Source organism: Aythya marila (genome assembly GCF_965140915.1).
Source record: "Aythya marila genome assembly, chromosome: 1".
NCBI classification, from domain to species: Eukaryota; Metazoa; Chordata; class Aves; order Anseriformes; family Anatidae; genus Aythya; species Aythya marila.
Window position 1 is genome coordinate 79,233,395 of NC_139042.1, and position 60,948 is coordinate 79,294,342.

The 60,948-nt window shown below is 41.2% G+C and overlaps 3 protein-coding genes across 3 annotated transcripts; all 3 read right to left on the reverse strand.

The window, feature by feature from the left end:
* Positions 1-394: 394 nt before the first annotated feature.
* On the reverse strand, positions 395-18,534 carry ASB9 (ankyrin repeat and SOCS box containing 9). The gene is made up of 8 exons (XM_082756560.1): positions 18,092-18,534; positions 10,035-10,114; positions 9,097-9,204; positions 7,610-7,760; positions 6,914-7,048; positions 5,380-5,571; positions 2,973-3,137; positions 395-1,876 (listed from the first exon to the last, which is right to left on the reverse strand). The coding sequence occupies exons 1-7, from the start codon at positions 18,183-18,185 to the stop codon at positions 3,013-3,015; spliced, it is 885 nt and encodes a 294-aa protein (XP_082612686.1). The 5' UTR covers positions 18,186-18,534; the 3' UTR covers positions 395-1,876; positions 2,973-3,012.
* A 15,745-nt stretch (positions 18,535-34,279) lies between these two features.
* On the reverse strand, positions 34,280-46,642 carry ASB11 (ankyrin repeat and SOCS box containing 11). The gene is made up of 7 exons (XM_082778403.1): positions 46,431-46,642; positions 43,124-43,203; positions 39,706-39,813; positions 37,107-37,257; positions 36,747-36,881; positions 35,602-35,793; positions 34,280-34,565 (listed from the first exon to the last, which is right to left on the reverse strand). Exons 1-7 carry the CDS (start codon positions 46,606-46,608, stop codon positions 34,441-34,443), a joined length of 969 nt encoding a protein of 322 aa, XP_082634529.1. The 5' UTR covers positions 46,609-46,642; the 3' UTR covers positions 34,280-34,440.
* Positions 46,643-49,921: 3,279 nt separating this feature from the next.
* Positions 49,922-59,436, reverse strand: PIGA (phosphatidylinositol glycan anchor biosynthesis class A). The gene is made up of 5 exons (XM_082753516.1): positions 58,697-59,436; positions 57,981-58,113; positions 56,700-56,832; positions 54,951-55,157; positions 49,922-53,308 (listed from the first exon to the last, which is right to left on the reverse strand). Exons 1-5 carry the CDS (start codon positions 59,397-59,399, stop codon positions 53,045-53,047), a joined length of 1,440 nt encoding a protein of 479 aa, XP_082609642.1. The 5' UTR covers positions 59,400-59,436; the 3' UTR covers positions 49,922-53,044.
* Positions 59,437-60,948: the final 1,512 nt, after the last annotated feature.

Consider the following 60,948-nt stretch of genomic DNA (forward strand, 5'->3'; position numbering starts at 1 on the left):
ATTCAACTTGGTGTCCTCCTGGGTCTTTTTCTGCAGAGCTGCTTTCAGGCTGGGTGCCCACCAGCATGCACTGGTGGTTGGGGTTGTTCCTCAGCAGGTGCAGGACTTTGCACTTCTTGTTGCTGAACTGCATGAGATTTTTTTCAGCCCACTTCTCCAGTCTGTCAGGGTCCTCCTGGATTGCTGCACAGCCCTCTGCTGTATCAGACACTCCCCCAAGATTCATGTCATCTGCTCATTTACTAAATTACCAAATATTGCACAAAATCAGTGCTATCATTAAAAAGAAAAAAAAAAAAAAAAAAGGAAAAAAAAAAAAAAGAAGAAGAAAAGGGAAACAGATTATAAACCATTTATTTTTGAGCTAATATCCTATACAATTGTGCATTGGTAGCCAGTACACTGCCAGCAAAATAACAGCAAAGAATCTGATAAAATATATTCATAACAATCTTTCAAATCCTGCAATTACATTTGGTTTCAAATACAGAAAAAAGTCTAAATCTCACCTATATTTAGCTTATTTCATTTGCATCTTCTACAACTTTTGCAGTTTATAAATGGACACGTGTTGATGCATAAAGATATACTTTACCAGTGTTGATCACAATTTTTATTAAAATAAATAAGCAAATATATTGAGATGATACAAATGAAGCATAGAGAATTCATCCTAATTTTACATGATCTGAGGGATTCAAGTAAGCAGAGTCAAGGCATGAAATTTCCAAATGAAAAGCAATCTAGAAAGAATGCTCTTACCACATCCTCTGAACAATATTCTCCTTGTATTACTCTGGTAAACCCATTGAGTGATGCTACAAAATAAGATGCTTAAAGGTAAATAATGAAAATAGCAGGTAAAAAAAAAAAAAAAGAAAATTTTCATCTAAAATAAAATAAGCTGGATTTTCAACTTTCAGATGTGTCACCAAAACAGGAATTCTTCACACTTAACTTTCATCTTAAAAAGTTAAGCATGATTCAGCTTATGCAAGATAGTGATTTTAAAAGGATCTACCTATACAAGACACCTTTCAACCACCATATGAAGACAAATGTCTATTTTTTCCCCTCAGCAGGAAAGAAAGAGTATAGGTGGCCATCTTAAACCAGACAGCAATTTTTTATATGGCTCAGATGACATGTGATGAATTGGGTCAGATCACTGAAGATGTCTAGATGTCCATATCCCATAAAAAGGAATTCTAATGACCTGACTGTACTTCTGATTTTGTCCCATTAGGGTACAATTTAGTGTCCCATAAACCAAAGGAACTGCTCCTGTTGTGTTTGGTCAGCACAACAATTAAACTCTTATACTGGACACCTGCAGCCAGTAGTTGTGTTCTCCAGCTGCATATCTGAACTGTTCTATACATCAAATACAAGTACCCAGGTGTAGCCTTTGGTCACTCCTCTTGTACTTCTCATAAGCAAAAGGAAGGCTGGCTCTGCAATCACACACACACCAGCAAACACCAGAACTGTGTGCATATTTGAAGACCGCTGCTCTCTCCACTAACACGAGATGAGGACCATCTGTATCTCATTGCTGATGTTGATGACTTCACCACAGTTTTTGCACACCAAGCTCATTCTTGCAGGAGTCTTCATAGCTAAGTGAAGAAGAAAAGGATCTCCAAAATCACCCAAGTGCTTGGCCTGCCCCTCTGGCACACAAGCAATGTGGCACTAACCCTGCAGGTGCACAGTGGTCCAGATATGGAGGTAAGATGAGGTTGATGGTGTAAGAACTAGACCTTCGTCATCCTCAGTCTCATATCTGTTGGGTAGCCAGTATTCCCAGGGGAGCATCCAGGAGAGCACAGAGTGATTGTAACTGCACTTTGGTTTGTGGCAGCAGGACAGCTTCCTGGGAGGAAAAGAAAAACAGCCACTATTGAAATTTAGCTGGAGGAAATATTCATTTTTATGACCTCAGTGGAATAAGAACTGCATACATAATGTGCATTTGAGAGTCTTATACACTGCACCTGCAGATCAGCAATGGAGAGAGGGGCAGAAATTATCTATTGTACGTTTAATTTGAGATGGACTGTAATTTCACTATTTATATTGTTAATTTTATAACCACCCATTAGAGGTCCCGTTATTATTACTCCCATTCAAAATGCTATGAATGAGGTAGAAACTTTTCAAGAAAACAAATTATCTTATTCTCAAGATGTTCTTTTTTCTTGGGAGGGAAGGGAGATAGAAGCTCTTGTTTTTCAGATGCATGCTGAGGAATACTTAGGAAATGTCACTGAATACTCAGGGCAGAAAGGAGGAGTGCTTAATGCCTGCAAGTGATAGCCTGTTAGCCCGTGTCCTTGAAAAATAATATGCTACAAGGAAAATATGTGTAATATTGAGGTGGGGCTCCCTTATGTCTCAGAGCAACAGGAATAAGTGATATAAATGGGTGATTAAAAACATTTCCTCCGTTATTACCGCACTGTGGGGAGCTGCCAGCAGCAATGACTTACTTGCTGTCATGGCAGAAATGCATGTTTCAGATCCTGGCCTAAATGCAGATGATTGGTGGTTGGTGCTCATCTATCTGCAGTGTGATATACATAGTAAATAAATAACACCTGCCAGGGGACCTTGCTTGCTTTGAAAGTAGGTTCAGCTGGGTTCCCTTTTCTTACCCTTACAGTGGTGTGGATGCAGCCCTCACATCCATAAGCCTTGCTTACAAAAGAAGTGCAGATATCCTTAGAGTTTAATGCACACAAAATGCTGTTCCTGCTGGGCTGGGATATGAATTTTCTTTGTAAGGTGTTGTTAGCCATAAGCTCCTTTTCAAGTTACTGGTTTGCTGGGGGTGGTGGCAGGGAGGACTCAGCAAGTTGGTTGTTCCCATCCTTCCTGGACTGAGGGCTCTACTAGAGACCAACAACTATCGTAAATTATCACTGCAGGTATTGGCAACACTACTGATGGGAAATCTTTCCTCAACAAACCTTGCTGTGTTATTAAGGCACCATGTTGAACTTGAAAGGCTTAAACATGGAGAAGAAAACGTTTCAGCTCATCTGGGAGGAGAAGATCAGTTATTTTCTGGTGCTGCTTGTGTCCAAAGCACCTCCTGATGGACAGGCGGCACAAATGCATCAAGGACAGTGGCCCTGGAGAGAGAGCCAGGAGAGAGGTTACACACGTGGCTTAATCACACCAAGATCCTCCATCGATGCTCAGCCCCCCCAACACACTTGGCAGTGAAAGCCAGACTGATGTCTACCAAAGAACATCAGCCTGCCTGTGAGTCAGTTCAAGCCTCATCACTCTCTGTCATTATGCAGACATAATTAGTATCAACAGCATCATTCCCTTCTAAATTGCAGAAGTGTGAAGCAGCTTGTGCCACGAAGAGATGATTGATGCTTCCTTCCAAGTCCTTCCACCCATACCCTCACTGAGATCCAAGTCTGCAGTCCACTGCTTTCTTGAGACTTATTTCATAACAGTGGCAAACACATAGCAAACAAAAAATTATACAATCCTTAATTTAAACCTTCCAATTAACCAGTCCCATGATGATAAATACAATACCTGCTGAAGAATCTGTGGTGCCTTTTTTTTTTTTTTTTTAATGCATATATAATGTAATTAAAGGCTTGTTTGGGAGGTGTATCCTTTCTATGAAAGGTAGATCCTGTGCAGTGCTTTTAACTGCAGCTCCTGCTATCATCCAGCCCCCCAGCCTGTCATTTGCACGGCCATATGGCACACACAGGGTGACCAGCACCAAGGGCAGTGAGGGAACGTTCAGGGGGCAGATAAGAAGGGGAGATACAGGCAGGCGGTGAGCACAGACAAGGGAGTCTCAGACAGGAGTGGGAAGGAGATAAGTGGAGATGGTGCAGAAAACAAGAGGGAGCTGGGAGAGAACAGTGTAGGTGCTATCAGCCATGCCCACCTGCATGGTGGACAAGGTGGTAGTGAGCAGAGGAGCTGAAGTGTCAGCACTGGTGGAGGAGTGAAGTGTGGTACAGAGGGAACGGGTATGGCAACAGAAATAGCAAGTACAAGTGAACTCTTCAAAACTACGGTGCATATTTGTGTTGTTAGCTTTGCATGTAAGACCCTTGCTGCGATGCCAGCAGGTTATGTGGTGGTGTGCATGTGGAGGACGTGCACAAGCTGTGTATGCCAGTGCTATGGGGCTGTGAGCCTCGCTTGCAGGGTGACTCTGAACCCACAGCACATTTGCAAACCTCCACATGAGACCAGAGGGTGCAACATGTGCAGCCCTCTCACGTGTCACAGCCATTCATCCAACCAAAGGAATCAGACATCAGCTGCTGATCGGGCATGACCCTACTCAGGAAAAGGAATGTTGGAGAACAGCAGAAAACACCAGTCAGCTGCAAAATGCCCTTCAGGCATTCATCGCTTCTAATTTCAGTTACTGACTTACACTTAGAAAAGATCCTTACTGCCCAAGCTGCCAGCTCAGCTGCATAAGAGTTTCTCATGCCAGCTCCACAGGGTGTGCCTGAAATATTTTATTTTTTTTTTTTTTATCTCAAATAAACAGGACGCATGTGGTACCATGGGAGTCATGAGTCTAATGCAGCAGGGACTTGAGCTTGAAAAGATCACAACTCTGTGCATCATAGATTAGGCTGAGAAACCAAATATCTGCTGCACATAACATAATATGCACAGCCCCGTTGCTTTCACGCTTTTATTTTCATATTACTGTTCCATGCAGGGCCTGATTCATCGCTTTATTGCCAGTTTTACCTTGGTGTAAATCTGTTTATGATAACAATCACATAAATACTAACTGGCATAATAGAATTGTGGAGCAATGTGTAACTTGTTTAAAACAATGAAAATCTAGACTATTTAGCAATGTGTATAGCTTACTAACTGAATGAGAACAGCTAAAGTAGAACATAAGCAGATACTAGAGAATTTATTCTAGTTTTCCTCAAGAATAGTTAAGTAAAATTTCTCTCCATAATTCATTGAAGTATTCATAACCAATAAAATAAAAGGGTCTGGAAACTATTTCATTTACAGCTGCAAAATAATCACTTCCTAAGGGTCAAGCCTACGGCTTGATACTACTGGATTATTCAGCATATCGTTTTGGCCTTTAAAAGCAGAGAAACAAAATAAACAAAACCTAATATATATATGTATGTATATATATATGTATATATTCATTATATCAATCTTGTGTAGTTTTCCTTAATCCCCATAAAACAACAGCTAACACATATTTTTGCATCCACACAAGGTTTTGGCCCAAAAATGTAAGTAAAGACCAATAAACCAGAAGGTCGGTGTTGCAATATAATTTCCCCCACCCCCATCACATGCAATGAACAAAGCAAGCATTAAAGCACTAAAGGGCACCTTCTTTCTGCAGGAACAGTCGACCCAAGGGGCTTCCAGGTGGAACCAACTCCATCGGCCTCTTGCTTTTGGCATTCTTTGCCCAAATGTCTGCTCCAAAGTCAATCAGCAGCGTCACCAACTCTGCACTGCAACTCCTGGCGGCCGCATGCAGTGGGGACTCGAGGCCCTTGCCACTGTTCACATTTGCTCCTGAATATGAAGAGACAACAAGGAATGACTATAGCACAGTCTCTTTCCATTTCCTGCACTAACTGCTGTTTCTCTGAATAATCTGTAAAGACTGGAGTGTCCACCTAGAGGTGGACTTCTGTGCTTTAGGGCTTGGTCCCACAATTTGCACATACACAACTTGTGCTGTGTGGGAAGCAGTCGGGTGTTACCAAGAAAATTATCCCAGAAAAACAGGGCATGAGGAAGTCTTTCATCCACAGCCCAGCCCACAGACCCTCTTGAAACAGGACAAAGATGTAGGTCCACCTATGGCCCACCTTGCTCCCCACCTGAGCAATCCATTTGCTTAAAATACATGCAGTGTTTCTATTTGCTCTATACCAGAGGCTTAAACTGATGGGATTTCCAAGTTCTGAGTTACCCAATGTGCTGGAGGAAAAAACATGAGGATGGAAAATTCTAGAGGCCCTAGATAGAGGAGGGTGTAAGTACGCTGTGATTTCAAAGTGCTTCCAATCTGTTATCCTGGGCTAATGGTTCATAAAACTCAAGGGTGAGCTGCAGAACTAATTCAAAACTATTTATAACATTTTTAAAGTACACATACCTGTACATAGAAGACAGAAAAGGAAAAAAAAAAAAAAAAAAAGAAAACAATAAACAAAATTATATTTATATTGTGTTTGATTTCTTAAAACAAAAATCAACATGATATATAAAACATAAGGTCATTTAAGTGTGGGTTTTTTTGTTTGTTTTTCAAAGGGGCTTTGTTGTTCCTTCTTTTTTGTATGAGCTGTGTGGTTATATGTCTCCTTTGGTTAGGAGAGATTAATTACCGGAGATAACAAAAAATGGCCTTGAACCTAAGAGCTTGGATTTGCAGCTGGGTTTGTTTTAGGCAAAGAATACAATACTGAATGCTTTTGCTCTGTGTTGGAAATGTTGCAAACTTTTTATGAACTTAGTGAGAATTAAAGTGTTTGCAAAAATGGTATGTAAAAGTCACTGAATCATATGTTTTGGATAAAGAGAAAGGAACAAAAAAGGAAGTTTCTTCCTACCCTCTTCAAATACTACAGCAGCACATACACAGACATCAGGAAAGATGTTGTCCTAGGCACCACTGGCAGTGTGAAATCCAAGATCACCCATCATTTTGCTGGGAGCTGTAAACCTCAGTTCCTGTATCATGAATGCCCTGTCTTACACTGCTGCCCTGTTTAACCAGGGCTGCCACTGAGAGCAAAACATCTCCAGATCCAAGAGCAGGTGCTCATCTAACTCTTTGATGCAAAGAGAATCCAATGATGGATGCTATAGGAAAGGAAAGAACACCGTCCTTTATTTTCCCTTTTACCTGACTCAAGCAGCTTCCTGGCACAGTCGACTTGCTGGTTCTCACAAGCTACATAAAGTGGAGTACCCAGATGCTTGATGTTATGATCTATGTTCACCCCATGGCATGCGAGGATCTCGACACATTGCACATGACCTTAAAAGGGATAAAGGCAGAGTCAACTCACAGCGATCAGCAGTTTTGCAGCAGTCCAAATTCTCTGTTGCAGCAGTGTAATTTGGCAAAGATTCACCCTTTTGTCAAGAGGTGATAGCGTAATACTTTCATCCACTCCCCTAATCCAGTGTTTTTAACCATGAAACAAGAACTGCAAATCCACAGTTAGAAAACAGGCTAAAGCCCCCACATTTTATCTGACTAATTTCAGATATCTACTGAAGATGAGATGAATCATGTCGTATTTCTCTCCACTGCTCTTGAAGATGGCCAGACGACTCTCACAGATGTCTACATCTAAAACAGCTGATTTGGGCAATGCATCCCCTGCCAGGTGTCACCACATGAACTCAGAGGCCCCAAGAGCTGGGCTGAGCAGCTCTTGATAAGCACCACGACTGGGAGGAACTGTACCATGACGAGAGCAAGTAGGGAGGAATAACTCATGGCCTAAATCACAAAAAGAATCTTCTTTATCTCTTTTCCACTTCAGCTAGCTGCTAGCAACACATAAAGCAGCGCTGGCACCCATGGAGTTACCTCTCTTAGTGGCTTCATGTATGGGGGATGCTAAGTCACAGGGCGGGTGCAGGCTGGCTCCGTGTTGCAGCAGTAAATTCAAGCAAGCCACACTGCCACTGACACAGGCACTGAACAAAGGAGTGTGCCAGTCAACAGTCACTCCATTCACCTGGGGAAAGAAAAGACAAAACAAGGCACATGTAAGCTTTTTGTTTGTTTCATAATAGATGAGATTTGGCCTCAACAGAAAACAGGGTTTTCAATAACTTTTATTTCATTCTTTGTAAAAACTGCCTACTGCTCCTGAGGATTAAAACTTTGTATTTAAAAGAACATTAAACAAATCTGCAAAAATCTTGCTCCCAAGTGTGCTACAAGATCTCTTGGGAGTTATTGAGACATGCATGCTCATTTCTCAGTTACCTCAGCTGAAAAGCACTTGCCTATTGCCCTGTCCTAAACCATCCATTTTCAGCTGAAAGTGTGCAGCCCTTTTTTAATTTATTTATTTTTTTTTAACTGAAAGGTAATATATGTACGAGTTAAATTTTCTTATTCACTATAAATTTCAATATTAGCTTGAAAAGTAGAGGCCATGAGACACACTCATTTCTCACATTACTTTGCATATTATCTCCATTTTCCTCACATCATATCTATATATTTTTATATAAAGATCATTTGATCTTTACAGTCTTACATCTCTACCTAATACTCTGCATATTGACACCAATGGGATTACTGTATGCAGAATACAGAACATGCACTTAATTTTTACAAGATTATAAGCCATTTGCAAGAGGAACTTCCCACTTATTCTTTCAGTAAATGATGAAAACATTGTACCTTGATCTAAAGAATAAAAATAGTTACTTCTTATAGCTGCACTTTTTGGATTTCTTTGTTAAGAATTACATTTTATAACATGGGTACTTTAGGATGAAGTACAGAATGTAAGTAGTGATACTGTACATCTTCTAGAAAGGGGTGGAAAGAGGGTCAAAATGATCAGAGGGCTGGAGCACCCTCTCCAGTGAAGAAAGACTGAGAAGGTTGGGGTTGTTAAGCCTAGGAAAAAGCAAGCTCCAGGGATATGTCGTTGCGGCCTTTCAATACTTGGAAGGGGCTTATAAGAAAGATGGAGAGAGACTGTTTACCACAGCCTGTAGTGATAGGACAAGGGGTAGTCATTTTAAAATAAAACAGGAGAGATTTAGATTAGATATTAGGAAGAAATTATTTATTATGAGGGTGGTGAGGCTTCACAGGTTGCCCAGAGAAGTTGTGGATGCCCCATCCCTGGAGGTGTTCAAGGCCAGGCTGGATGGGGCTTTGGGCAACGGTCTGGTGGGAGGTGTCCCTGCCTGTGTTAGGGGGGTTGGAACTAGATGGTCTTTAAGGCCCCTTCCAACCCAAACCATTCTGTAATCCTACAATCTGGTATTAATTTGTCATTATAAAACATACAGACTCTGGAGACAGAGACCTGCCCATGATGTACTTACCTTAGCACCGTGTTTTAATAGGACACTGGCACAAGCAGCATGACCACCTAGGCAGGCTTCATGGAGAGGAGACACCTGGTCTGTTGTAACAAGATTAACATCACTCCCCTGAAGAAATAATAAAAAATATCATTACAAACAACTGCAAAACAAACAAAAAACACCAACAAGAGCAAAAACAAAAAAACACCACCCTTTCATAATGATCCTGAAGTCTTTATTTAATCACAGCTTCCTCAACAGCCTGCAGTTGCTCATCTCATCTGACGGGGTAAGCAAGGAAAGAGTCTGTGATGCTCCAGCTGGAATAGGTACAGTCAGAGCATACTGAAGGTTATGCCTTCCACCTACTGATAATCAATACAGAAAGCTGCAGCCAGGGGACTGTCTGATGGAACAATACAGATATCCTTACAGCAGAAACCATTGGCTTGATTCTAACACTGGATCTTTTCTTTCTAGCAGCCTTGGTACTCCAGAAGTTTAAGCTGGAAGAGTATCCAGTAACTCTCCACAGGCTAAATCCAAGAGTTTTGAGGGAATTGAGCAGTGAGGTTCAGAAATCTTTTCTCCCCAGCTGTGGCCTTTTGCAGGGGGGACAGGGGCCCCCTATACCCTCAGGCACTTTGGATGGCATCAGAAACAGAATCTTTCTACAAGTCTTTGGCTCAGTGCACAGAGTTTGTGAAAAGCAAGGAACCATTTGTAATAATAATAAATAATAATAATAATAATAATAAATAATAATAATAATAATAATAATAATAATAATAATAATAATAATAATAATAATAATAATAATAATGCATTACAGGCAGACCTCACTACATTCTGGTCAAAGCAATTTTCTCACCCTGGATGTTTCACAGTGAAACTCAAACTGCATTCAGCAAACATACAAACCCATCAGAGATCACATCAACCTGGCAGAGGGATACCTGGCTGATGAGTTTCTTTAGAGTAAGCAGGCGCCCATGGATAGAGGCATCATGTAAAGGAGACCAGTCTGAAACAAAGTCTGTATAAAGAGAAAGACAGGAAAAAGGTTAACAGCTCCACAGACTGTTCCTTTTGTGTACTTTACTTCAACTGCATGACCCCAGTAAACCTCTCTTCTTCTAATTTATTACTTGAACTGCTAAGCTTTTCTTGGAGCAGCCACAGGGAGGGAGTGAAAAAACAGGATGGGTTTGCTCTGGGTGTGTTTTTAATTCATCCCATGTTAGTGCTGAGCAGCTGTGTTCCCATCCAGAGGATAAGAGAGTGATTTACAGAACACCACCTTGTTCTGACTGAGCTTTTGCTTAGCTTTGAATGATTTCCAGTGACTTTGTTTTCACAAGTTCATTACATTTTACCAATTAGCTCTAAAGGAGTATGTTTTGAAAAGGGTACAGCTGCTCAGTCATTCACCCCTGGTCAGAGATGGGCTAGAGTCAATAATAGGTAACTAGAGAAGGTACCAAAGTACAAGGAGATAAGTTGTGTTACCTGTTGATTTTGTGTCTGTTTTGTGTCTGCTGTTAGCCTGTGCAGTGGTGCATTTTAAGTAATAGCTGTACTCTGCATCGTAGAAACCATAAAAAGGCAGGTATGGAGGGAAGCTCAAAGTAAGGGTCTGTCTTAGCTTTTAGTTTTAACATTTAGTGGAGGAAGGAAAGCGCACAGGATTAACCAACGCAAACTTGGTGGAAAACATCATATCTCCAGAAGGTTGTTTATTTTTTTTTTTTTAATTTTAATTTTAATTTTAGTTTTATTTATTTTATTTTTATTTTAAGAAAGAGATAGATTTTCATCTTACAAACATGTGGAGAGAGTAATTTTCTGCTTTACCTCCCTGGTGCAAGACAAAAGAGCAAAAGCATGTGGGCTTGCAAGGGGACCTGCTCACAGATGCTGAAGGAAATGAGACTCCTCCAATGTGTGGAAACCCCAGGGAGGGAGCACATGCTGAGACACAAGTAGCTCCCAGGACATTGCAGGGGATGGAACAGGATGCCTGCTGCATGGCACTAAGGATACAATCCCAGGCCACGAAGGGAGAAATTTTACCCACAGGGGTCATAAAGAAACTCTACTACTATGATAAACACATTGATATTTAAAGTGCCTGTATAAAGCAAATAGATTTGTATTTGTTCTTGTTAGGTCTTCTGTAAAAGATTGACTTAAGGTCACTTTGTTGGGTGACTTAAGAGGCACAAAAGGTCAGCATCAGAAACAGAGTTTTAACTCCTGTTTCCAAGTAATTTGATATTTAGAAACTGATGTTTAGAAAAATACCACATGCCAAAAATAAGTATTGCAAATGAGTCAACATAGTTCTAGTTGGATGAGGGAGGTGTAGGAGGAAACCCATATGGTTAAATTTGGTATCAAACCTGTCAAGTCACGTAGAGTATTTTTTAGAAAGATTTATTGTCCAGGCAAAAATATTATTTGATGATTTTTACAAAATATACCTTCCTTTCCTCAGTTACCCAGTGTAAAGGTCTGAGGAAATACTGCTAATGACTTTACACTTCATTTCTCTGGTTGCTGTATCTGTTGTTTATTTCAATACAGTGAAACAAACTAGTTTAGTACTGAGGATTACTCAAATATTAACAGAGAGGCTCTTTAGTATTACATATTCATGGCTGACAGCCAGCTGATATGGCTATATATATATATATATATATATATATATATATATTATTAGTGTGGCCCTGAGCATATGTATATATATGCTCAGGGCCACACTAATCCCTCTGGGAGAGATTTACTTCCTTCAGTATTCATTGCCTCAAAACTCAGTATCTGTTCTATGTTAATGGCCCAGGTACCCCTGAGAAGGAAGAAAAGCATTTCCAGATGGTATTTCATCCATTTTCTTTTACTAACACGTTTTGCTGCTCTCTGGTGATGTCTCTCTCTCCTTCCACTAACTACAGAGAGAATCCCAGTGACCGTCTTAGGCAAGTTGCTGAGGTTTTCAGGGACTAGACCTCTGTGAATTATTACGTGAGTGGAATAGTCTTAACAGTGAAAGGTCTGCTTTCAACTACAAACCCAATAAAATACTGTAATTTCTTAAATAACTTTCACAGATTAGTTGATGATGTCAGTGCTTATGCAAGGTCTGTATATCCTGCTTTGTCTCAGGTATAAGCACATGGGGGAGCTCTGAATCCCTCACAGCTGATGTCCTGCCCTTTCTGGCTATGCCACAGTGTGCCAGGATGGGGTAAACCATCACCTACTCTGTTGGGCTATTGCTGTCTCACCTCCCAGAGTGCTCAATAAGGGACAACAGATTTAAACAAGATAAGATGTAGCATAACAAGAATTGTATTGTCTTTGGGTTTGAAATATTCTGCACTAAATAAATTGTGACTGAAGATGTTTGTATCTGAAATGTGCTGTCTCTACTACACACGGAAGACCTTCACCTACATAGCTATGTTAGGCAGGAGTGTGACCTTCTGCTTTATAATGACTACAGAAAGGCCTGCTATAGATTTAGGTATTATTGCAAAAATCCTTTATACCTGTAGAGCATATTTTCCTAGAGTTATTCATATAAGCAAAAGTTTATTCCTACTTCTGCAGCACACCATTTTTAAGCCACTAGATGCTCATATTAATGTTTATCTGAATAGCACAGTTTTGCAAATATATGGATATTGCATTTGACTGTCTACGAATTATGGCTCATTGATGGATTAAACATGGTAAATTTTAGTCTTTCCATTCTTGGGCACCCAAAACCTGTGGCTCACTTTAAGAAGCAACAATTCAAACATTCAAAATAATTCAAATAACAATTCAAACTGGCAGCAGTCACACATACATGACTGAGACAGAAGCCAACTGGCCCTTGTGACAGTTCTTAAATGAATGAAAAAAAATCTAGAGGGGCCGTCAAGGCTTAATCTTCTCTTAAGATAACCCTTCTCTAACAGTGCTCTAGCACACTCCTGGCTTATAGAACAATCTCAGTGACATCCTGGAAATAACTTCGGGACAGGTATGAAGCCCAGAGGTGGACGAGTTGTGAGCAAGTTTAAAAAAAAAAAAAAAAAAAAAAAGGCCTTTAGGAAAATAGGTCTCTTCAAGGATGGTCAGGCAAACAGGCAAACAGTTGATTAAGGATTTTCACCATTTCTCCTTATTCCCTTGTCTCTAGTTATGATTGCCACATAGTTAAGAGAAGGTAAAGGGGGAGGGGTTGGGGGTTGTACAAAATAGTAGGTAATTCATTGTTTTATGCTAGATTTACATTTAAATTGTCAGAGATAACACTCGGTGCTCCTTGGGGTCAGAAAAGAGATTTATCTTGTGTCTACTGGAGACTGACCACAACTGGAGACTGGACACAGACCTAGCAGAAGGATCTCCTATTACTCTGACATACTCTGTCAGTATGTTCTGCTCATGGGTGCAGTTAAAATCTATAAGCTTTGAAATCAGGAGATGCTCGGAAAGAAGGCTGGGAGGGACCATCAGCTCTGCAGCTGTGCTTCTTCCAAGCCTGGGGCACAGTCTCCTTCCTGTGCTCACCATGGTGGTCTTTTTTAAAAAAATCCTATTTTGACTCTTTGTCCTGCTCTTGACATGTAATTATTACAGCTGTGGGGTTTGGGTCTTTACCTACAAATCATAAGTTTGTTGCCACAGAACAGGGAAAGTGTTTGGTGACATACTGACCATGCCTACAGACTAGGTGTTTGGTGGACACTGAAAATCACTATCTATTCCATGACTGAGAGATACTGTCAGAGATTGTGTGGATTTTATAGTGCTAGATAAAGAGCTTCAAGTTTTTTTGTAGATTAGTCCAGCCAACTCCAAAACAATACTCAGACACAGATCAAGGAAGAACTTTGTATCAGAGAAGGCACTTGTAGAAAAAGCTGCACCAGTTTTGGCTCTTCACTCTACACAAGCCTTCCTCAGCAGGACTATCCCAACAGGCTTTGTATATGCAAGCATCCTTCCTGCCATGCTCAAAGTCATGCAACACATTGCCTCAGCTTCATGTTATGAAAACAACATTCTGTTGGTCTGCAACATGACCCTGATATTTTATCAAAGACTTTGAACTGGGAAAATATACAAAAAATGATATGAATGTCTCAGAAAAATCAGAGTCCAGCAGTGTGGATTTAGCCAGTCTTCTCTTGAGGGGACAAGACTTAAGCAAGTGAAAATATTCACTTAAGCCTTAAGCAAGTGAAAATATTCACAGGCAAGTCAGCCTGAACCATTTGGTCTCAAAGACAGAAATGGCCCCAGTCTCTTTTATTTAGCAGCATAGAAACAGATAACTAGACTCCATAAATCAAGAGGTCTTTTCAAGCTTTATATTCCTATCACTGTGAGAGTTGAAAGGAAAAAAAAAAAAAAGGAAACTGAGAAACAATCCAGAATTCATGGGCACAGATTCAGCAACTCAGTTGTGACCCATATTGTGAGGATCCTCAATATTAGAAAGCCAAAGGAAGAGATGTTACCCCAATACAGCTTTACAAGTGGTACTGGGAGCATGAAATGAACAGAGGAATGAACTCTGGAAGTCTGGGTACTGTATGTTAATTAGCTTTCAAAGAGAATTATATTCTTTGTCAATGGCATCATTTGAGAGCTTTCTGCCTCTTTCTACATCTCATGGGCTGTGTTCCACAATAACCATGTGTTTGCAGTAAGTTTACAAACATTTTTTGGCTTTAACAAATGGACAGCTATTTCCAGAAGCTATGGTTCTGTTCTCATAAGGATATGTCATCTCCTAAGGGCAGCCAAACCATGGTACAACTATTAAAGCACAGTATTATTAATTGACTAAAATAGCTTTTCTTTGAAAGTGGTGAGTATCAGATGATACTTGTTAAATTACATTCAACTGTGTAAAGTTAAATATTTATTTTTCCAGTGTGCAAAGCTGTGAAGCATCTCTGTTTTCATTGTCCACCCTAGGAATGACAGTCACATTGTCAGTGCATTGTGGTGCACTGAGATTACTGTTCTACATTTCCCTGTGCTTTGTCAACAACCCTCACCATGTTGTTTTAAGCAGTCCTGTGAGAAGACCCAAATCAGTATTGATAAGAGCAAGTGAAAACCAACTCCCAGAAACATCACTAAGTAAAGACCCTTGATTTTGTCAATCTCTTTGAAATGAGGGCAGCTGTACACCTTCAAACCTTCATCTCACTCCCAGTATGTTGAACCAAGCTCAGTTCTAACAGGCATCCACTCCGGTGGTATTGCCTGTGTCATGCTGTTTTTCTTATTGATCCTGCCACCGTTACCACTGGATGTGTAGCCAGTGCCATTGTGTAACCAACACCATTGCCAGATCTTCATGAGTTGCAAGGGAACCGTGTTTACAAGTTATGATAAAATCTAGATTGAAGAACAAGTTTTCTGAGCTGTGCTTGATCACTTTTTGACCAAAAAAGATACAGGCAGAATTTTGTATGAACTACCAAGATGATATATCAACGTGTCAGTATTTTGGTAACAATAAAGGAGGTGTATGGTCATGTCACCATATCCAGATGCAGCCTTTATCCATTCAGTGCTTTCTTGAGAAAAGGCAGGTTTCCACTGAGACTCTAAACCAGGGCTTGACCAGACCATAGTCATCCATAAACTGGCCATTACCTTGTAATTTTGTAAACTCTTAACATCAGATTAGAAGAGTGACTAGAAGAATGTCAAAGACAAGCATCAGTGGACAATAAAAAGAGGTATGTGCAAAGATGATATCCTAAACCACTGAGAGGGGCTGAGGCCTTTATCCTAAATGGAAGTGGAGGCCTAAGGTAGCTCTAAGCTAGTCTTGGATACACTGGGCAGCAGGAGTCTAAGGGCCTGTAGGATGCCTGGCGTAGTAAGTACAGCATCAGTAATATAAATGATCACTATTTTCACTACATAGGCATCTGATTAAAGCCTTAGGAAGTGCCAATGTGAACTTCTTATATCCTCAAATAACATTGTTTAGGAAAGTACTCAAAATATTTTGCCCACCAAGCTGTCCATGGAGGAAGAAGACTGTTGTACACAGGTGGTGAAGTTGTGTTTGCTGCACGTACTACCACAGCAAAGTGGATTTCTGATTGCCAAAAATGCATACAGCTGCTCTCTTATGGAGGAATGAGCCTGTTTATCCAAACTTGAAATGTACCCACACCTTAATCCACAGGCAAGCTGAGTCAGGCCTCAAGGCTTTCAGCCTCTAGACATCCAATACCCACTGGTTTTCCTTGGCATTGGGCCATCCAGTTACCCTTTCACCACTGAAAACCCCAGGCAACCCAGAGGTTACATGACACCTCTGGTCCTCCACCTGGGCCTCTGAGCTGGCAGAGCGTGTACGGAGGGAGCCTTAAACCCGTAAGCACATGAACATCCAAGCCCTGACTGCAGCCTGGGGACAACAGAGCCTTCACAACACCCTTCTAGGAGAGCATTCAGTTCTGACGGTGGCTGAATGTATCTTTCTACAGCCTCTGATCGTGAGGAGGGTGTCATGCACTCAGTGCACATCCCAAGGCCGGTTCCCTTTCATGGTGCTCTCACACAGTGCAGCTCACAAGGGGCTTTGAAATCCTTTCAGCTGAACTATGCTCTTGCATACACATTTACATACACATAGGCTTATGGCATGTATAACAGTACCACAAATGGTATTTTTCATATTTAAAAGCTTTCGCTTAATGTTTGTAATATATGTCACCAAATAAAATCCTGCTGTAAGTCACCAGCAGACCTTACTGATGCTGCTAAGGACCAAGCAAGCACAGGAGGAACACACCAAGCTCCAGCATCTAGGGGACTGAGCCACCCATGTGCAGCAGTGCTGCCTGTGGGCTCCCCTCCTCCCAGCCTCCATTTTGGCAGAGCTCACCTCTAGTGAGGACAGGGTTTGGTTCACACTGTTAACAACATTGTCATCCCTTCCCTCCCACCCAGCCTCACTGTGTACACACACAAACACGAGGAGCATCAGACAACACAGCCAACATACTGATCGTTTTTGTATCATAACTTGCCTCCGTATATTTTTGTGTCCTGTTTTTCTATTTGGTTAGAATGAAAGTGTCCTGAATAGCCCAGGAAAAGAGGATGGATGGTTTGAAGTTGTGTTGTATTAATTTATCTCCCTATTCCTTCTTCATTGCCCATGAACTGAAGGAGAAGTGTCTCAGAAAACAGGGCTAGAGGGAACACATCCAGCTAAACTGTTATGTGAGGTTAAATTACTTGTCTTTTGTCACTACGTCATATTTTCAATGGCCCTGGGCCAGACAACAGAGCAATGATCAGAGTGAGGCCATTTGATAATAAATAACTGACTAACTGCTCACCAGTGACCACAACAACATTGGTCACAACTGACCACAACACCCTGGCAGTAGGGGAAAAACCCACTAGGGCTGGTGGCTGGGCCTGTGCAAGAGCACTCGGGTCTGCTCATTGGAAAGAATAAAGGGGGAAGGCGTGAAGAGGGGGATGAAGAAAGAAAAAAAGAAGGAAGAAGAAAGAAGAAAGTAAAAGAAAAATAAAGAAAAATGAAAAGAGGCAGAAGTAGAGGAGGGAAGGTAGAACAAAGCGAAGAAAAAAAATGAAAGGAAAGAAAAATAAAAGAGGAACTGAGCCAAAGCTGAGCTCCCAGCCAGCAGCAATCTAAGTTCAACATGCCACATTGCAACCTCTTTTTTAGTTTGCTATAGTTCAAGTACTACATTTGTTTCCGCTTGCACAAACTGCACTACAGAATCAGACACTTTTACGTGATGCACAGGGGGGAAAACAAAAATCAGTGCCAAATAAAAAGAGCTTATTAAAATCCCTTCTGAAGTACAAGGACACTATGTGGGAGAGGTTGTGGACCTGCACTGGAAGCGAGACATCAGGAGGAGCACACAGCCACAGCCTGACCCTGTCCTCTCCGTCTGCTGGCAGAGGCGAGGGCAAGTGGCAAGGCAGGAGCGTTACTTACCCCTCATCAGCAGCAATGATGGAGACGTTGCAGACGCCTGGCCCCCAGTTCCTTGTGATTTACTGGTGTTTTGACTTGTTCCCTCATAATCCATCTCAGCCTTGTCTGCCCGGTTTCTGTTTTCTCACTTCAGGGTTGCTCTTGAGGGTTCAAATTCCATCGTCCTCGGTGAGCCCCTGCACTCGTGAGTGATCTGTTGAGCAGACTGCCTGTGCACCACTCCAACAAACCTCGCAGCGGGCTGGGACTAGGTGCAGCACCACTTGGTGCAGAAACTCGAGTACCTGGGATGGGGTTTAGGGAAACATCTCCCCGACTCCACTGGTAGGCAGCCAGCAATCGGACAGACCACACCGCACGAAGTGAGAGATGTGCCTGATGTCATATCCTCCGCAACCCTGCACCCAATCGGGGCGCCGGCCGGCTGTTTTTATCAGGAAGGAAATCCTTGGTTTGCCAAAAAAACAAGAGAGAAAGAGCCAGTTCAACTAGTTGAGCAAACTCTGCCTGCGGGGGATTTGCAAAGAAAACCCAGAGAGGCACTGGCAAGATCCGCACCACTCCCAAGCGAGCGGCTTGCAGGCGGCCGAGCCTCGCTCCTCTCTGCAGGCTGCCCTGTGCTGTGTGAGCCCACCCTCCTGTCCGAGCAGCCCACTGCCCTGCTTGTGCAAGGAGCGAGGCACTGAATTCCTTCCACGCGGTGGTGGTCGCCACATGCTGTACGGATATTGAAACCACATGTTCGTGGGGCTCTGCTTTCCACTGGAAGCCCTTTATTGTCTCCATGGCACGGAGAGTGCAGCGCCGAGTGGGCTGATTTCCTTCCCCCTGTTTCAATCTGGTTACAGTCACACCAGGAGTTTCATATCCAAGCACTTTCCTTTTATTTTTTAAGCAATTTCTCAATCTAAAACCAAAATTGCAAACCTAGTCATGAACAAATAGCAGCAGATTTTCCAGAGCACCTCTGCCTCGTTTCTCTAGGTCTGTCTGCAAAAATCCTGACCTCACACATTATCTCTGTGTACTTTTTTCTTTCCCAGTGAGTATAAGTTACAAGTGCAAAGTCTTTTTACTGTCCCTGAATATCTGTTCATGCATAAAAGCAAGCAGGCAGAATTTCCACATAAAAATCTCACCCGTGTAAATAAAATTTGTCCACTAGAGCAGATTTGGCATGTGTGTATTTGGAGATACAGAGCTGCTAATCCAAATCCTAACTAGACTGGTCCCAAACAGCAGGGTTTCACTTTTAACCCATGCAGTAGATTTAGATTCTTTTTTTTTTTTTTTTTTTTTCCCATATCCTCCCTGCCAGCAGGGAGGCTGTGAAGGCAACCTGGGCACATGCTGATGCAGAACTGCTGATGAAACATGGATAGGGGAAAGGTTTAAAGGTTTGCCCCTTCCAGGGCTGTCCCTGCCAGATGCCCTCCTGGCATCTGAGTTTGTAAACACATTCTGGATGCAAGTTTACACCTTGGGCTGACTGGAAATTAAATTTGTGTCAGCCATTTAATTTACAGCATTAAAATGTTGTTGGAAAAAAATGCATATATCTATGTGGAAAAATGTACATATATATAGGGTTTGATGATTAATATGCTAAACGAGGAAAGGAAAAACAATTTTTCTCTTTAGTACTGCTTAAGTGTAGTGGCTAGATTGCTATATCTTATGTATAATCATATATTTAGCAGTATTAGCAAACATGTCAGCAATGCTACTGCTAAAATGGACCAGCATTTGTGTCCAAATATGCAGTGATATGGCTTGTAAGTGAAGAAGCATTATCAAAGATCTTTAAATTCCACACTAGTAAGAAGGGGCCTACAAGACAGAAATGTCTTAGTCCCTAGTCGTCCATGGATGTGGAGACTTTGGCCATTTGATCCTTTGATCAAGAGACCTGCTGACTGTTAGGGTAATCATTTGAATCATATGGTATTCATTGCACATATTTTGGTCATGTTTTGTTATATAAGTCTCGACAGAAGAGCTGAAGACTGCTCTTCCTTGAAGCTGATAAGGTTGCTGAGAACATCTAACACTTCACAACTCTCCTCATGGTGGTGGGTAGCCTCTAACTACTATTCCTGCCTCCATCACCCTCTCTGAAAGGGAGGCCTCTGAGATCCCCACAACAGGCTGGTAGCCCACAGGCATACTTTATCCTAGTGTGTTGGTATCCTGTTCCATATGTATTTGTATCTCATGGAGTAGAAAGTCACAGGTGTCACAAAAGGAGTTCCTAGTTTCATCACACTTGTCTTCTGACAGCACCAAAGAGGCAGAGACCTGGGAAAAACCACAACGTGAGCAAGATTCAGGTAGTGGATCTTAGTGGAGTTAGGGCAATTCAAGAGTAGCCCAGCATAGATGCATAAATACTTTTCTGTCTGTGAAAATGCAAATTCCTGACTCTCCACACCCTGTCCTGTGTGGTGTCTCACCACAGTCTCTCTTCAGCACATGCACACATTTTCCCCAAATAATTAGTTTCTGTTTGGCCAGATTTCAGCTTGCAGAGATTTTCTGTGTCACATACATTAAGAAAGCTGGTACTTTTTACAGTTGTGAGGAGTCTAGTTTTGAATTCTGCCAAACGAGTTTGTAGTAGAGGCACAATGAATTAGCAACACAGAGAACAGAGTGAAAAACAAAGAAACGCTGTTTTTCTTCTCAATTGCAAAACTGCATTCCTTTCCCTTTGCTATGGTGTTCCCCACCATTGTATGAGCAAGCAGGAAATCAGCATGTGAGGTTCATAAAAAGACACTTACAAGACATACCATTATCTCCCAACATTGAGGCCATATTGATTATGCTTATGTTGGCAACCAAGCATGGGTCACTGGAGCTCTAGAGAGCTTCAGAGGGAAGGTTCAAGCCCTGAAATTCTGCTGTGTTGGGAGCTCAAGCTCTCCTTCATTACATTTGGACATGTGAAGTATGCTCAGAGTGTAGCCACCTTTTCTGCTGACCAAGAATTGTGCTCCTCCAGATTATACTGCAGATGCCTTTATGCCGATGTGCAGCCAGATTACAGAAAAAAATACCTAGAAAATACATAAATCAAGAATTGAATAGATGTTAATTGTCTCTTGGGCTTTTGTTTCAGCTAATAGCTCAGATTTGCATACAGAGGTGGTATGTTACCTTTGGCCTGGTAAATCAAATAAAAATATTTTACCATCTAGGGCCACTCATTTTCCATTATCACTTTGGTCTAAATGGCATCATCAAGGTAAATTTATAAATTAGCTAAAATATCCCAAAGTCAGGGGATTTCTATAGGGCCTATACAAACTTGCTGGGCACCAAGAATATGAAAGTTTTGACTCAATTAGTTACCTCAGCTGCAAATCTTTTTGGATGCAAATGGAAAATTGTCCAACAACAAAGGAGCATGTTTTAACATCAGTCTGGATTTCGAGATAAACATAACACAACTTCAAATACAGACCTGAAACAGCTTACACAACACAGAGCTTTTAGTCATTACAATACTATTTTCCATTTAAATAGCACCTAAAACTCTAAGTTCTACATAAACAAAGCTAGCTACAGAAATCACTTCATCATTATTCAAATGCAACCATCCTGCGTGGATAAAAGTGCACTGTAAAGCTGAGACTATGACATTCAATATTACTTTTTCTGTTTACAGAATGTCTCATAAACTGAATCACTTTTGTTTTTTTCTCTTGCAAAGATGTAAATTGTTGTTAGCAGTTCAGTGAAATATTCTTCTATCTTGATCTTTTGTCCTACTTGATAATCAGTTTTTAAACTGTGCATATTAATTATTCATTGAAAAAAAGACTAATTATTTACTATTCTGGGCAAGTATAATGCTTTTTTTTTTCTTTTTCTTTTTTTCTTTTTTGTATTGTTAGAGAAAATATTTGCTGCAACAGTGAAATAGACTGCTGCTAAATCTGTATTGGTATACAAATTCAGTTTTGGTTTCTAAGGATACAAACCACAGAATTACAGAAAATATTTGGAAAATTAGACACAAAACATGAGATTTTTTTCAATTTAACTTCAGAATCCAAGCCAGACATCACTAGGTTTACTTTAGAGCTAATGAAGAGAAATATGCATTTTGAGATCGTGATTCATCTGGCATAGGTTAGATCTCTCCTTTGAGAGGGCATGGACTGAGCCCAGAAAGCCTGCCTTCACTGAGTCTAAACAACAAGCTGAGGTGTAGATGTGTGCACGGAATCAGCTGAAATCCATTTTATAAGCATCACTAAATTCACAGCCAAATGACCCAACTCTGACTGCACATCAGCACTGCTGTGCCCTTTGTACCATACAACCTCTGCTGCAACAGCTCAGCAGAGCTGTCCCATGCCTGAGTCCCCAGACCTTGACTTTGGGATATCTGCACCTCAGGGAGGAGGATTTTGACAAACAGGTCTGGCAGATTTAGCTGCAGTGGCCTAATCTGTTTCTGCCTGCCCTGTTGCCCATTTTCAGCAGGGGTTTTCCATGACCTTTTCCATTCCTTCCAGATGGAATCACTGTCTACAAATTGAGACCTCAGCTGCCTGTATATAGTCCATTATGGTAGCTCAACACCCAATTAAAACAGTTTTCTATTCCAGCATTTAAACTTGAGCCCAGAGACACCAATATATATCATATTCTGCTGCCTCTCCTCCAAGGCAATAATTTCCAGCTGATGAGCAAGGCAAACATTTGGGACAGTCCTTTTTTAAACCACAGCAGTTAAATCTGCCAGAGCTTCTTCTCAAGAGTACTAAATCGCCAGTGCCATCTTCAGCATTACCTGCGTGTTCTCTGCAAAGCTGCTGTGCAATCTCTGAGTGGACACAGAGTGAAGAGATCCATCCTTGAAGAAATTCATAATATTCTCCGGTTCTTGTAACCCTACTTTCCTTTCCTCAAATGGAGTCCAGAGGCTTTCCTTCTCTTACTGTTGTTCTGAGTATGCAAAATTTCCATGTTCCCTTCCTCTCACTATCACAGAAATTTGCCATCAGATTGATTGCAGACCAAGTAGACTTCTGCAAGGAATGTTTGCTTCTTTTATGTAGGTTGGCAGTTTTACTTAACAAGAGTCTCACAAATCACCATCTAAATGAAAGCCAACAAACTCTGAGAAAAATAGTAAACATGTCTTAGTGTCAATAGCACCTTTTGTGTGTTAACACATTGCAGATGCACAGAAGTACCACAATTTCCTAGGGAGCAGGACAAACTTAGCATGAGTTTGCACACGAGTTTCTTGTATTTTCTTTGTGGCAAAGAGGGAATTAGAGCATCTTCCCAATGGAGAGGTGAGCAGTAACACTCCATTTTTCATCTTCTTGTGCCAAACATCTCTCAGTGAACACCTGCATAATTTATTTTTATTTATTTATTTATTTTTATGCTGTGAAATAAATCTTGGCACTGTTTTCTGAACTGGCTTTAAAACTTCTGCACTACAGACCACGCAAAAAGAATTCAAACCCTGAAACTTTTTTCTTTTCAAATCACCATGATTCCAAGCATTTTTTTTTTGGCTTGTCTTGTGGGTTATAATCACAGTTTATCAACACCACCATGTTTCTAATATGATGAAATGATATCACGTAACAAGTACACACCAGTAAGCAGATGGTAGGTGCAATTAAAGCAAAAACCTCAACCTAGTACTTAAGAGCTATGGTGGTGGTGGTTTTTTTATTATTTGTTTGTTTGTTTGTTTTTACCACAGTCTCCTAGAATTTGATAAACTGTAACGTGGTTTTATGCAATACCAAATTTAAGTGAGGTCCAAATCCAGGTATTGAGTGTATTTCATTTTCTCTCTCTTCTTTTCTAAACTCTCTTTATTAATTTTGAAAAAAAAAAAAAAAAAAAAACAACTGTGGGATTTGGTGGTGGTGGTGGTAAATCTTTTGGGTTCCCAAACTTTCCAGTGACACATAACCATTCCTGAAGAAAGTAAAATCATTCCCAAAGAGACATTAGTTTTGTCCCAACAATTGTTGAACAATTTCCATTAAAAAAAAAAAAAGAGTTTTCTACCACTCCTGCTGATTAAACTAGCAGATGACTATACTGGAGAAAACCCAGAAGAGTTACAAGCAAGCTCACTGCCACAGGAGCCAGCTAAGGTGGTCTTGTACAGCAGTGCTTGATGCCAGGCCCCATTCAGACCTGCCTAGGCATATTCCCCAGTTCACTACCACCCAACATCTTGTCTTTCCAGGCCCAAAGGCCCATGGTTAGTCTTACCAAACCAAGTGACTTTCTATATCTCCACCCAGTTGCTCTCTCTTCCCACTATTTATGCCGTACCAGGATGTAATAGCAGTAAAAGCTGAGGACTAACAAAAAGGCCAATGAGAAAGTGACAGGAGCTTATGGGTTGGAGGTATCTGATTCAGGGCACTCAGATTCTAACTGAGAGCACCTCTGCTCTAGTGCTTCTCTTCCCCAGCCTCACTGGGGTTAAATGTTCACTGCCCATATTGCACATTACATGGCAATAAGCTCTTCCACCCACAGTCACAGGTGGCTTTACGGACCTTGTTAGAGGTTACCTCTAGAAATTTCCCTTAAGTGACATATGTCCCCACGCTTCTGCCCATGGTGGAAAAAGCCAGCATGCCCCAAATGTTCTCACATACACGACCTCTCAGGACTTCTCCATGGCATCCCGAAGTGACCAACATCTTATCACTACTGAAAAACACAATTCATGAACTTGCACGCAAAAATAAATAAATAAATAAATAAATAAATAAATAAATAAATAAATAAAAAATCCTGTGATACTTTAATGCATGTCCTGAACTCGGACGTCTGTTGGCCTCCAAAAAAGGCCTGCAGAGAGCTATGCTGCCAGCTTAACTGCTTGGAAAATGACAGCACAGGAGAAAAATGTCCGTGGACATTTTATGTGGTTCTGTTCCCTTTAGCATCTCACTCATGTAGCAGGTGCTGTCATTTTCTTTTGGCAAAAGTTACTAGAAAATTACTAAGGTGTGTGAAATGATTAAACTCTCCCAAACACCACACTTGTCTCCCTGCACCTCTCCTGGAAGACAGCATGTGGTGCTGTGGAAAAGGAGGGTTTGTGGAATAGCCTAAGTCAAACCCTTGGGATCTGAACTGTTCCCATCATTGTCTTCAGTCAGAAGAAATTCACATGCCTTGGCACTGACAGGTTAGCTGATTAGATTAGCAGCTATCCATATTCTCTGCCTTGAAAGATACAAATGCAAACCTGGGACTGTAATAAGCACAACAGTAGTGTGCTTTGGTAGATGTTTCCTTTGCTGTACCCAAACACAGCTTCACTTTTGTTTTCCATGAGGCTGCAAATCCTCTGACAGATAGTGAGTGCAGATTCACAAAGCTGATACTGTAGAAATAAGAGTATTCCTTCCTAAAGGACTATGATCTGAGTACAGTGATGAGTGTGCAGGCATTTCCTAGTTACTGCCCATCCAGCTTGGCCACTTACCTGAACGTCTGATACTGTGACAGAATGGAAATTACCTCTGGAAACTGACATACTGGTTGCAAGGCTTAGCCCAAATAGAAGCATAAAGACCAGAAATTGTCCCCTGTGTCCATGAGCAGGGATGACAGAACCTCCCCAGGACCCTGCCAGCCCTTTGGCTGGTGGCAGGACAGAAAAAGTACGCACCAGATCTCATCCTGGTGACAAGACATGATGCAGGGGGGTGGCAGAGGCCAGACCCATCTGCAGACCTTCTGCATTCCCTCAGGCCACTTACCTGTGACAGATCTCCATGCACTCAGCATCTTCAGAGCAGACCTGGAGGTTTTCAGCTGCAGAGCACAAAAGAGTTGTCCGGATCATTCTCCGTTTTGAAAAGGTGGGCATGTTAGGGCATGTTACACCCAAATTTTGTTTTCTCTTCCTCTCTCCTTGTAACAGCACTGGGGCAGACATCATAAGATCTAGAGTACCTCTTCACTCCTCACCTTGCAGTTTCTCCTGATAACAAAGTTTGCTAGAGCTAATGTGACTTCATGGTCAGTAGCAAAAATATATTTGTTCCCAAGCTGCTGCAAGCAAGAAAAGCCTAGGTATTTCTCATCCATGTAAAATGGCTGAGTAGTAGACAGGGAAAAATTCTGCACAAAACAAGTCATTTCAGCACAAATGCTTTAATAAATGTCAGACAAACTGGGGTCCCCGTGGACACCACGCAGAGCAGCTGTGGTGCCAAGCCTGCCACCATGTTGGGTGGTAGGACACAGTTTCAGGGGCAGAACTGGAAAACATGAATTTCTAGGGAAAAAAAAAAAAAAGAAAAATAAAGAAAATAAATAGAAATAAAAAACACCACTAGGCTCAGAGTGGAATTTCTTGTCCTATCTAAGCCAACAGCCCATGGGAAGCTGCTTTTGGAAACAAGCTGGCATTACTAGTTGATGTTATTTCAGTGGAAACTTTTCACTGAAACTTTGGCATACCCTGACCCCAAAATATGTTTCTCGGTAACTGTAGTTATTCAGGACCGCATGTCACATATATATGCCTTGCTGTATATCTGTAGTGACACTGAAAGCACAAACAGCAAATCTAAATTATCCTACTCGTTAATTAGGAGCCAGCTTGGATATTTGGGGTTGATTGGACTTTGACAAGTGCTCAGTGATGGAAGGCATGAAGCTCCTGGGACAAAGTCAAAGTGTCTTTACACACACCTCAGGCTACAGGCAGCAGGAGCTAACCTTTTGAAACAGTTAAAAGCAAGCATCTCCCTGCAAGATAATGAGATACAAACAGTAAGCAAAGAATGTGCCTCTGGGCAGTGTCCTTAAAGTATTTCAGCTTACATTATGGTGGAGACAGCATGAACAGGGAACAGTAGCAGCTCTATTTACACAGTTTGAAGATGATCTTTAAACAACAGCAATTCCCAACAGTCCACGTGGGCATATGAATTTAAACATATTTTGGAACAGCTGTACCATGATTTAATATTTGAAAATGCTGTAAAATGCTGAACTTTTTAGTTGTTTCCTGTTCCATGCCCACATCATGTGCCCTGTCCTCAGACAGTGTAACCCTGCTACTAATATTCTTCATCTAGTACTTTGCTCCCAGTTGGCATAAATAGTCATTATTTTTTTGATTAATTCCTTAAATATGAAGAAGTATGTTGCATTTCCACTGTTGAAAACCCTGCTATGAAGAGCTAATGCCATCATGGACATTGCTACAGCTTTCTTCAAGTAAATTGGGCCACTGTCACCACCTATACCCATTTGTTCCTTGGGACAAGATACTTAATCAGCATCTGGTGCAAGAAAAATGCAACAAATGACAATGTTTAGCATACTAGCTGTAAACTAACTTCCTCTGGGACTTAGTAAGTTCATACATTACCGCTTTCCAAATACAAAGCAAAATGCATATTCCTCACCATCCTAGGGGGAAAAAAAAAAAAAAAAAAGAAAAAAAAAAAGTGGGATTAATGCCTGTGAAGTTGGTGGAGCATGACACAGGCATCACAAAATGAGTAAGTCATAAGGCCTGGTGAGCCTTTAATTCTTCTCTTACTAGGGGAAAACAAACAAACAAACATTTTACTCACAAAGACTCCTAGACCATAAAACAAATGTTAGAACAAGTTTTCTCTGGAAATCTCTAAATCTCCCTTCCTTCCCATCCTGTCTAATTTCTATGTTGTTACAGCACATTAAACTTTATAACCAGCAGCTAGACCTGGCAGAAAAATGAACCACCCACTACAAAAAATGTACTGCCAGCAAGTCCCAGGTAACATATGTCTGAATAAAGTCAGGATGCAGCAAAATTCACCCACCAAATGCCCCAAAACAACACTCGGTATGACAGTTTTTGTCATTACTCACCTAATGTGTCCTCTTCTTTTCTAAAGGTTTGGGTTATCAGAATGTGAAACATGAACTCATCTGGCTTTGTCCATGCAGCACCTCCAGCACTGCCTTATACAACTGTGCCAGCAGCTCCAGCTCTGGGCAAGAGTAAACGCATGTGAACGAGGAGGCAGCCTCCCATTCTCATCCTCCCCTGGCCCGGGGTGGCAGCAGCAGTAGCACAGCTCCCTGGGAGGCAGGGAAGCTTGCTGTGCCTACAGGTTTTGTAAAGCGCACTGTAGCCCAGAGCATGGTCTGGGTTATTGCAATTACTGGGTGAGGTTCTGCAGCTTACATTGCAGAGGAGTTCAGATGACATAGGCATGGCCTCCAGGCCTGAAAAGGCAATACAGGGTGGAATACTTCTTCTCTGTCTGTGTCTTCAGATATTTTCCGCTGAATCCCTACATCTGGGAGAAAAGATGAAACTAGAGAGCCCTGTACATTAGTCCACTAGAGTATTTCAGGAAAACGTGTTTAAATGCTGTTTATACCCTCTCTTGCCCTCAAAGACTGGCTTGGGAGACTCATTTTTCCCCTATTCCAAGTCGGCATAGAGTCTGTTACATCTTACAGCTAAAAACATTCAATCCAGGAGCTGAATTTGATGATCCTTGTGGGTCCCTTCCAACTTGGGATATTCCATGTTTTTATACCTTATTTATTTATTTATTTATTTATTTATTTATTTATTAACATAGCTTGAACTTAATTATATTTCTCAGACCTCAGTTTTGTGTTTGAATGAGAGCCAGGTATGCGTTTGTGATTCTGGAAACCTATATTTGCAGAAGGTAATGTCACCAACTAGGAGTGTAATGACAAAAATTGTTACATTGACTATGTGCTGAGTTTTGACATTTACAATGCAATAGTTTTGCTCAAATTGCCATGATAGAAAGTTCTGTACACTTAAGTCTAATCAACTGAAAAATAAGAAGAAAAAGGAATCTCCCACACTTGGTAAATATATGCATACATATATATATTAGTTGCAATGGCTTGCTGTCTAATGTGTTGATTTGACTGACTTGTTAAACAAAATGTTAGAATAATACATTCTTCCAATGCATCTCTCCCACCTTCCAGATGATATTCTCAGCCAAATATGTAAATTATGTTTTCTTCCACAATTCCTGATACCTTTTATTGAACAGTTTTCAATTCCAAAATGGGTGTAGTTTTCCCTTTGTTTGCAATGCATATCAGTAGTTTCTGCAAATGGTATGAATTTCAAGGATAAAGAGATTTTCAAGAAACAGATTAGACAGAAAGTCTGTTTGGAATACTCTGTATTTGACATTAACATAGTATACATCTCTTGCAGAAAATTAAAAAAAAAAAAATCACAATGAGGAGCAATTGGCTTGTGCAAAAAAAAAAGTTAATTTCCAGAAAAAAATATACAAAGGCATCATAAACTGTCAGTACACAAATCTTTCAGCAAAGAGTCAGTGAATGTGTTTCATTTTCATTCATATCAGGCCAAATATCCAGCCTTGCCCTAATGCCCTGCTGGGACACACCACCAATGTTTTTCACCCAGTGAGGACTGGAGGGTTGTTAAGTGCCAACAGCAGAGTTGTGCTGGAAGAGACAGGTGAGATTTGGGATGGGAATGTGCTGGACAGCCTTCACAAGGATTTGGACATGGTTGGCACAACATTAATGTCTCGCATCAGCATCAAACAGAAGACTACATACCATGAGGTGGATGTTGACCAGGCTGCAGTTCCCTGGTGAAAGGCAAGGCTGGAAGGAGATGAGCCCCTGGTACCGCCATCTAAAGGGGCACAAGCACTTCCCATCACAAGAGGAGGGAAGGACAGACAACCTCTGAGTCTTGCATGTGTTCAGGCAGGTGGGGTGTCTGCACCTCAAGGCGTATGTGGGGAGTTTCAGCTCCTATGGGGTGGCCAACAATTGCAGCAGCTTAACATTTTCCTCCCTTTTTAATTTCACTTTGAGAGTGGGAGATTTGGTTGGACAGACAGAAAATCAGAGACTGGCACAACTGTTATGGAGAGTTGAGACTCAGAGAAGACTTTCTGGAAGCTGCTTGAACACCAGGTTTGGTCAGAAGACCAGGATATGTATCTTTTATGGACCAAATTATAATGTAATATTTATTTTCCTGCCAACCATGATAAACAATGTTTATTAAACCCTTTCAGAATGTGTTTGTCTATTTACTTTCACTGCCATATGTCCCTTAGGAGGTGGCTCATTAGCCAGATGCTTGCAGATGAAACTCTGGAAAAAAGTGCTCTCAATCTACAAGACAACCTGGAACCAGGTCTTGGGCCAAGGTGCTGAGATATCAACAAGGTGGGGAACAAGAAGAGCATCCCCACAATCACCTTTACAAGCCAGTGCAAACTGCAAACATCCGTAGATTGTCTGCTGCTGTGACCAGACATGGTGAAAAACAGTTATGTGCAGCCAGCAAGCAAGCAAATAGTGGTGCCATGCCAGGAGTTAGTCCAGACAACACCCAGCATGGCAAAATGATGTGCTCCAGCTCTGCTTAAAGAGGGTGGCCTGTGCAGTCATGTTCCCACAGGGACATGACAGCTGAAGAGCAATGTGCCACGGGTGTGATGTCTCTCCAAACACCAGTGCCATCTCCAGAGCAAGGGAGGGCTGAGATGTGCAGGGCTGGAGTGGGGAACCCAAAGACAGCAGCTTGGTGAGTGGGAGAAATAACACATCTGACAAAGAGACAGGTTGACCCTCACTAAAATGTCTGCTGTTGAAGAGGCGTGTTGCTCAAGGAAGAAATTAAAAAATGTTTTCTTACAGGCAGAGGAGAAAGACATGAATCCAGGAGGAAGCTGATGAGGAAAGATATGCTTATGAACAAGAGCTTGGTAGTATGTGAAAAAATACAGTGAGTGTCCAGACTGTAAAGATATTTGGAGTCACGGAGATGCATCTTTTTCTAGAAAGAACATAGATATGAAGGCTTATTTTAGAGCCTTCAGGGCTGATACAAAGCCCAGTTAACTCTGTTTTGCTTTGGATCACCACCAATGACAGGCATACTAAGTAATGAGTGACAGCTTGAAGCCACCATCTGATCAGTTTGAGAGGTACACGTCATCAGCATTTCTGAGTCCATACTTGCTCACTCATAATGTATGGATAATAAAACTGAAAAGTGGTCCAACAGACTGAGAAAAACAAAAGGAAATTCTTGGGGTTAATACTGCTCATGAGTAGCTCATGAGTAACCTTTTCAAGACATTTCTGCAAAATACACTCGGGAATAAGGACTTCATGGCTGCTGAGCATTCATACCCCAAGCTCATGCTGCAAAGCTGCAAGTCAGAGTCCGGACATAGAATGACCAAATGCTTGTGGTTTGCAAAAAACTATTTTCCTCTAGCCAAGATATTATGTAATAATTCCTGTTGAGATATGCTTCACTGAAGCAGATAGTACTGGCAGTCATTGGGGGTAAAATCATATGCATGTGGCATAGCAATGGACATTGCAACACAGAAAAAATGTCTACATTCCCAGGAAAGACGTATTTCTCCCAAATAACTGGTTTCTGTCAATGATCATAGAGTGGCATGGAAGATGTCACCCATTTTAAACAAAAGAGACCTTGTGAGGGTAGTCAGCCATCTTCTGCCGAGGAGAGAGAAGCTGTATCTACACCTGACAGATGTTTTCCCAACTCATTTGGAAAAATCACCAACAAGGTTCAGTAATCTTCTAGTAAATTAAACCAGTGTTTCCCTATCCTCACATGAGATGGCGTATTTGGAAAAAAACAAAAACAAAAACAAAACAAACAAACAAACAAACAAACAAAACCTCCAACTGCTTCCATGGTAATATTTATGTGCATTGCTACAACACAAAGTATAGCCAATGAAAATTAAATGTGTAGTTTTAGTCTGAACCACACTTGTGATAAGAACAAGAAAGTCTAGGTAAAGTTTCCAATGAAATTGCTTAACATCAAGACTTCTAAACTTCTCTCCTGATTTATTAAAGTTCTGTTCCCCCGGAATATCTGATATATGGAATTTCAGGAAGAATGATGTCTCTGGAAGGATGCAAAGGTGAGGTGATTTTTTGATGGAAAGCTAATATCAGCAATAAAATAGGGCAGCTTCTGCTACTTCATAACATAAACCTCTCCGAGAGGCTGAATGGGCTTTGCGTTTCCTTAATGAAGATACATTTTTTCAATTTAAAATCCTATGCAAGTGAAATACTGTTTTCATTGATGATCGCAGTAGGAAATCAATTCGGTATTACACATTCTGAAATAGATCCCATAAATTGTCTTCGCTCCTTGATTGCAATACAAGCCTGACAACCCACACAGCTGAGGCTCTGTCTCTCTATTTGGATAGCAGATGGTATTCTGACTGCCACCTTATAAACAGAGTAGGTGAGCTGGCAGTAAAGATAAGACAGAGAGAGATTTGCTGACATTAAATTAATATAGACATTTCTTTCTTGATAGCATTTGATTTTCAGAGGCTCTTGAGAATTTAGAGTTCAAATCTCTGAAATTCATGATATGCTGTACTACACAAGGTCATTCATGTCACAGAAGACTTTATGGGCAATAGTTCTTGCTGTCAGATAGCATTCAATACGTGCAAACACAGGCTACTTCACAGGCTGAAGACTACATTCATTTTCAGTTATAACACTGCAGGTATAGTCTCATGAACTGCTGGGAGCACAATTTGTCTTATTTGTGCTGAATGATTCGTGAGAAAGTACAGGAAAGGTTAGTCCTCTGTCTCAAGAGGGAAACTGTCATGGTGAAATTACGGGATAAGCACCGGACCAGGGGCTGATGCTGCTGGAGCTGGGACAGCAGCTCAGCGCCTGCTGGAAACCAGTCCCCTACACCATCTCCTGCAGACTCGTTTCCCCTGACTTCATGTACAGGCAGTGAAAACTGGTACTAGCATGCATAGCTCATAATAAAACCGCCACATCTCATAGCCTGAAAAATTATGGACCTCTTGGCTCAACACATAGCTGAGCTATGCGTAGGCAGATTCTCCTTTAACCTTTATGTCCTATTTTGTTAAAGCTGGTGAAACACCATTGCGCATTTCATTTCACCAAAACTCAGGTGTGCTGAAACATTTCTGCCCTCAGAACAACCTCCACAGGAAAGATAAACCTTTACAGAACCCCTCAGGCATTGCACCAGTCGCTGGATCCCAAGTATCTCACCTCAAAGTCTGCAGTTTCAGCTCTGCTGTGTCCAAGCTACAAACCCTGACAATATTTAAACACAGTGGTCAGAACTGCTGTTTAAAATACCCTTTTCCCAGTGATGTGATGAAAGACTCCAGAGTAAGTAATGAGGGAGCAGACGAGTTTGCCAACTTCTTCTCCTGGTGGACAATAACAAACAAGGAGAACATTTGAGTGATGAACAGCCATCCTTAGGGACCCTGCTTCTCTATTGTTCTGCAGTCTGAGGACTTATCTCGAGAAATGTCAGAACATTCAAAGCCAAAAAGGAGAGAAGCAAATCATTCCTTTGGTTTTCTTTAAACTTTGCAAAGGACAGGCATCGAAAGCTGGCCTACTGTGCCTATGAAACCACCTGCAGTTCTGCCTTCATTCTAAGCTAAGAAAAAATATTTGTATAACTAACAGAGACTGATCTCAGGTAAGATAGCTTAGAATAATTTTTTTTAGAAGAGACAAAGGTTTTTTTCAGACTTACAAATAGTTTTGTGGGTTTACTCCAAGCCCCTGCACATGACTTGGTAATGTCACTCTCACCTTGAAGGAAAAGATGTGTGAGCACTGAGGACAGCTGGGCCCAGGGTGATGGGACATGCGGCAGCTGGACAGATGGAGCCTGCTGGAAGTCACTACAACTCCACTAGGACACAGGAAAGAGGTGACAGAAAGCAAAGTCAGAGAGGACAAAAGATGCCAAGTATATAAATACATTTGACATTAAGTGCTGAAGGTTTTCATTCCCACTCTAGTGGAAGAATAACAGCCACTATTTTGATTTTGACGGTGAGATTGGAGGAAAAAGAGGATGAAGCTGCATAGATATTACAGGAAAAACAAACAAACATACAAAAAAAAAAAAAAACATAATAATTAGATAACACTAAATGCAGGGGAAATCTCTGCATATGTCTGTGGCTGGGTGGATGTCTGCATGTACATTTAGAAACACATGTCAAGCGAGCTGTTCACATATTATTTCTCAAACTGCCATAAGTGCATTTGTTAATAAACTGTGGGGGAACTAAAAACACTAAAAGGTGTTTTCCATTGACTTCAATTTACACATTCAGCAGCAGTGTTTGGTACCCAGAGTAGACAGTAAATGATGTCTTTGATTTTTTTTTTTCCTTTGATATAATATTTTGGAGTAAACAACCATTTGTTCCTCTTTCTTTTCCAGTGTAAATATAGTCACAAACTTATCGGTATAGAAGAAAGTTCTCAAGTGGCTCAGGCAGGTGCAGCTTAGGGACTGCATATAAGCACGACCGACCCAGATGTTTTCTGATACACAACCGGCACAGCTGGGCCAAGCTGGCAGGACCTGGAAAAATATAATAAAATAAAAGCAAGAACAAGCTCCCCTGCCCCCAGTATAAGTCAAAAGGCAACAAAGAGCAGCAAGATTTGAAAATTAGATCAAGCACTACACAACAACTTGTTGATGTTAAAGAGATCTACACACATTATTGACTTATTTTGTCTAAACTGCTTCAGCAACTTTAAACCTATGAACACGAAGAACCTTTTTCTGTGTGCATAGCTAGTTTTTTTTCTGGACCTTTTCTTGAGCTAATACTGAAAATGCCATATAGGTGTCTGCATTGTGTCTGTGTCTAGCTGTGTCTGGGAAGGCAGAGCCTGGGGAACACAGGCCAACTAAGAGGGCATGAGCAAGCTTGGAAAAATGAAGGTTATGGAGGGGAATTAATCCAGCATGTCCATGTCCTGGGAATATTACTATTGGATGCACCAAGTTTTGGCTATATGCGGCACAGGTGAAAATGGCACAAGAGGAGCTAGATTCATTTTTGCTCAGAAGTTGCTTTCAGTAGACTGGGAAGATAAATAGAAATATTGTAGAGAGTGCAAAGGGCACTGCAGCTTACTTGCAGTTTTCCTGCACTTGCTTGCAGGTTTGGGCTTGGACAGCAGCCCCACAAACATTCATTCATTGCACCTTTTTCTTCAGGAAGCTGGATGTTGAGTCAGAGTGCTTGACTGAACACAAGATGGCGCTACTAAAATAGCTGTGATGATATCAATAAATACACTCTCCCAGCAGTTTTCAATCCTCAGTCCTTAGAGTCTGGATTGGTAAATAAAAATAATTTTCCTTCCATACATTGGAAAGAAAAACACAGAATAACCAACCACTTTACTTACTAAAACTACTATTGTGCAGCAGATGTAGCAACAAAGCAGAGATTGCTTATTTCTGCGTAGTAGGCCTGTGCTACAATCTTGAAATCAGTAGAAAACTTAGGTAAAAGAAATAAATACTGTTCTATTAAAATAAAAGAGAGAGAGAGAGAGAGAGAGAGAAGAAGAAGAAGAAGAAGAAGAAAGGAAACCTTTACCTTCCCGAAGTAGGAGCGCCTGCTCTATTTTGCTGTTGGGTACAGCAAGGTCCAGGGCACATTTGAAATCTGCATTTCTGCCTTTCAGGTTAGCACCATAGTCTGCCAGCAAGACGACTATCTCCACGCTGGATTTCCTTGCTGCTGCATGGAGAGGGGAGTCTAATCGCTTCCCTGCATTCACGTTGGCTCCTTGGGAAAGCAAGAGTGTGTGGTTGGCACTGGGAGGAGGCAGGAGCCTTCTTACCCTGCATCATAGAGGTTGGCTTCCACCAGTAGCCTCAACAATTGAAGGGCATCAGTGGCAGCCAGCCCTTCCTAATTTCTCTAAGTACTGCCAGTCCAAAACTCATCAGATCAAATACCTGCTTTATAAATGTCTACTGAGCCAGAGTCCTGTCTGCAGCAGGTAGGGCTGAGCAACCATTGAAATTCTTAGAATTTCAACCCAGTAGATTATCAAAAGCTATCACCTGCTGTGCAAATTTGTTAATATCACACACTCTAACACAGGTTATGTTAATTTAGTTATGGGAAGATGGGTGAGGGAGAGGCAAGGGAGGAAAAAACTTTTAGGTATCTGAATGGAATAATTTTGGGAGTACAGCAAACAAAATGCATGCCCTAGGTTTTGCCATTCACAGCACGGTCATGCTTCCAGCAGGTGTCAATCAGCAAATGTACACTGACAGCAAAAGTGTACTGTAGCTCTTAAAATGTGCCTGGCCCTACAGGGATTTTACTTTCAAGCATCTTTACTACTATCTTCAACATCAGCCGAGAAGCAGATGAAGTCAATGCTTCTCAGGGCAGTTAATTTTTTCATACTCAGAAGACTTGATTTTGGTCCTCAATATTGGCCAATACTTTCTATGCCTCCTGACATCATTCTAGAAAACAAACTCTATTTTACTTTCATATTCAGATGGTCTCAGGTAGGTCTCTGTAACTATAATTTTCCAGCAAGGAAATCCTAAATTCTTCCTGAATACAGGTGAAATTTCAGTCGTCTCACAGATTCAGACTGTCCAAATATCTCTTGCAGAAATTTCTGTAATGTTTGTGTTGGAGAGGAAACCCAGGGTGATAAGCTGTGTTGGCTCACACCACCCCATCTCTCTCCCAGCCCCTATCTGCAAGCATACCAAGCTCCAGCAGCTTCTTGACACAGTCTGTCCTCTGGTACGTGCAAGCCACATAGAGAGGGGTCCCATGCTGCAGGTCTTCTTGGTCAATGTCAACCTTGTGGGCCAAAAGGACCTCCATGCACTCTCGGTGACCTGTGTGGTGAAAAAGAGCCATCACTTAATTTCAGTGGTGCAGAGCAGAATACACCCAGATACAATCAATGAGGCAGAAGAGATGGGAATAACCCAAGCATATTTATTCATGCTGTAGACTGTTTTTTTGTTTTGTTTTGTTTTTGGTTTTTTGATTTTTTTGAGGGCAAAGGGGAAGAGAATACATTGAGTTGCTATTGCCTTCACTCCCACCCTGAACATTACCTCTCTTGACTGCCTCGTGAATGGGTGAAGCAAGGTGGCTCCCGAGCTGTGGCTTGGCTCCAAATTCAAGCAGCATGTTGACACAAGCCACGCTGCCACTGCAGCAGGCATTAAACAGAGGAGTGATCCCATCAATGGTGGCTGCATTGACCTGAAACAGCAGGACACGCTCAGAATAATCCGATATAGGAGGAACGCCCTTGGAGTGTGCGTCATATGCTCAACAAAAATGCACCAGAACAAGATGCTTGCCTTCTTTAATTTCAAAATTGATTTTGTTTGCAATTTTCAGAGTCATTCATTATGGGACTGCACATATAACATTTTGCTTTGAGCTCTGCCCTCTCTCACAGACAGCTAGTGCCGTAAGGCAGCAATACTGCCTGCTGGGAATTGCTCAGAAAACGCAGACTATTTCTTTCTTATATGGAGAACCTGAGTATTGTTATAACCATCTATTTTGCACTAACACATATTATACACTCAGCTAACTTTGCTTTTTAAATGAAAATGTAGTCTATGTTTAATACTTTCACCTGAAAATACATTTCCAACAGAAGACATATTCATGAAAACATAGTCTTAATCCCAAAGAGAATAGGAGGCCAAAAGGGTTTGTGTTCATGTGAGTGTGTATATTTATGTGTAAGACAGAAAGAATTTCTGTCCTTGACCTCTGACATAGATAGCTGGCAAGAGCCACCATCCGTCATTCTCCACCGGGAGAGCACAGTGCCCAGGCTGTGCCGTGCACACCACTGTAGCTGCCAGGTTTGGCTGCCTAGCAGGCCCTCTGAGGCAATTTATGCAGTGAACCTGCATGCTTTTAATTTTGTGGCAAACTGAGAAAGTACAATGAATTGTGAAAGCTCATGGCAGTTTGTGTGGTTTCCAAATCAGCGAGAAGAGGAAAAAGGAGAGAAAGAGCTGGAGAAGTCCTGGGCCACCAACGAAGCTGAAGTCTGCTACCAACCAAACACGAGCAGCTTCACGATAGGGTGGAATAACCAGGGGAGAAATACTCAGTTTGCACAATTCAATTAGTAAGATATTTTGCCTGTGAAGTGGAGAAAGGCAGAGATATTTAAAAAACTATTGAGTTATCTAGATAATTCAGCAGTGGACCATAGGCAGTTGATACCTTTCTTACTAGTTGTCCTTGTTCATTTGCCCAACTGAATTGTATACGACACCTTACAAGTTAAACCTTTTTCTTACAAGGTGTGTTTCACACAGTCACAGGCCCATCCTTGCCCCTTTCAGTGCTTCATCCCTGGCCATTTCCTGCAAACCCCAAGAGCACAGCAGCTGGTGGGAGGTCACACTCCTCCTGGGGTTGCTGCAGCAGCACAGGAGGCAGCTCCTACCCTTTGGTGGCTCCTCCAGTGTGTGGGGAGAGGCCAGGCACTACAGCATGTGAACATCTGTCTGTCTGCTCAGATCCTGGAGCCCCAAAATGAAGCTCAATCTTCCTGAAATGGCAGGGCTCTTGCTGAGACTGTTTCAACAGTACTATCACTGCAGATCCCATTCCCTTGCTCGCTGTCAAGCTAAGCAATCCCCCGTCCTAAACAGCTTCAAAAACAACAGAAGGAAAGGAATGGATGTATTTTGGAGTATCCATATTTCAGACAGGTCTCTTGCTGCAACGCAGCACTCCCCAAACTCTCATGGGCAGGTCTGACTAGAGCTGCTGGGGCACTGGAGGTCCATTGGCATCGTTTTACAGAGGGGCCAGGGATTCAAGCAAGCTGATAGCAAGGGTAAGCAAGGAGATAGCCGAAGAAGGGAAAATACGTCTTTGGATTCCCTCTCCACTGGGCATTGGTTTAACTGGTAAAAGAGGAAAGATGGATAAAACAGCTGTTGTGGAATAAATGGTTTCTTTAAAACAACAACAACAAAATAGGGTACAGCAATAAAGGTGAGCAGCAAAACAGAACATTTTCTCCCAGAAGTCAGACAACAGCTTGCTGGTTTTATTTATGAACAGAGAGGGAGGGGAAAGAAAACAAATAAACAAAAAAACTCTGGGACTATATATTATATCACGAACAGGCTGTTTTCTTAAGTAAGCAACAGGTAGTTCAGACGTGATCCTCTAAATTACAAAAAAAAAAAAAAAAAAAAAAAAATCATTTCTATACCAAAACTGCACAGAATTTTATTTTATTTTTCCCCCATCTTTCAAAGGAACTGAAATATGGCACAGTGTGGGAAGTTAATAAATGGATTTTCTTCTGCAAGGGATGGTTTGATTGCCTGTTCTGGTGTTTCACAGTTTCTTGCCATGTAAATTGTGCTTGAAAAGCTTGTAACTCAGTCAAATGAAATATGTTCTCATATATCTAATCCTATTCCTGTATCTCCATTTTTAACGTGTATTCTACCCTAGTTCCAGCTGGACAAAATGGTATTTTATTAACAGACAAAGTGTGACATTGATTTAAGCACATCTGTTTTTACTTACATGAGACTCCCAAACTACTCCGTGGAAGACTGGAGGCAATCCAATTATCATTACAGAGAAAAAAAAAAAAAAAAAAAAAAAAAGAAGATAAGCCATTTTCCCCAGACCTCCACCAGCCCTGAGGCTCACCTGAGCACCATTCTCCAGCAGCAGCTTTGCACAGGCCACATGGCCACCCAGGCAGGCTTCGTGGAGAGCCGAGACTCGATCCGTCGTCACCAGGTTCACATTGAAACCCTGCAAGGCAGAGCGTGGGGCCTGAGGGGAAGGACCTGCCGGGCCAGGTAGCAACCCCAGGGCACCAGTGGTGGTTGGATGCTGGATGGAGAGCACCACACCACGAGGTACATGGGTAGGGATGCACACCGGTCACATTATTGCTGTTTGTGGTTGTCACCAGAAAGGGTAGCTGCTAATGGTGGTGGTCCAGCAGCTTGGTTGGACCCTTTTGGCTCCATCCGTGGGGAAAGCAGACACTCATGATGTGATTCATCTCATCCTGAAGTAGCTGCAGATTGAATGAATTGCATCCTGAAAATGTATCCACTGATTATATGGGGTGCCAAATGTGGTCCACTCAGGTGTAGTAAAGTAGATAAATCTCACCCACAGATCATATCCTCTTATCTGACCACCCAGAAGTTTTACGCTGGAAGAAAAGAACTGTGAATTACACACGCCTCATTACAGGCATTTCTCCAAGTGACAGTTTTTACATCTATTCCCACAAAAACAGACACCAGATATATTCACTGGGGAGAAAGAAATTGCCATATGTGCTGTCCCCAAAATACACCTAAATATCCTCGTAAGTAAGATTTCACAGCCATGTGTGAGAACAGGCCTAGGAGCAGCTTCATTTCACACTTGACATCTTGTATTATGCAGCACTATTCCTCCTTCTGCCCAACGTGCTGTAAGCCAGGCAGCTCACAAGATGGCAGCAATGCACTGCTTGTATCCAGCAGTAATGCTTTCAGTAGAGAGAAATACAAGCCAGCAACGTTACACTGTAAAAGCCACCAAACCTGGTGCAATGAACATTAAAAACAGCCACTGTAATTACTTTAGGATAGAAATTCTATGATATAAAACGAATCATTTTTCAGCCATGTGAAAATGTTATTAACGCAAAGGCTGGTTGTGGCTAAAAACTGGCACAAATTTCCTTCACGTTACAACAATTCCAGGGGAACAGATAAAATCTTGAAAAAATGTTGAGGTTATTCCATTTTCACATTGTATAGATGTTTCATATTTACTGATCAGTATATTCCTTCAAGAATAATGTCTTCTAGAGGCGCCTGGTAAGAAGAGAGCTATTCATTTTCATTATTCATATATAAATTTAACAAATTAAATTCATTAATTGCAAATGAAAAAATAAGAACTGATATCTTGGACAAAATAGCAGTCCCCTCAGTTACTAAATGGCAATCAAGTTACACATCTTACAACAGCTGTTTCCCAAATACCACTGATGTTAAGCCTTGTGTTCATATGATTTTACATTCTTCCCAGTATATTTGCAAAATAAGATGCTTCTTCAGGTGCTGGAGCTGGCATTGGTGAGTCCTTGAGCTCCTTTAAAACCCCAGTGACCCATCTCCACACAGGCACAAACAGCCCCTTATATCAAGGCATCCCCTGGGAAGCAAAAAACTGTCCCAGATTTCAGAAGAATTTGGTCCCAAGGCAGAGACATCTGAGTGCCCCATACCCTAAAGTATAGCTCCATATTTCATTTCAGGCTAATGGCATAACTACCTGGGAAGCGATGAGCAATGGTTATACTGTTCCATGAAGAGCTTTGCCCTTACATTTATCAAACTGCTCTGAATCATCTCCGTTTCACTCTCCACAGACATTGCTACCTCGATCTATTTTCATCAGCAAGGACCCTCATCCTTCACTCCTGAAATTAATGTTCTCAGCAGAAGGAGAAAGGGTAGATTAACTAAGTAATGTATAGCCACACCAGGTGCTTCTCCCATGTGTAACCACAACCAGTGAACAACTGGGGCATCCACTGTTTAACTACAACACTGGGTGCCTCCCGCTGATAAGATGGTGTAAAGTCAATGCAGGTGGAGATAGAGGGGGTCAGAAGGGACCTCTTCAACGGAGAGAAATGCTGGGTTCTGCCCCTGGGACAGAGCAAATCCAGATACAGGCACAGGCTGGAAGCCAGGTGGCTGGGGAGCAGCTCGGCAGAAAGGGCCCTGGGGGTGCTGGTGGCAGTAGGCTCAGCACCAGCCAGCAGTGTGCCCTGGCAGCCAGAGGGCAAACTGCTTTTTGGGGTGCATTACACACAGCACAGCCAGCTGGTCAAAGGAGGTGATTCTCCTGTTGCATTCAGTGTTGGTGAGGCCTCACCCTGAGCACTGTGTGCAGTTCTGGGCTCCACAGCACAGAAAGGCTGCTGAGGTCCCTGAAAGTGCCCAGAGGAGGACAGCAGAGCTGGCAGCAGGGCTGGAAGGCATGTGCTGTGAGGGGAGGCTGAGGACACTTGGGCTGCCCAGCCTGGAGGAGAGGAGGCCCAGAGGCGCCCTCACTGCTCTCTGCAGCCTCCTGAGGAGGGGAAGTGCAGGGGGAGGCGCTGGCCTCCACTCCTGGGGCCCGATGGCCGGGCACGGGCACGGCACAGAGCTGCACCAGGGAGTTCAGGCTGGGCATCGGGAAACGTTTCTGTGCCATGAGGGTGGGCACACACTGCAACAGGCTTCCTGGAGAGCTGGGTGCTGCCCCGTGCCTGTCAGTGCTCAAGGGGCATTTGGGCAATGCCCTCAGTGATGTGCCCTAACTGCTGGTTAGGCACCAACCTCATTTGGCTGCAGCCGTGCCTTGATAAATATCTGGAGAAGAGGCATTTGCCCCTGCAGCTCCACTCCTTGAGGATATTGCCTATTTGAGATGCAGCCTCACCTTGTTCTCCATACAGCTATCGCGGATGAAAATTATTGACCATGATTTGTGGGGAGGAGATTACTCAATTGTGCCAGATTGAGGATCTGGGTTTAAAGAAAGATAAGGAGGATAGCTTTCCCTTTACTGTTGTCCATTTTCACACCTATTTTCATTTCTAATATATATCCTTTCCCCCTCTTTCTTTCGCCTGAACTCTTCGTTACAGTTCGAATAAAGGGTTTCGGGCTGCCAGCTCTCTAGGAACACCATGCTTGCTGTTTTATGAAGTAAGACATACTCTTACAACTTTCTACTTTTTTTTTCTCCAAATATCTAACATATATATTGTTCCTATTCTATTCAAGCCCAGTCTGCACTTTTTATCACTGAAAAAGAGCCCGAGGATCATTGTTTATTACACAGCAAGCTACAAGCAGTAGCAGTCTTTGTCCTGGGCTTGTACTCAGTGTCTTGTCTCAGCAAACCAACATATGCCCAAAGGCGTGCATGTGGATATATTACTTATATGACTGTATTTCTTAGGCACTGCTGCAGTCTACTACCAGCTCACTGACTTGCAGATATAATTCAAAAGAAATCAGGCTGCTTCCCAACCTTGTCTTTACCTGTAGGCTTTTACCTGTGCAATCAAGGTTTTCAAAGACAGGAGGCGTCCTTGGAAGGCAGCATCATGCAGAGGAGATCTGTCTGCCCAGCTGCCTAGAACAGCAAAATCGTAAGGGTTAATTCAGGTACGGAACAAAAGGAGATCCTGGGAGGATGAGGGAAATGCAACTGCATGTAAATGCAGACCGGGCTCGAAAATCAATGCGGTGTCAGCAGTGAAACTGTTGATAAATTGATCTCAGCTGAGCAGCTGAGGCTCAGCACTCCAGAGTAAAGCAGACCACTCATTAAGGGACCTAAACACAAGCTTGTTGGCAGAACTTTTAAAAACAGCTAAAAAACACCCTTCGGCAAAGACTATGACTTTAGTGCTGCTGGGACTCACCCAGGGACTTTAGAGCCCTGCAGTTCTCATATTGGAAAAAAAAAATAAAAAATAAAAAATAAACAAAAATAACAAGCCTCTGTCTCTTCTAGAGAGCTTTTGTCACAAATGACCCATATTCTGGCTTCCTTTCACTTAGAGTCTCATAGGAGGGAGACACTGGGACACTGTGTCCATCAAACGAATTCTAGCATGACCCTGGCAGTTTTATTTCCCAAACCAACAATTTCATAAATAACTTCCTTCAGCTCTGACTAGCACGTATCACGTTTCATCCTCCTCCTCACTGGAAGGTTTCAGAACAGACATAAAAAAATAAATCCTGCCTGAGGTTTCACTTCTCTTCCTTAATCATTTTGAGTTCTTGAACTGTGAAGACTCCTTCATGCAAGCTAGCTTGCTCTTTTCCTTATCTTAGTCTATTCAAGTGCCACAAAACAAAAAATCCTTAGCCTAGCTACTACCTACACTTACAGCCAACTTGCCTATATTAAACGTAACTCAAGTGGAGCAAGTGCATTTACACTGCCAGAGGATGGAAGCAATATCAATGTTTGCATTCACACTCTGGTGTAGTGTAACCCTACAAGCATAGTACTTGAAACCCATATCCTGTTTAATATTTTCAGCAATGCAGCACACCAGAGAGAAAGGAAAAGGTGATTCATCTCCATTTTAGGTGTAACCTGAAGCAGAGAGATCTCAATGAGAAGCTCAGAAACATCCCTGGGGACTTCAGGCCAAGGACTGGGCAGGTTTTTTTAGCCTTGGCCATGGTAGAGCTTTTTTCAAGCTCTCACTGCAATACCCAAGAAGCCCAACCAACAAAGGGCACCCTGGTGCACGTGGCAAATTCACTGGCCAAGGCAGAAGTGACAGAGCCCAGAAATACGCAGGGACCGTCGTGCCTGTATGCCAGTGACTGCCACACAGCTGCAGGAGAAGAGATGGACCTAAAGGATCTGTTCCACTCTCTGGTTTAAAGCCAGAATTACTCTCTGGCTTTGCCAGGTTTTCAGCAGCCCTTGGCCTCCTTGCAGTGTGCGTTCATTACTCTAGAGGTGGGATGCAATTCACCTCATGGTGTTACGATTTTAAATAGTGTTTTTATTTTTGTCTCTATTTATGTAAGGAGCTGTTTCTGGGCTCCTAGGGAACGAAGCTGGCATGGAAGGACCAGTCAGCATGCTATGCAACCAGTTTCTTCAGGATCAAGTAGGACTTGCCAGGCAAAATGATAGAAACAGGAACCAGGCAGGGTTGGAGAGAGGTTTGCCTGAAAACATCCAGAAAACCCCACCTCATGCTGACAAGTGAAACAGGCAAGCTCAGTTCAGAAAGTTAGAAGACTGGTAACATTGCAAGGGACAAAAATTATGGGTTGTATCCAGCAGCAGAGTTCAGAGGTAACTGAGATAATGGAGCTACAGTGTCTTAATTAAACTCCTAGTCATATCGTATAGTATGTGGAAACACATTTCACATGCATTGTAAATGCGTGTGTATGCACACACATGCCTCACCAAGAAAATACATGCTGCTGCATACTTCCATGCTAGCCACAGCAACCTACCTCCCTGAAATGTGTGGCAAATATAGTTCCCATACGGGGCACATCTTCCCTTCACAGCTGTGAGTGACATGTTGGAAGTCACCGTGTCTTTTCTAGACTTCTACAGATAAGTTTAGGAAGCTCTGCTTCTGCACTACTTCACTGCAAAGAGAAGAGGCTGTGAAACTCTGCCTGTAATCCAATCTAGAGCCCCAGCAACAGCATCACATGATCTTATATTTTGAAAGATTATCCTTAATGGCTTTTTGCAAATGGCAACTTGCAGATAAAAATATGTTGTAGTCTGCTAAATTTCAAAGACACTTCGATAAAAACCTGTAGGAAGGAACAACTGCTGTTTGTCATGCCTTAGTCTACAACTGCATGAAGGCATTTCAGAAGAAGTGACAGCAATAAATAATTGGAATCATATTCTAGAGAATAGCAAATAAGTTAATAACCCTGAGACAGAAATTCCTGTATATAAATGATCTGTAAGGAATGCTTTTCTACCATTTTTCTTATGAATAGATCTTAATATCTTTGCTTCGGGTGGCTATCTCACACCACAAACAGACCCACTCATTTTCATGTGCCTGTTCGTGGTGGCACAGTTCATCTTGAAGCTAGTGTCCAACGACTGAGTCACGTAAAGGTCTGTGATGTTACAATGCTGATACAAATCTTCAAGCAGGAAAATATGTTCTCATTAGTAGTAAAATTAAATTATTGTGTCATTTTAATTACTGGAATTCCGGACACGCAAATGCCTGTCTATACGTTATTATGGCAGTAATGCGGTGGAGTAATTTCAAAATTACTTGGAAGAAAATTAACCAAAAAAAAGTGAAACGACCTATGAAATAGCCTAGCAAATAAAATAGATTCTTGTGCCATTATTTTTTTCAGAATAATTTTAGCCGTATTCATTTTTATGGTCTGACTTAAAACAGGGATTTGGGGCTTGGATTCATGAAGTCATTAATTATATCCCCCTAGTATCTCCTTTCAGAATATCAACATGCTAAATTTTGTCCCTGTAGTCTCTAGCAGTAAAGCTAGTAGATCTGTCTGTAACCCCCACTAACGAATGCCTTGCTTCCTAGAACAATCTTTTTATCGACTGTAGTGCCTTGAGCAAATGTCGTCCTCATTCTAGCAGGGTAACTGTTGGAGTCTCATATTTTGCACACCTAAAGCATGCCAACACATACTGACAATGCAAAGACATCAGAACTGGAAGGCACTTCAGCTTAAGACATTCACCCTATGCATTTAGCAACAGACTCCTCGTTTCATGGCAAATTGATATTTTAAATCCTAAGCAACATATTTGTAGCAAATACACATCTAAATGTTAGAGTGCCAGCATTTTTACTTTACCTGGGACTATTCCATAGATCTCTTCTGCTATCCTGGCAGCCTCTTTTCTGTTGCCTTTAACAATATAGAAATGGGTCAGCAGAGCCAAGGAAATCTTAATTAAAAGCTTGAAGCAAAACAAAGCAAAAATGGCAAAATAAATGTTAGTGAAAGCATGGAGTATAGAACTGCCCTCCATTTTGGTTTGTCCTTTGAATAGTTTCTCAGGTCTGCTAAGCTGCACCGGGCTATTATTGGTATCGTATGTCATCTATTTTAAACCCTCCAGAACTTGCTGTTCCTCAGTTACCAAAAATACATTTGTTTTTATTCAGTATGGCTATTTGATATCAAATAACAATACCAAGTATAAAATAATCTGAAAATCTCATGCCATATAGGATACAAACAAATAATTCTTTTGCAAAGTCACCTGAGTATGGATTTCTAAGACATTTTCAGACAGAAGTTTGCCATACCACCTGAAAGCCTATACATCCGCATTATATATATTCTTTGATACTGTGGTTGAATTTACAAAGACTATATATGCAAAGTTGCAGAAATGGTTCACAGATACCACGAGAAGAATACTTTTCTGTCTTTCCCATCTTGATAACAGGCCTTGCTAGTACTCAGATACAGAACAAAGGCATGCATATCAAAGAAAAGCATTATCATGAAAGAATCTGAAATGAACCGGTGTATTTTCAAAGAAAGGGCTAAGAAGTCAAAGTTACTCTATGAGGGGAAAAATATATTGAAAGTGTGTAATCAGAAACACATGATAACACACTGATATTTTCTGTCACTCAGGGATGAAGAATTGTGACCATTAATATCCCTTGCAATCAGCATCTGACTGTTTTGAAAGAACGGAAATATTTTTACATTATCCGTCACTGAATCCTAGATGTAATATTCAAAACTAAAGAAGATGCACCCTTTCTTTAACTCCCTTTTTTCTTTCTGAAAACACATGGCTTCCAGAGTACAGAGTATTTTTTCTGCATGTAATTATGTGAATGTCTGTAGAACATCCCATTTCCTTTCCATTTAAACATTTCTTTATTGCTATTTTTCCGTAAGTACAGCAGGAGAGTTTTTCTTCATATCTCCTCCTTGCGCCCAGGTTCTTCTACCCTTTGGCTTACATAACTGTCAAAAGAAAAAGTGGGACATCCCAAGGAGTCGGTGGATATGCAAAAGTAAATTTTACAGCAAATGATTACCCTGGACATTGAAGATGCAGTTTGTTTTGTAGTAAATATCCTACAAGTTTTGTGTTGTTGCTTCTTTTTCTTTTCTTTTTTTTTTTTTTTTTCAAGTGAAACCATTTTTCTGAAATTCTGAATTAAACTAAAATACCACACTTTTACCAAAACATACGTATTAAGTGAACATTTCCTTCCACAGTAATATATACTGGTAGAAACCATAATACATATGAATCCAAAATAGGAAAATCACCAAGTTTTGGTCACTTTAATCACACTTGCAACATGACAAGACAGCTGAATATACTGATTACATGGCAAGACAAGCGCAGCTAAGGAACTAAGTTCCTTACATTACCCAATACAGTTAAGTTTGCTCAACTGAGACATAAAAAAAGAGAAGTTAGCAGAGGTGACCCCCAAAAGAAAGAGGGAAAGAATTATCAGTTAACCCTAGAAAAATATGAGACAATCATAGAATATCCCAAGTTGGAATCTTGGTAAAGATTTTAGTTGGACAATGGAGTCCTCTGAGAAAAACTCATGTAATCTCTTAATCCATTTACAGTGCATAAGAGCACCAGGAAAATGCCTGCACTGAATTTAGAGTCACTGTTAAGAAGACAGCTAAAAAGCGTGGTGGGAAGTATTAATTCTGGTGAAGGTGGTAGTCAGGCAAGCAATGGCAAGAGCTGGTGTGATCACCCAGAAACACGTGGCATTTCTAAAACTAAAAGAGGGTGGAGCAACAGAACATAGGCAGGAGAAGAGGTGTAACACAATGGAAGAGCACAACACAGAAACAGGAACATCACCTCCCTCACTGCTTTGTCACAGTTGTGTTTTGAATGGGATGGATTGTGCAACCTACCAATAGGCTACAGGGCTGAACTGAGCAAGTCAGCACATGGTAGAAAAAATATGCCTTATTGAGAACTTCGGCAGGATGCCTAAACCACTCCATGAATAGCTTTCAGCCACAGTGATTACCAAACTGTCATATCAAAATATCCAGAGTATATGTTAATCCTTCAGTAAAACTCTCATGACATGGTGAATAAATAGTAGGTTAGCTAGATCCTCTGAAGAACTGGGAAGTTATTTTTTAATATAGCCTTACTTTAGAAGTCTGCAAGGAATAAGCACAAAAGAAAAGACAGTCCAAGTTTAGAAGAAAACTCATTTTTATTATGGATCACCTTCAGTTTAGCCAAGAGTAAAAAAATATGTCAGATGTGACCTGAAGAATTTGGCAAGAGAATAAAGATCAGAGGGAACCTCCTCTCAATGAAGAATTAAAGAGGAGTTAGTCTACTCCTATGCTTGGCAGTCTTTGAATTATTGCATTGTATCTCTAATGTATTCAGTTGAGAGTTTGACTATCAAATATTTTCAACTAAAGATAATTGAAAAAAAATGAATGCTTTAACAGAAGAGATCAGAACAAGAATATGTTCTAGAGATCCTGGCTATTTTTTCTATCAGTTTGATCTAATAAATGATATTGCCTCCCATGCTAGCCTTGCCTCACTGCATCCTTAGATCAGCACAGTTACAACACTGCTGCTTTCTGAAAGGGATGTATTTAGTGACTCACTGGTTGCTCTCAAACAAGCAGGTAGGTGTAGGATTCATCTCACCTAACCGTAGCCCATTGCACCACAAATTCCGGTTATCTAAACTCTTTCTACTATCCGAGTAGGAAAACAAGGAATTCCAGCTGGTAATTAATTTCCTTCTGTCTGTCTCCAACACCTAAGCTAGTGCAGGATGACTCACCCTCTAGATGCATTCCCTCCATCACTTCTGGTTAGGCAAGCTTAAATAACTAGCATGTACTAGATGACCAGCTGATAAACAGCAAAGTTCAATGAATCCCACACAAACATCATCTCCAGAGTTATGCCAGTGTTGAAACAACTCAGAACCTGAAAATCCAACCTATCTCCTTACAGGAAAAATCCATAATTCCAGTACAACGGTAGACTCAGGTGCATAACTGCATCTTGCCTTTAGTCGTATTCCTTTAACAATAAATACATCCCTTTCACCCAAGTGACTATGGCAGTGCTAGAGTAATTAAAAACCTATACAAATCAGTGTATTACTGAGTGTCATGAAAGATACACAGCAAGTATGCTAAGAGCAGTTTAACGATAGCAAATCAAGCAATATATTAAAAATATTTCAAAGAAGTATTTTATTTTTAAAAAATGTTTGTAAAACCATTTTATTTTGAGATCAATTGTTCTTGTATCTGTTTACGGTAAGTAATAAAGTAAGTCTGTATTTATCTGGAGCATCAAAATGATGCAATTTTACACTTATTTTTTTATAAACTGAAGTAGATGTGATTAAAAGGACTAGCAAAGCAAACTAAATATCAAAAGGGGAAAAATAAGTTGTGGTTTTGTTTGTTTGTTTTTTAAAGATGCATAAAATATAGATCACAAAAGATAAGTACATTACAGTGCAGTTATCATCTTACAGATCTATCCAGATCCTCTAAAACAGTTTATAAAGTGAATCTTACATTCATATTTCACTGGGTACCTGTTCTGATTTAACATACAGTTTTCCATTATCAACATGATGTCTATACCTTAATTCACAGTGTCTGTGTATAATGTATTGGAAACACAATTTCTCCTTGTACCTGTAGGATACAATTTCATTACCAACCAATGCAAGATTTCCATCACTAAAATAAAGCAGTTCAAAACACTCCTGAGCGCACTACCCGGTCCCTTTTATGAAAGGCAGCAAGGAAGCTTCTGTATAGACAGGATTTGGGTGTTCCCTCCTCCTCCACACAGGAGGCTTTGCTCTATGCAAGATGTTACTCAGTATCATCATCGATTTGGTAACATTTCCTTAGTATTTCCCAATCAAACATTCCTACAAGCACAACCAAAACATTTTAGATTTGTTAAATTTTTATTTCCTTCTAAACATATATTCCTAAAATATACTCATCATCTCTGCTCAGTTTGTTGTTATTGTGATTACTTTATTTATTTAAACTTTTCCATTTCCCCCACTGCTGCTTTTTAAAGCTGTAAATGACTGAGTGACAGTGACATCATCCCTTATGCTACTGCACAAGGTAGGCAAGTGAATCATTCCTGCAAGAGTTATGCACAATGTAAGTTGTATTACTTGAAAAACAGTATTTTCATAGTTAAACCAGTTATGGATTACATTTTTCTCTTTGTGTAAAAGATTTTTTTAATCATCACCTTTATCAGAATAAGCTCAACCACCAGTGATGGAAAGCAGCAGTATGGAGTGTACTTCTGTACTTTTTAATTGTATGTTCACACATATTAATTAAAAAAACACATTTTATATTGAAAAGGAAATAAACATTTTGATGAACTGTAAATTATACAAAACTAAAACAAGGTTTTTCTGTGTTATTCATAAGTACCCAATATTTCACAAAGAAAAAAAAAAGAAAAAAACCAGAAGCATTTTGAATAGATCATCATGGTTAAATCTGTGTTTGTAGATGTGGGAAACAAAGAAATAAACCAGAAACAACAAAATGTGAGTAAAAAAATAATACAGCATTTCCCTGGAATGGTAATTAGCATTTTTTAAAAATTGTTATGAACTAGAATGTTGTTATAAAAAAGTAACTTTTAAAAAAGTAAAATATTACCTTAATTCCACCCATTATCAACAACGTGGGGCACCATTTTAGTTAACCTCAACTTTTTAATGAAGTTTCAGTGATTCGAGTTGTAAGACAATGCATATTGTACTTTACGTAACAAATGCTAAAAATTCTATCAAAAGAAAATATTTTGTATATGACATGTATTTTGCATTACCTTTCCATGTTTCATGAAAATACGTTCAATGAAATTATCAAATGTCATAAATTAGAGCAAGTATCTCTACAGAAACAAGACGATATTGACAGAAGCTGTGATTCAAATACTACCCTTCAAGGGTTTGAAAACAGTATTTTCATATTGCACAGGTTAAATATTAATACATTGGCCAACAATACATAATACTCAGGGTCATAGAATCATAAGACTTTCAGTCTTCAGTGATGCTTGAAAGGGAAATTAACCCAGTGCATTAGGCAGGGAGTAGTTTGAGGGTTGTATGAAGTAAACAAGAGAAGTTTGCCTCCTCTCACATTTGTATATTCTGCTGCCTGTTCCAACCATAAATTACTTACTGATGTACTTACCAGATGCAAGGAACTTTTTGTTTTCCCCTCAAGAAAAGCATATCTATTGGTTACTTCCATTTAAGGGATGCCTTCCCCAGATTTAAGTTGCAGGACCTGTCTGACAGTGTCTCTGGTGTGGTCTAGGTGAAATCATGCACACTAAACACTGTCCCTCCCAGAGAGAGACTGAAATGCCATTTACGTCAAAAGCAGGGGAACAAGAGGAGAATGGAGAAAAACAAAACAAAACAAAGACACCAGAGAGAATATGGTGGTGCTTGTTGAGGCTTGTTAAGCCCTTCATAAATTTCTCTCTCTCTCTCATTCAGATACACACACGCACGCAAACACACGTTACTTCATACTTTGGCATAGTCTGTTGGAGGTGTTTTCAGGCCTGAGCTGATTCTGAAGGCTAATTGTTATCATCTTAATCTAAGTAATATCATTCCTTCAACTATGTATTTTTACAAAAGCCACCTATGTACTTAAAAAAAAAAAAAAAGGCATAAGCTTTACCTCACTTTCGTATGTTAGTTAGCAGGATACTTGTGATGAAGATATCAGAAGCTCTTTATGGAGTTTTGATTTGGCAACAGAATGATCTAATTTTCATTAGGGACAAACTTCAAAATAATGTTGCTGTGCACGCAAAACATTGTCACTGGGACACAACTGCTGGAACTAAGTCTCTGAAATTTCCATGTTAATAATGAATTTACAGTAAATTAATTATTACTGTGGAATTTCTTAGTATGACTACCTTCAAGTGTAATTTTCATCATAGGAAAAAAAAGGTATGTTTTTTTCAGTATTTAATTTTTTTTAAATAGGTCCCAAAAATCACAGTAAATATCAGGAATTGACAGGGATTACTGTAAACTAATGTAATTCTTGTGTTTTGCTTTTCCAAATATCACAAAAGTTTACACTCACTGTCTGTACTATTCAAGTTATAGAGAAAAATCTAATATTTTTGTCTCAAAGGCTCTTGACACATGTAAAAATCCACGTTCTCCCCCCCAGCTTTAAGTGCAAAAGAGATGTCCATATACTTGTAAGAATCCCAAACTAAATTAAAACATAATCCTAAATTGAGGTAGCACATTTAACCAAGTTTCTTTCAAAGAACTTCAGAAAGAAACCGTAGCATTTGAAAAGTAATGTCTCTACCAGCAAGCTTTAAAACCTTTAGGAACTGATGCATTTTTTCTCTCCATTGGAGGATTTTAGGAGATCGGAGGTTCTTCTTTAACTCTTCCTTTTTTCCCAGAAAAATACTGTTTAGTCCATGCACCTTTAGGACCTGTGGCATCTATTGCAACATCAATAATGGAATCTGGAGTCATCCATCTCAGAAACACCAAGAAGAGGAAGTTCAGAACAGCAAGAAGAGCAAAAATATACCCAGTCACTGGGCCACAGTGAGATATTAGTCTGTCAAGTCGCTCATTCATGGGCAAAACCTTTTCACCTGCAACCCTCTCATATACCTAAAAAGGAGAAAAGAGAGAGTGAAATCTTAAGAGTGATGTCGCTTCTACCTCAAAAATCAAGCTTTGTTGTCAGTGTGCAAAATACAGTATCTATTCCTAACAACCAGATGTGACAAATGTTACACCAAAAAGCTTTGCAAGTTTAAAATGATTTATGAGCATTCCAGAAATTTAAATTTATGCAATGGTTAAGGAGAAAAATGAAAAGAAATCTTCTATTTTATGACAGCCCTTGAGAATATTTCACTAGATAGAAAGACAGCGTAATTTGCCTCTAATCTAATGTTACAGAGTTTTTTGAATTAATGGGATGGATTCTAATCTCTTAGACACACCAGTCAAGCACAGAGTCTGAACACGCAGTTACGAGATTTTCAACACAAAGATGGATGAACACGTAGCTGGGTGGGCAATCTTCCAATATCTGTATTTGGACAGTCAAGCAAATCAGAATAGGATTCTGATTTTTATTTAAAGAAACACTAGTATGATAAAATTCAATGAATATGGAAAGCAAATACATGGTATTAGTGACAACATACATATTAACTACAACCACTGGTCTAGTGTTTCATAGAACAGAAAACTACTATATGTGACTCAAGACTTAAATCATTCAAAAGAGTTTTGTCCTTGAGAACATAACAGACGTCATCCTACAAATACATTAGCAATGAGCTAACCAACAACACTCCTTTGTGCAACGTAAGTTCTATGTGTCCTTCTCCCAGTTACGCTAACATTTCCCTTCACAGAGTTTGGTTTAATTTCTTAGGGAAGGGCTATAAAAGAAACTGAAACCTAGGCTAACTTTTACAAAAACTTTGCACCTGAAATATTGTTTGCAGCTTAAAAAAAAATCATAAGATGAATTGTACTGACAGTACTTGAAAAAGATCAGATAAACTGGTTGCGTATGACGCTTCTTCGAGTAGACTAGTAGGAGAGATATGTATCTGAGTAACAGTACAATGTAATTAAGATGTATCTGTTTCAACTACTCTCTTGTCTAAAACATAAGGGCTGAAGTCAAAAGCGACACATCTCCACAGGAGTTAATAAATTATTGCAGTTAATATTCCTCGCTAATGACAGAGTTTTCACACCAAAGCACAGTTCTAATTCTGAAATATGATTTCAAAAGCATGATAATTTATTTTCATTACATCCATAGCGCTCATGTATATTCAGCTATGTCTGCTGGCATTACGCTACCTCGCATCATTTTAAACCACTCATTAGCATGCCACAGACAAAACTGTGTCATGAACTCTATCTTTTCATACATCTTATGCAGCATGTTTTCCAGCTATGCCAGAAGAGCTACTTATTGTGAAGACTCTGGGGAGAAAAAAAATATGAGTAGAAATGTAACTAAAGGTCTAGGCTGTTCTTCAGAATACTTACCAGTACTTATGTTACAGAAAAAAATACAAATAGGGGAAAAACAACAACAAAAACGGGAAGTAGTTAGGAAAAGGAAGTATTTTGTGAACCTTTTTAAACCATGTATTTGATAGAAAATATTCAGAAGTTAAACTGAAGAATTACAAAAAGAACACACACAGTAAAGTTTCAAAGAAATCACTTTTCAGAAATGTACTTGAAGAGAATTAAAAAAAAAAGTGGCTATACATACTTTTTCAGTTCTCTCTGCTACATCCCTCCAGGTATAAAATGTCTTTACTTTATTATGAACAGCTTCTGGAGATGGTAGTGTTCCCGATCTGAGCTGGGCAATAGCTTTTTCTAGACCATCACACAATGATTTCACAGAGGGTTCACATAAAATAATGAGATTTTCTGGAAGCACCTCAGGAATGCCACCAACTTTTGTACTCACAACCTTTGAAAGAAACAAAAGAAATACTACATATATTGCATAGCAATAAAGTCCAGTGATGATATTGTTATTACACTGTTTAGATTGTTTAGATGCAGCATTGAAGTTGAAGAGAGGGGAGGGGGGAAAAAAACAACACAAATCCAATGACTGCTTGCCATGAAGGCAAAGACTGCTAGGAAGCTTGGGGAGTTTTACCTGCATATGTGAATGGAAGGTCTAGGCCCTAGAAAGGACCTCACACAGCAGAATACTTTTAACGATGTTCAGAGTGACTCTTTGGTAGCATAAGACAGAACGATTGGCCTAGTGTGTGTATAATGAGACATCTTTCCTAAAGATGTTTGTCACAATACACAGCTAGATCTGTGTAATTAGATTTTGGATCTTCTCTCCATAGTTCCTCATGAAAACCATTACCTATACTTGGAGGAGATAATTTTACCACATCACCTTCGGTTTATGATTTGTAAGATACTGAACACTTAAAAGAATTTCTTCAGAAGTTCAGTAATTACTGTTTTTAAAGGGAAACCAGAAACTACTAAGATTTGTATTCTTTAATCATCTCTAAACAGCAGGCAACAGTAGGAAAACCACAGAATTTTGGCACCCCTAGAGAAGAAAACAAATGACTGGAGAATGAATGCCACAAATACGTAGCAACTACCCTGAGAAAATGTTGGAGTGGAATAAAGCCCCTCACGTTTTCTATACTTCTTGTTTATAAGTGTCCTGGTTTCACCCCAAATTCTCTCCCCTATCCCCATCATTGACCATATCAATTAGATACTGATAACAATATCAGTTAGATCAGTATCTAATTGTTGAAAGACAGCATCAGTACTGTCTTTCAAAAATAAAAGTTTCTTTAGATTTAAATGTGAGAATCTCTGTTCTTTATGGCTGTTGATTTCTTTTTGCTTTTAGCTGTCGCTCTGCAAACTGAGCTGAATATTAGCCAGAAAGAGCTCTTACTGTGATTACTCTAGTGTCTTCTTTCTCTCTCTAACCCTCTTTTCCTACCTTGAATCCCCACATTCAGTTAAAAATAAATAAAATGTATGTCAGATCTTGGTTCAAGAAGAAAACGGGTGTCAAACAATGGCTTAGTCTGGTAATTCAATATGTCTGACTGACCAAAGTCACCCGTGCAACTCCTCATTAGGCAGCATCAAAGTAAGCCTTCATGAACACCAAGCACTCTTTACTCTGCAGAGGAGTACATACAAAATAGCACTCTGGAGAGGCAGTCTGGTTTGTTCAGAGATCTAAGAATTAGCAGATCTACATGTATTCCCATCTCTGTTCAAGTTTCTCCTGAGCACTTAAGCAGTTTCAATAAACCATTTTGTCACACTTTCCAGGTTTTCTATAAATGTGGGAAGCATTTGCTCACCTTTATAGAGACGGAGCTTCAGATGAAATGAAATAAAATGTTAAAAGCACATATTATTTAATCATGAAGCTTGTTTAAAATGGATACATGCAGTCTAGATAGTTAGGATCTCTCTTTTTATTTTATTTTATTTTTATTTTTTTTACCTGTAGGCCACAGCTTGCTGCTTCCACAATTGCCATACAAAAGGCTTCAGTGAGGGAAGTGTTGAGAAAAATGTGTCCCTGGACTAGAACATTTCTAACATCCTGGTGTTCCAAGGCTCCTAGGAGACGCACCCTGCATATAAGAAAAATATAAGAGAAACACTAGGTTTATACTGTAATAATGCCATATGTTACACATATACTAAAAAAAATGAGTTCCAGTAGTACACGCTTATTTATATAGAGAGAAGCAGCATAGACACTTTTGTTCTGTTTTCTCTAAATTTTGACCAGCAATTGCTTTAATGTGGTAACCATCTTAAAAACACCGCTACCGAGCTTGCTATTTCTGGAAGAGAACACAGCTTCATGCAGTTAATAATTAAGAGTTATCACTCTTTCTCTGCTTAGATGTATTATCTGAATTTTCAGTGTGAGGTGTGATCAATCTCAGAGTCCACTGGCAAAAAAAAATAATTAGGGTATCAGTGATCAGGACCTATTCTTTTGAAGAGATGGTGGGAAACCAGAACAGGATGAAGGAAGAAGAACAAAGAACACTAAAGAAAAAATACAAATAAAAAATTGATCTTTCATACCAGGGAGTCACAGAAGGAGGAATCACCGACTGAAGTACAGAACAGGCAACAGGAAATGGAAAATTAAGAACCTTTTGCTTCCTGTATAAAACGACTTCTGAGGAACAACAAAGACTCAAAAAAATATACATACATATGCATTATGGAAACATTTTGGTGACACAGTAGCACCAAGGAACACCTTTACCTACAAGAACAGGTACTGTTTAAGTCCTGCCCTGAAGAGTACCACATTGAAATGAAAAAGTAAAATGAAGCAAAGCAGAGAGATGTCAACAAGAATGAAACTTCCAAAACTATTAGCAGTTATCCTTAAAAGCAGCAGTGACACAAACTCGCTAACACCTCGTACCATACGGTAATCCAGCAGAAGTGATTTGAACATTGTCATTTCAGAGAAACAATAAATCAATGTCTAATTCAGATTTTCTCTGACTCATGTGAAAGTTCATACAGGGCCAACTTGCAGGATCATAGTCCAACTCTGCAAGTGCTCAGTTGGTGTTTGGTCTGTCTGCTGTGCTTTCACTCAATAGTTCTCATCTTCTCCAGCCTCAAGATTTTGGGGTTTGTTTGTTGTTTTTTTGAAGGGTGAGGCAGTGAGCGAGGGTGTTAGGGTATTGCTGTTGTCTTTCCCACCCTTAAAATACAGTGAAGGATCATAAACATGCTTAGAACAAACCTGTCATGTAGCTGGTATCTTTCCCGGACTTCTTCCAGTACGATTCGTTTTGGTCCTTCTCCTCCAACTAAGAAATGCAACTCTGGATACTTCTGACAGAGCTCAGGAATTATACCACTAAGCAAATCTATACCTAAGAGGAGAGAATTTAGGACAAGCTGTATAAACAAGTATTTGATTTTAGAAGTTATCATGATGTAGCATACTGTGTTAGCGCTACTCCGGATGGGAAAAGTCTCTTGAACAGTTGTACTGCTGAACATAAAGCTCTTAACAAGAAAAAAGCAAGCAAGCAAACAAACAAAAAACAATATGTGATCTATTAGGAGACAAATATGATGAACAATGACTTAAATTGATGATGGTTGATTAAAAAAAACAATTGAAATGTCTTTAGTAGAATACATAGATCAGGGTACATAGATCATAGACCATATCCTCCAGATAAGCCAAACCTTTCACTTTACAAACTCCAGCACCTGCAATGCTGGAAAAGAAACGGGCCTCTAAATCCAACAGGTGCGAACTAAGGTGTAGATTCCTTCTTCTTGAATGCACTGACACAAATGCCCAACCCTGTCAGCTCACGAAGTAGTGAAACCCACTTCAACCCATGCCATAAATCCCATGTACCTGGTAATTATATCCAAGACCTTTCTTACCACGGCCTATAGGAAACGATAACGAGGGTAAACTTGCGTTTTAGGCCCCATTACCTTTCCTGTACACGAGCCTGCTGACCACGACGATGGTGACGGTCCCGTCATCCCTCCGGGAGGGGTCCGGGGTGAAGTCGGTGGGGTCCACGGCGTTGGGGATGACGGAGACGATGCGCGGGTCCAGGGCCGCCCGCAGCACCGTGTTCTCCTTGCTGGTGTAGGAGACGCAGATGATGTGGTTGGTGTCGCAGAGCGAGACGGTCAGCAGCTTGTTGGTCAGCACCGAGCTGACGTCGGCGAAGCCGAAGAGCGAGTGGTCGGTGAACACCGTCCGCAGCCCCATGGTCTTGGCGTGGAAGAGGGCGTCGTGCGCCATGGCCGAGAAGGAGCTGTGCGCGTGGACCACGCTCACCCGCTCGCGCAGGAAGATGCAGCGCAGCAGGGGCAGGCTGTGGAACAGGGTGGTGGCCGTCGACTGGTTGTACATGACGCGCAGCGGCAGGTAGTACACCTTCAGCCCGTTGCTCAGGTAGCGCACGCCCCGCCGCCCGCCGTAGGCGTGGGTGACCACCAGCACCTTGTGGCCGCGCTCGATCAGGCACTGCGACAGCTGGTAGATGTGGCTCTCCACGCCGCCCATGTTGGGGTAGAAGAAGTCCGACACCATGCACACGCTCTGCGCCGCCGCCGCGCCCCGCGCCGCACGGCCCCCGGCCGCCATCTCGGCACCGCTGCCGCCGGCGGAGCGCCGAGGCGCCATCACGGAACGGCCGCCACCGCCACTACCGCCCCGTCGGGCCCGCCCGGCCCCGCCATGCCTGACGCGGGCCCTTTAAGAGGGCGGCACCCTGCAGGAGGGGCGGGGCGGCGCGGGGCGGGGCGGGGAGGGGAACGAGCGCGCGCGCGCGCCCGTACCGGCCGCCCACCGGGGCCGCCCCGGGAGCTCCCCCGCCGCCCTCCCGTTTCCGGGTACGGCCGCGGTCGCCACGGTAACCGCGCGGCCGGCCCGCCCCTCCGGCCCGCTTCGGCCAATCGGCGCCCGGCGCCGGGTCACGCGGGAAAAGGAGCGGCCAATCAGAGCGGCCAATCAGAGCGGCCTCGGGACGGCGGGAGGGAGAAAGGGAGGGAGGGAGGCGGCCATTAGGCGGTGCTGTGGGGGTTCCCCTTCCTCTCCCTGCCCCGCCCCACTCTGGGTTGTGGCTGGGGAGGGATGTGCATAAAGTGCCTCGTCCGAGCTGCGGGGACAAATGAAGTGAACTGCACGCCTCAGGCGGCGAGTGCTGTCACCCATCCCCGGGTGGAGGTCTCCTGATAAAATAATAAATGAGTAAATAATAAAAATAAACGGTATAAAAATAATAAATTAATAAGCAATCATAATAAACACGCCTCCTGATTTACTTTTGGGTTCTGTCAGTCACGGTGGGGTCTCACAAAATTCAAAATAAATAAAGTAATAATATATTATCATGTATTTTATTAAATAGTAATATTAAAATAAAAATAATTATAAAAATATATTTTATACAAATATAAAAATAATATATATCATTAAATAATGAATAAATAAAAGTTAATAAATAGTAAGTCTCCTGATTTACTTTGGGGTCTTGTCAGTCACAGCGGGAGCTCACACAACGTTCTCCAGCCTCTTGCTGCAAGTTTTGTTTCTCTGTAACTGGAAATAAAACCCAGCATTTTTACAAACAGCCCAGGGGTTTGGAGTTTGGGAAGTGCAGCAGGGTAGTGTGAGATGTGCTCTGTCTCAGGGAGCTGGCACCGCTCGGCTGTGCCTCTCTGGTCTTCTCAACCAGCTTTGAAATCAGCAGTTCTCACCCCCGGCACTGCCTTGTCCACTGCTGGCTGCCAAGAACTGATGTTATCACACCAAGCTTTGGTTGTTCATGTCTTTCCTCTATGCTCCTACAATTATGCTTGGCAGCTGCTTCTCCTCGCCAGCATTTCTGATGCGAATTTTGTCCAATTCGGTTCTATCATCACTCCTGTGCAAATATCCTATGCATGAGTGGTGGTATGAGCTGACCAAGGCTACGGTGCTGGTTGGATTCCAGCTTGCCTTAAAGCCTGGACAAAGATCGGAGGTGCCAATCCGAAGAAGGTACGAGGAAGAAATCAGGCACTTTACTCTGGGACTGAAAGAGCTGAAAGACTTTATTGTGCTGAATAAGAAAACTGTTGCTCATTGAGGTTTTCTGCCGCGTTGAGAAAGGTGAGACGGGTATTGGTACATCTGCACCTGTCATCAAGGGCTCCTCCTGGGTGGAACGCCTGGCAAGAACCTGAATTTT

What these genes read in the sequence shown, in the direction of transcription:
- ASB9 (XM_082756560.1), bottom strand. Translation starts at nt 18,185, where the DNA reads ATGGATTATGAGGGAACAAGTCAAAACACCAGTAAATCACAAGGAACT. An exon ending in TATTAAAACACGGTGCTAAG is followed by an intron (nt 7,761 to 9,096) that starts GTAAGTACATCA and finishes TTCTTTCCCCAG; the next exon opens with GTGAATGGAGTGACTGTTGA. An exon ending in ACTGTTCCTGCAGAAAGAAG is followed by an intron (nt 3,138 to 5,379) that starts GTGCCCTTTAGT and finishes CTCTCTCTCCAG; the next exon opens with GGCCACTGTCCTTGATGCAT.
- ASB11 (XM_082778403.1), bottom strand. Translation starts at nt 46,608, where the DNA reads ATGGAGGGCAGTTCTATACTCCATGCTTTCACTAACATTTATTTTGCC. An exon ending in GATCTATGGAATAGTCCCAG is followed by an intron (nt 43,204 to 46,430) that starts GTAAAGTAAAAA and finishes TTGCTGTTCTAG; the next exon opens with GCAGCTGGGCAGACAGATCT. An exon ending in TGCTGGAGAATGGTGCTCAG is followed by an intron (nt 37,258 to 39,705) that starts GTGAGCCTCAGG and finishes CTGCTGTTTCAG; the next exon opens with GTCAATGCAGCCACCATTGA.
- PIGA (XM_082753516.1), bottom strand. Translation starts at nt 59,399, where the DNA reads ATGGCGCCTCGGCGCTCCGCCGGCGGCAGCGGTGCCGAGATGGCGGCC. An exon ending in AGATACCAGCTACATGACAG is followed by an intron (nt 56,833 to 57,980) that starts GTTTGTTCTAAG and finishes TCTTATATGCAG; the next exon opens with GGTGCGTCTCCTAGGAGCCT. An exon ending in CAGCAAGCTGTGGCCTACAG is followed by an intron (nt 55,158 to 56,699) that starts GTAAAAAAAATA and finishes TTTCTTTCAAAG; the next exon opens with GTTGTGAGTACAAAAGTTGG.